The sequence below is a fragment of the Pelodiscus sinensis genome, chromosome 32, assembly GCF_049634645.1.
Source record: "Pelodiscus sinensis isolate JC-2024 chromosome 32, ASM4963464v1, whole genome shotgun sequence".
Lineage (NCBI taxonomy): Eukaryota > Metazoa > Chordata > Testudines > Trionychidae > Pelodiscus > Pelodiscus sinensis.
The window spans coordinates 410,784-463,572 of NC_134742.1; the positions used below are offsets into that span (position 1 = coordinate 410,784).

Sequence of the window (52,789 nt, forward strand, 5' to 3'; positions counted from 1 at the left end):
TGCCCCTCCCCTTTCTGACGAATAAAGTCCCCAGCCCATCCCTAGAACAGAGCAAAACCCCACAGGGCCAGAGCAGGGGAGTGACAGGCACCCACCACGGGCAGGTCTGTGCTGGGGATTTCTGTTACTGGGTCTTCCAGGTTGGGTGGGGTGTGATAGAAACCCCCCCCCCATGACATCACTTCTATTTCCCCCCATCTTTACCCCGGGACTTTCAGCTGGTCTGACTCTCACCTCCCCCTGTAGCTGAGAACAAGGGTATGAAGAGCTGATACCAACACAACACCCAACCCATGTGTCCGCCTGTCCCCCTGCCTTGGAGACTAACCAGCAAAGACGAATAACGGTGCCTACCCTGTACTCCTGGACAGCCTCCTCCACGGGAACCACCGTGTGACCGCGGTGAGCCCAGGCCTGCATGCACACCAGGCAAATCGGGGTCTGATCCTCCTTGCAGTAGAGTTGCAAAGGTTGTCGGTGTCTCTCGCACAGGTTCCATTCTTCAGGTTTTCCTGCTGCCTGTGACCTTAATATCTCCGCAATGTTCTTCAGATCCCGGTTTGGCTTTAAGTCGATCTTTAGCAGCTGTTGTCTGCACTGAGGACAGGAGACAGCTTCACATCCCAGGAAGTGCCAGGCGATACATGCCCGGCAGAAGCTGTGTCCACACTTAGTCGTCACAGGGTCCCGGAATAACTCGAGACAGATGGGACAAGTCGCTTGTTCTTTAATTCTCTTTACTGAATCTGCAGCCGCCGCCATGGTGCCGTCTAGGAGAGGACAAAAATATTCCCTGTCAGTTCCACGGACCCTGCGCTGCGTCCATCTCCCAGCAGGAAGGGGCCTCACCCTGCAGACATCAAGTCCAGCCAAAGCACCTCGCTGCGTTTGTGCTGGTCCTGGGGCAGGGAGCTGCACCCAAGAGACCGTACAGAGACTCTTGCCCTCTCAGCCGCATGGCACTTAGCCCCATATCTCAGCCCCCTGGCACTGGGGAGCAGTGTGGGGGAGGGGAACAGTTGCCCCCGGGAGCCAGGCTAGGGCCACGGCTGCTGCAGCTGGTTCCAGGCCCAGACCCACGCTCCCCGTTCTCCCTGCACCCGCCCCTCTCACCCACCTCTGTCCCAGGATAGGGACTTGCTGGCCCCATCTGTGCTAGGAAAAGGACCTTTTTGTAGTGAACACAACCCCCCTCCCCTCCCCGAGCGGGCGTTGGAAGCAGCCTGCCCAGTGGAGGAGGGAGAAACCGTTTTTGGTAACAGGCTCGGTCTACACGACGCAGTTTGTCAAAACTCCGCCATATCCAGGGAACAGCGTCTGCTCTGCCAAGACAGGAGGTTTTTCCGATATTTGGCCCAGTGTAGACGGGCCAAATTTCAGAAAAGCCTCTTCTGAAAAAAGAATCAGAACAAGGTACCCAAATTGCAGAGCGTAATTTACAAACCTTTTTCTGATTAACAAGCAGTGCGGTGCAGATGCAGCCACACTCCAGAAGGGGCCCGTCCACACCAGCCAAGGGCACCGCTCCGAGGTCAGACGGGGCTGCCGAGTCTCCCCAGAAACATGTCTCTGCAACGCCCCAGCGGCCCCGCCGAGAGGCCCAGTCCCGGGGCCCTGCACCGAGAGCCGGGCTGCACCCGCCCCAGCTACCTCACCTGCAGGGAGAAGGTCTGAGCCGCTCGGCAGAGGGAGGCGAAACCCCCCCCGTCACCCCCAGGGCCAGTGCCCCACGGACGCCCCCAGACCCGTACGGGACGCTCACCTGCACCGGTCTCTGTCGGGGGCGCCGAGGGGGCTGCCCAGCCGGGTTCTGCGTCCTGGTGGCCCGAGGGATTCGGTGCCTCGGCCGGGCCGTGGGGCAGCAGGAAATGCTCCGATCCAGGCGTCTGCACCTTGCCCCTCGGCACCTGTCAGTGGGGTGAGATCAGCAAACCCCACCCAGCGCACCGGGAAATGCAGAGACAGGTGCAGCGCCGCACCCAGCCCCACCTCCAGCACCAGTGAGCAAAACCTCCTCCTTCCCGCCCCACGGCCACTGCCCTGTGAGCCCCACGGCCCCCTCTGTGCCCCTGTCCTTCCCCCCCAGTGTCTGTAGTGTAAGCCCCACGGCTCCTCTGTGCCCCCACCCTTCCCCCAGTGTCTGTCCTGTGAGCCCCACGGCCCCTCCATGCCCCTGCCCTTCCCCCCAGTGTCTGTCCTGTGAGCCCCACGGCTCCCTCTGTGCCTCTGCCCTTCCCTCCAGTGTCTGTCCTGTGAGCCCCACGGCCCCCTCTGTGCCCCTGCCCTTCCCCCCAGTGTCTGCCCTGTGAGCCCCACGGCTCCCTCTGTGCCTCTGCCCTTCCCCCCAGTGTCTGTCCTGTGAGCCCCACGGCCCCCTCTGTGCCCCTGCCCTTCCCCCCAGTGTCTGTCCTGTGAGCCCCACGGCTCCCTCTATGCCCCTGCCCTCCCCCCCAGTGTCTGTCCTGTGAGCCCCATGGCTCCCTCTGTACCCCTGCCCTTCCCCCCAGTGTCTGTCCTGTGAGCCCCACGGCTCCCTCTGTGCCCCTGCCCTTCCCCCCAGTGTGTGTCCTGTGAGCCCCACGGCTCCCTCTGTGCCCCTGCCCTTCCCCTAGTGTCTGTCCTGTGAGCCCCACAGCTCCCTCTGTGCCCCTGCCCTTCAACCCACTGTCTGTCCTGTGAGCCCCACGGCCCCTCTGTGCCCCTGCCCTTCCCCCCAGTGTCTGTCCTATGAGCCCCACGGCTCCCTCTGTGCCCCTGCCCTTCACCCCAGTGTCTGTCCTATGAGCCCCACGGCTCCCTCTGTGCCCCTGCCCTTCCCCTCCAGTGTCTGTCCTGTGAGCCCCACGGCTCCCTCTGTGCCCCTGCCCTTCCCCCCCAGTGTCTGTCCTGTGAGCCCCACGGCTCCCTCTGTGCCCCTGCCATTCCCCCCAGTGTCTGTCCTGTGAGCCCCACGGCTCCCTCTGTGCCCCTGCCCTTCCCCCCAGTGTCTGTCCTGTGAGCCCCACGGCTCCCTCTATGCCCCTGCCCTTCCCCTCCAGTGTCTGTCCTGTGAGCCCCACGGCCCCCTCTGTGCCCCTGCCCTTCCCCCCCAGTGTCTGTCCTGTGAGCCCCACGGCTCCCTCTGTGCCTCTGCCCTTCCCCCCCAGTGTCTGTCCTGTGAGCCCCACGGCTCCCTCTGTGCCCGTCCCCCCCCAGTGTCTCTCCTGTGAGCCCCACGGCTCCCTCTGTGCCCCTGCCCTTCCCTCAGTGTCTCTCCTGTGAGCCCCACGGCTCCCTCTGTGCCCCTGCCCTTCCCCCCAGTGTCTGTCCTGTGAGCCCCACAGCCCCTCCGTGCCCCTCCCCTTCCCCCCCAGTGTCTGTCCTGTGAGCCCCACGGCTCCCTCTGTGCCCCCGCCCTTCCCCTCAGTGTCTGTCCTGTGAGCCCCACGGCTCCCTCTGTGCCCCTGCCCTTCCCCCCAGTGTCTGTCCTGTGAGCCCCACGGCTCCTCTGTGCCCCTGCCCTTCCCCCCAGTGTCTGTCCTGTGAGCCCCACGGCCCCCTCTGTGCCCCTGTCCTTCCCCCCAGGGTCTGTCCTGTGAGCCCCACGGCTCCCTCTGTGCCCTGCGCTTCCCCCCAGTGTCTGTCCTGTGAGCCCCACGGCTCCCTCTGTGCCCCTGCCCTTCCCCTCCAGTGTCTGTCCTGTGAGCCCCACGGCCCCCTCTGTGCCCCTGCCCTTCCCCCCCCAGTGTCTGTCCTGTGAGCCCCACGGCCCCTCTGTGCCCTGCCCTTCCCCCCAGTGTCTGTCCTGTGAGCCCCACGGCCCCTCTGTGCCCCTGCCCTTCCCTCCAGTGTCTGTCCTGTGAGCCCCACGGCCCCCTCTGTGCCCTGCCCTTCCCCCCAGTGTCTGTCCTGTGAGCCCCACGGCCCCCTCTGTGCCCCTGCCCTTCCCCCCAGTGTCTGTCCTGTGAGCCCCACGGCCCCCTCTGTGTCCCTGCCCTTCCCCCCAGTGTCTGTCCTGTGAGCCCCACGGCTCCCTCTGTGCCCCTGCCCTTCCCCCCCAGTGTCTGTCCTGTGAGCCCCACGGCTCCCTCTGTGCCCCTGCCCTTCCCCCCAGTGTCTGTCCTGTGAGCCCCACGGCTCCCTCTGTGCCCCTGCCCTTCCCCCCAATGTCTGTCCTGTGAGCCCCACGGCTCCCTCTGTGCCCCTGCCCTTCCCCCCAGTGTCTGTCCTATGAGCCCCACGGCCCCCTCTGTGCCCCTGCCCTTCCCCCCAGTGTCTGTCCTGTGAGCCCCACGGCTCCCTCTGTGCCCCTGCCCTTCCCCCCAATGTCTGTCCTGTGAGCCCCACGGCCCCCTCTGTGCCCCTGCCCTTCCCCCAGTGTCTGTCCTGTGAGCCCCACGGCCCCCTCTGTGCCCCTGCCTTCCCCCCAGTGTCTGTCCTGTGAGCCCCACGGCCCCCTCTGTGCCCCTGCTCTTCCCCCCAGTGTCTGTCCTGTGAGCCCCACGGCCCCCTCTGTGCCCCTGTCCTTCCCCCCAGTGTCTGTCCTGTGAGCCCCACAGCTCCCTCTGTGCCCCTGTCCTTCCCCCCCCAGTGTCTGTCCTGTGAGCCCCACGGCCCCTTCTGTGCCCCTGCCCTTCCCCCCAGTGTCTGTCCTCTGAGCCCCACGGCCCCTCTGTGCCCCTGCCCTTCCCCCCAGTGTCTGTCCTGTGAGCCCCACGGCCCCCTCTGTGACACTGCCCTTCCCCCCAGTGTCTGTCCTGTGAGCCCCACGGCCCCCTCTGTGCCCCTGCCCTTCCCCCCAGTGTCTGTCCTCTGAGCCCCACGGCTCCCTCTGTGCCCCTGCCCTTCCCCCCAGTGTCTGCCCTGTGAGCCCCACGGCTCCCTCTGTGCCCCTGCCCTTCCCCCTGGTGTCTGTCCTGTGAGCCCCACGGCCCCCTCTGTGCCCCTGCCCTTCCCCCTGGTGTCTGTCCTATGAGCTCCACGGCCCCCTCTGTGCCCCTGCCCTTCCCCCAGTGTCTGTCCTGTGAGCCCCACGGCTCCCTCTGTGCCCCTGCCCTTCCCCCCCAGTGTCTGTCCTTTGAGCCCCACGGCTCCCTCTGTGCCCCTGCCCTTCCCCCCAGGGTCTGTCCTGTGAGCCCCACGGCTCCCTCTGTGCCCTGCCCTTCCCCCCAGTGTCTGTCCTGTGAGCCCCACGGCTCCCTCTGTGCCCCTGCCCTTCCCCCCAGTGTCTGTCCTGTGAGCCCCACGGCTCCCTCTGTGCCCCTGCCCTTCCCCCAGTGTCTGTCCTGTGAGCCCCACGGCCCCTCTGTGCCCCTGCCCTTCCCCCAAGGGTCTGTCCTGTGAGCCCCACGGCTCCCTCTGTGCCCCTGCCCTTCCCCCAGTGTCTGTCCTGTGAGCCCCACGGCTCCCTCTGTGCCCCTGCCCTTCCCCTCTAGTGTCTGTCCTGTGAGCCCCACGGCTCCCTCTGTGCCCCTGCCCTTCCCCCCCCAGTGTCTCTCCTTTGAACCCCACGGCCCCTCTGTGCCCCTGCCCTTCCCCCCAGTGTCTGTCCTGTGAGCCCCACGGCTCCCTCTGTGCCCTGCCCTTCCCCCCAGTGTCTGTCCTGTGAGCCCCACGGCTCCCTCTGTGCCCCTGCCCTTCCCCCCAGTGTCTGTCCTGTGAGCCCCACGGCTCCCTCTGTGCCCCTGCCCTTCCCCCAGTGTCTGTCCTGTGAGCCCCACGGCCCCTCTGTGCCCCTGCCCTTCCCCCAAGGGTCTGTCCTGTGAGCCCCACGGCTCCCTCTGTGCCCCTGCCCTTCCCCCAGTGTCTGTCCTGTGAGCCCCACGGCTCCCTCTGTGCCCCTGCCCTTCCCCTCTAGTGTCTGTCCTGTGAGCCCCACGGCTCCCTCTGTGCCCCTGCCCTTCCCCCCCCAGTGTCTGTCCTTTGAGCCCCACGGCCCCTCTGTGCCCCTGCCCTTCCCCCCAGTGTCTGTCCTGTGAGCCCCACGGCTCCCTCTGTGCCTCTGCCCTTCCCCCCAGTGTCTGTTCTGTGAGCCCCACGGCTCCCTCTGTGCCCCTGCCCTTCCCCCAGTGTCTGTCCTGTGAGCCCCACGGCTCCCTCTGTGCCCCCGCCCTTCCCCCCAGTGTCTGTCCTGTGAGCCCCACGGCCCCCTCTGTGCCCCTGCCCTTCCCCCCAGTGTCTGTCCTGTGAGCCGCACGGCTCCCTCTGTGCCCCTGCCCTTCCCCTCCAGTGTCTGTCCTGTGAGCCCCACGGCCCCCTCTGTGCCCCTGCCCCTCCCCCAGTGTCTGTCCTGTGAGCCCCACGGCTCCCTCTGTGCCCCCGCCCTTCCCCCCAGTGTCTGTCCTGTGAGCCCCACGGCCCCACTGTGCCCCTGCCCTTCCCCCAGTGTCTGCCCTGTGAGCCCCACGGCTCCCTCTGTGCCCCTGCCCTTCCCCCCCAGTGTCTGTCCTATGAGCCCCACGGCTCCCTCTGTGCCCCTGCCCTTCCCCCAGTGTCTGTCCTGTGAGCCCCACGGCCCCCTCTGTGCCCCTGGCCTTCCCCCCAGTGTCTGTCCTGTGAGCCCCACGGCCCCCTCTGTGCCCCTGCCCTTCCCCCTAGTGTCTGTCCTGTGAGCCCCACGGCTCCCTCTGTGCCCCTGCCCTTCCCCCCCAGTGTCTGTCCTATGAGCCCCACGGCTCCCTCTGTGCCCCTGCCCTTCCCCCAGTATCTGTCCTGTGAGCCCCACGGCCCCCTCTGTTCCCCTGGCCTTCCCCCCAGTGTCTGTCCTGTGAGCCCCACGGCCCCCTCTGTGCCCCTACCCTTCCCCCCAGTGTCTGTCCTGTGAGCCCCACGGCCCCCTCTGTGCCCCTGCCCTTCCCCCCCCAGTGTCTGTCCTGTGAGCCCCACGGCTCCCTCTGTGGCCCTGCCCTTCCTCCGCAGTGTCTGTCCTGTGAGCCCCACGGCTCCCTCTGTGCCCCTGCCCTTCCCCCTAGTGTCTGTCCTGTGAGCCCCACGGCTCCCTCTGTGCCCCTTCCCTTCCCCCCAGTGTCTGTCCTGTGAGCCCCACGGCTCCCTCTGTGCCCCTTCCCTTCCCCCCAGTGTCTGTCCTGTGAGCCCCTCGGCTCACTCTGTGCCCCTGCCCTTCCCCCCAGTGTCTGTCCTATGAGCCCCACGGCTCCCTCTGTACCCCTGCCCTTCCCCCCAGTGTCTGTCCTGTGAGCCCCACGGCTCCCTGTGTACCCCTGCCCTTCCCCCCAGTGTCTGTCCTGTGAGCCCCACGGCTCCCTCTGTGCCCCTGCCCTTCCCCCCAGTGTCTGTCCTGTGAGCCCCACGGCCCCTCTGTGCCCCTGCCCTTCCCCCCAGTGTCTGTCCTGTGAGCCCCACGGCTCCCTCTGTGCCCCTGCCCTTCCCCCCAGTGTCTGTCCTGTGAGCCCCACGGCCCCCTCTGTGCCCCTGCCCTTCCCCCCAGTGTGTGTCCTGTGAGCCCCACGGCCCCCTCTGTGACCCTGCCCTTCCCCCCAGTGTCTGTCCTGTGAGCCCCACGGCTCCCTCTGTGCCCCTGCCCTTCCCCCCCAGTGTCTGTCCTGTGAGCCCCACGGCTCCCTCTGTGCCCCTGCTCTTCCCCCCAGTGTCTGTCCTATGTGCCCCACGGCCCCCTCTGTGCCCCTGCCCTTCCCCCCCCAGTGTCTGTCCTTTGAGCCCCACGGCTCCCTCTGTGCCCCTGGCCTTCCCCCCAGTGTCTGTCCTGTGAGCCCCACGGCTCCCTCTGTGGCCCTGCCCTTCCTCCCCAGTGTCTGTCCTGTGAGCCCCACGGCTCCCTCTGTGCCCCTGCCCTTCCTCCCCAGTGTCTGTCCTGTGAGCCCCACGGCTCCCTCTGTGCCCCTGCCCTTCCCCCCAGTGTCTGTCCTGTGAGCCCCACGGCTCCCTCTGTGCCCCTGCCCTTCCCCCCAGTGTCTGTCCTGTGAGCCCCACGGCCCCTCTGTGCCCCTGCCCTTCCCCCCAGTGTCTGTCCTGTGAGCCCCACGGCCCCTCTGTGCCCCTACCCTTCCCCCCAGTGTCTGTCCTGTGAGCCCCTCGGCCCCTCTGTGCCCCTGCCCTTCCCCCCAGTGTCTGTCCTGTGAGCCCCACGGCTCCCTCTGTGCCCCTGCCCTTCCCCCCCAGTGTCTGTCCTGTGAGCCCCACGGCTCCCTCTGTGCCCCTGCTCTTCTCCCCAGTGTCTGTCCTATGTGCCCCACGGCCCCCTCTGTGCCCCTGCCCTTCCCCCTAGTGTCTGTCCTGTGAGCCCCACGGCTCCCTCTGTGCCCCTGCCCTTCCCCCAGTGTCTGTCCTGTGAGCCCCACGGCCCCCTCTGTGCCCCTGGCCTTCCCCCCAGTGTCTGTCCTGTGAGCCCCACGGCCCCCTCTGTGCCCCTGCCCTTCCCCCTAGTGTCTGTCCTGTGAGCCCCACGGCTCCCTCTGTGCCCCTGCCCTTCCCCCCCAGTGTCTGTCCTATGAGCCCCACGGCTCCCTCTGTGCCCCTGCCCTTCCCCCAGTATCTGTCCTGTGAGCCCCACGGCCCCCTCTGTTCCCCTGGCCTTCCCCCCAGTGTCTGTCCTGTGAGCCCCACGGCCCCCTCTGTGCCCCTGCCCTTCCCCCCAGTGTCTGTCCTGTGAGCCCCACGGCTCCCTCTGTGCCCCTGCCCTTCCCCCCAGTGTCTGTCCTGTGAGCCCCACGGCCCCCTCTGTGCCCCTGCCCTTCCCCCCAGTGTCTGTCCTGTGAGCCCCACGGCCCCCTCTGTGCCCCTGCCCTTCCCCCCAGTGTCTGTCCTGTGAGCCCCACAGCTCCCTCTGTGCCCCTGCCCTTCCCCCCCAGTGTCTGTCCTGTGAGCCCCACGGCTCCCTCTGTGCCCCTGCTCTTCCCCCCAGTGTCTGTCCTATGTGCCCCACGGCCCCCTCTGTGCCCCTGCCCTTCCCCCTAGTGTCTGTCCTGTGAGCCCCACGGCTCCCTCTGTGCCCCTGCCCTTCCCCCAGTGTCTGTCCTGTGAGCCCCACGGCCCCCTCTGTGCCCCTGGCCTTCCCCCCAGTGTCTGTCCTGTGAGCCCTACGGCCCCCTCTGTGCCCCTACCCTTCCCCCCAGTGTCTGTCCTGTGAGCCCCACGGCCCCCTCTTTGCCCCTGCCCTTCCCCCCCCCAGTGTCTGTCCTATGAGCCCCACGGCTCCCTCTGTGCCCCTGTCCTTCCCCCCAGTGTCTGTCCTGTGAGCCCCACGGCCCCCTCTGTGCCCCTACCCTTCCCCCCAGTGTCTGTCCTGTGAGCCCCACGGCTCCCTCTGTGGCCCTGCCCTTCCTCCCCAGTGTCTGTCCTGTGAGCCCCACGGCTCCCTCTGTGCCCCTGCCCTTCCCCCCAGTGTCTGTCCTGTGAGCCCCACGGCTCCCTCTGTGCCCCTTCCCTTCCCCCCAGTGTCTGTCCTGTGAGCCCCACGGCTCACTCTGTGCCCCTGCCCTTCCCCCCAGTGTCTGTCCTGTGAGCCCCACGGCCCCCTCTGTGCCCCTGCCCTTCCCCCCACTGTCTGTCCTGTGAGCCGCACGGCTCCCTCTGTGCCCCTGCCCTTCCCCCAGTGTCTGTCCTGTGAGCCCCACGGCTCCCTCTGTGCCCCTGCCCTTCCCCCCAGTGTCTGTCCTGTGAGCCCCACGGCCCCTCTGTGCCCCCGCCCTTCCCCCAAGTGTCTGTCCTGTGAGCCCCACGGCCCCCTCTGTACCCCTGCCCTTCCCCCCCAGTGTCTGTCCTGTGAGCCCCACGGCTCCCTCTGTGCCCCTGCTCTTCCCCCCAGTGTCTGTCCTATGTGCCCCACGGCCCCCTCTGTGCCCCTGCCCTTCCCCCTAGTGTCTGTCCTGTGAGCCCCACGGCTCCCTCTGTGCCTCTGCCCTTCCCCCCAGTGTCTGTTCTGTGAGCCCCACGGCTCCCTCTGTGCCCCTGCCCTTCCCCCCAGTGTCTGTCCTATGAGCCCCACGGCCCCCTCTGTACCCATGCCCTTCCCCCCAGTGTCTGTCCTGTGAGCCCCACGGCCCCTCTGTGCCCCTGCCCTTCCCCCCAGTGTCTGTCCTGTGAGCCCCACGGCCCCCTCTGTGCCCCTGCCCTTCCCCCCAGTGTCTGTCCTGTGAGCCCCTCGGCCCCTCTGTGCCCCTGCCCTTCCCCCCAGTGTCTGTCCTGTGAGCCCCACGGCCCCTCTGTGCCCCCGCCCTTCCCCCAAGTGTCTGTCCTGTGAGCCCCACGGCCCCTCTGTGCCCCTGCCCTTCCCCCCAGTGTCTGTCCTGTGAGCCCCACGGCTCCCTCTGTGCCCCTGCCCTTCCCCCCAGTGTCTGTCCTGTGAGCCCCACGGCCCCTCTGTGCCCCTGCCCTTCCCCCCAGTGTCTGGCCTGTGAGCCCCACGGCTCCCTCTGTGCCCCTGCCCTTCCCCCCAGTGTCTGTCCTGTGAACCCCACGGCCCCTCTGTGCCCCTGCCCTTCCCCCCAGTGTCTGTCCTGTGAGCCCCACGGCCCCCTCTGTGCCCCTGCCCTTCCCCCCAGTGTCTATCCTGTGAGCCCCTCGGCCCCTCTGTGCCCCTGCCCTTCCCCCCAGTGTCTGTCCTGTGAGCCCCACGGCTCCCTCTGTGCCCCTGCCCTTCCCCCCCAGTGTCTGTCCTGTGAGCCCCACGGCTCCCTCTGTGCCCCTGCTCTTCCCCCCAGTGTCTGTCCTGTGAGCCCCACGGCCCCCTCTGTGCCCCTGCCCTTCCCCCTAGTGTCTGTCCTGTGAGCCCCACGGCTCCCTCTGTGCCTCTGCCCTTCCCCCCAGTGTCTGTTCTGTGAGCCCCACGGCTCCCTCTGTGCCCCTGCCCTTCCCCCCAGTGTCTGTCCTGTGAGCCCCTCGGCCCCTCTGTGCCCCTGCCCTTTCCCCCAGTGTCTGTCCTGTGAGCCCCACGGCTCCCTCTGTGCCCCTGCCCTTCCCCCCCAGTGTCTGTCCTGTGAGCCCCACGGCTCCCTCTGTGCCCCTGCTCTTCCCCCCAGTGTCTGTCCTATGTGCCCCACGGCCCCCTCTGTGCCCCTGCCCTTCCCCCCAGTGTTTGTTCTGTGAGCCCCACGGCTCCCTCTGTGCCCCTGCCCTTCCCCCCAGTGTCTGTCCTGTGAGCCCCACGGCTCCCTCTGTGCCCCTGCCCTTCCCCCAGTGTCAGTCCTGTGAGCCCCACGGCTCCCTCTGTGCCCCTGCCCTTCCACCCAGTGTCTGTCCTGTGAGCCCCACGGCCCCCTCTGTGCCCCTGCCCTTCCCCCCAGTGTCTGTCCTGTGAGCCGCACGGCTCCCTCTGTGCCCCTGCCCTTCCCCCAGTGTCAGTCCTGTGAGCCCCACGGCTCCCTCTGTGCCCCTGCCCTTCCACCCAGTGTCTGTCCTATGAGCCCCACGGCCCCCTCTGTGCCCCTGCCCTTCCCCCCAGTGTCTGTCCTGTGAGCCCCACGGCTCCCTCTGTGCCCCTGCCCTTCCCCCCAGTGTCTGTCCTGTGAGCCCCACGGCTCCCTCTGTGCCCCTGCCCTTCCCCCCAGTGTCTGTCCTGTGAGCCCCACGGCCCCTCTGTGCCCCCGCCCTTCCCCCAAGTGTCTGTCCTGTGAGCCCCACGGCCCCTCTGTGCCCCTGCCCTTCCCCCCAGTGTCTGTCCTGTGAGCCCCACGGCTCCCTCTGTGCCCCTGTCCTTCCCCCCCGTGTCTGTCCTATGAGCCCCATGACCCCCTCTGTGCCCCTGCCCTTCCCCCCCAGTGTCTGTCCTGTGAGCCCCATGGCTCCCTCTGTGCCCCTGCCCTTCCCCCCCCAGTGTCTGTCCTATGAGCCCCACGGATCCCTCTGTGCCCCTGCCCTTCCCCCCAGTGTCTGTCCTGTGAGCCCCACGGCCCCTCTGTGCCCCTGCCCTTCCCCCCAGTGTCTGTCCTATGAGCCCCACGGCCCCCTCTGTACCCGTGCCCTTCCCCCCATTGTCTGTCCTGTGAGCCCCACGGCTCCCTCGGTACCCCTGCCCTTCCCCCCAGTGTCTGTCCTGTGAGCCCCACGGCTCCCTCTGTGCCCCTGCCCTTCCCCCCAGTGTCTGTCCTGTGAGCCCCACGGCCCCTCTGTGCCCCTGCCCTTCCCCCCAGTGTCTGTCCTGTGAGCCCCACGGCCCCTCTGTGCCCCTGCCCTTCCCCCAAGTGTCTGTCCTGTGAGCCCCACGGCCCCTCTGTGCCCCTGCCCTTCCCCCCAGTGTCTGTCCTGTGAGCCCCACGGCCCCTCTGTGCCCCTGCCCTTCCCCCCAGTGTCTGTCCTGTGAGCCCCACGGCCCCTCTGTGCCCCTGCCCTTCCCCCCAGTGTCTGTCCTGTGAGCCCCACGGCTCCCTCTGTGCCCCTGCCCTTCCCCCCAGTGTCTGTCCTATGAGCCCCACGGCTCCCTCTGTGCCCCTGCCCTTCCCCCCAGTGTCTGTCCTGTGAGCCCCACGGCCCCTCTGTGCCCCTGCCCTTCCCCCCAGTGTCTGTCCTGTGAGCCCCACGGCCCCCTCTGTGCCCCTGCCCTTCCCCCCAGTGTCTGTCCTGTGAGCCCCTCAGCCCCTCTGTGCCCCTGCCCTTCCCCCCAGTGTCTGTCCTGTGAGCCCCACGGCTCCCTCTGTGCCCCTGCCCTTCCCCCCCAGTGTCTGTCCTGTGAGCCCCACGGCTCCCTCTGTGCCCCTGCTCTTCCCCCCAGTGTCTGTCCTATGTGCCCCACGGCTCCCTCTGTGCCCCTACCCTTACCCCCAGTGTCTGTCCTGTGAGCCCCACGGCTTCCTCTGTGCCCCTGCCCTTCCCCCCAGTGTCTGTCCTGTGAGCCCCACGCCCCCCTCTGTGACCCTGCCCTTCCCCCAGTGTCTGTCCTATGAGCCCCACGGCTCCCTCTGTGCCCCTGCCCTTCCCCCTAGTGTCTGTCCTGTGAGCCCCATGCCCCCCTCTGTGACCCTGCCCTTCCCCCAGTGTCTGTCCTATGAGCCCCACGGCTCCCTCTGTGCCCCTGCCCTTCCCCCCAGTGTCTGTCCTGTGAGCCCCACGGCTCCCTCTGTGCCCCTGCCCTTCCCCCCAGTGTCTGTCCTGTGAGCCCCACGGCTCCCTCTGTGCCCCTGCCCTTCCCCCCAGTGTCTGTCCTGTGAGCCCCACGCCCCCCTCTGTGACCCTGCCCTTCCCCCAGTGTCTGTCCTATGTGCCCCACGGCTCCCTCTGTGCCCCTGCCCTTCCCCCTAGTGTCTGTCCTGTGAGCCCCACGCCCCCCTCTGTGACCCTGCCCTTCCCCCAGTGTCTGTCCTATGAGCTCCACGGCTCCCTCTGTGCCCCTGCCCTTCCCCCTAGTGTCTGTCCTGTGAGCCCCACGGCTCCCTCTGTGCCTCTGCCCTTCCCCCTAGTGTCTGTCCTATGAGCCCCACGGCTTCCTCTGTGCCCCTGCCCTTCCCCCCAGTGTCTGTCCTGTGAGCCCCACGCCCCCCTCTGTGACCCTGCCCTTCCCCCAGTGTCTGTCCTATGAGCCCCACGGCTCCCTCTATGCCCCTGCCCTTCCCCCTAGTGTCTGTCCTGTGAACCCCACGGCTCCCTCTGTGCCTCTGCCCTTCCCCCCAGTGTCTGTTCTGTGAGCCCCACGGCTCCCTCTGTGCCCCTGCCCTTCCCCCCCAGTGTCTGTCCTGTGAGCCCCACGGCTCTCTCTGTGCCCCTGCTCTTCCCCCCAGTGTCTGTCCTATGTGCCCCACGGCCCCCTCTGTGCCCCTGCCCTTCCCCCTAGTGTCTGTCCTGTGAGCCCCACGGCTCCCTCTGTGCCCCTGCCCTTCCCCCCAGTGTCTGTCCTATGAGCCCCACGGCTCCCTCTGTGCCCCTGCCCTTCCCCGCAGTGTCTGTTCTGTGAGCCCCACGGCCCCTCTGTGCCTCTGCCCTTCCCCCCAGTGTCTTTTCGGTGAGCCCCACGGCTCCCTCTGTGCCCCTGCCCTTCCCCCAGTGTCTGTCCTGTGAGCCCCATGGCTCCCTCTGTGCCCCTGCCCTTCCCCCCAGTGTCTGTTCTGTGAGCCCCACGGCTCCCTCTGTGCCCCTGCCCTTCCCCCAGTGTCTGTCCTGTGAGCCCCACGGCTCCCTCTGTGCCCCTGCTCTTCCCCCCAGTGTCTGTCCTGTGAGCCCCACGGCCCCCTCTGTGCCCCTGCCCTTCCCCCCAGTGTCTGTACTGTGAGCCCCACGGCCCCCTCTGTGCCCCTGCCCTTTCCCCCACTGTCTGTCCTGTGAGCCGCACGGCTCCCTCTGTGCCCCTGCCCTTCCCCCAGTGTCTGTCCTGTGAGCCCCACGGCTCCCTCTGTGCCCCTGCCCTTCCCCCCAGTGTCTGTCCTGTGAGCCCCACGGCCCCTCTGTGCCCCCGCCCTTCCCCCAAGTGTCTGTCCTGTGAGCCCCACGGCCCCTCTGTGCCCCTGCCCTTCCCCCCAGTGTCTGTCCTGTTAGCCCCACGGCTCCCTCTGTGCCCCTGCCCTTCCCCCCCAGTGTCTGTCCTGTGAGCCCCACGGCTCCCTCTGTGCCCCTGGCCTTCCCCCCAGTGTCTGTCCTATGTGCCCCACGGCCCCCTCTGTGCCCCTGCCCTTCCCCCTAGTGTCTGTCCTGTGAGCCCCACGGCTCCCTCTGTGCCTCTGCCCTTCCCCCCAGTGTCTGTTCTGTGAGCCCCTCGGCCCCTCTGTGCCCCTGCCCTTTCCCCCAGTGTCTGTCCTGTGAGCCCCACGGCTCCCTCTGTGCCCCTGCCCTTCCCCCCCAGTGTCTGTCCTGTGAGCCCCACGGCTCCCTCTGTGCCCCTGCTCTTCCCCCCAGTGTCTGTCCTATGTGCCCCACGGCCCCCTCTGTGCCCCTGCCCTTCCCCCCAGTGTTTGTTCTGTGAGCCCCACGGCTCCCTCTGTGCCCCTGCCCTTCCCCCAGTGTCTGTCCTGTGAGCCCCACGGCTCCCTCTGTGCCCCTGCCCTTCCACCCAGTGTCTGTCCTATGAGCCCCACGGCTCCCTCTGTGCCCCTGCCCTTCCCCCCAGTGTCTGTCCTGTGAGCCCCACGGCCCCTCTGTGCCCCCGCCCTTCCCCCAAGTGTCTGTCCTGTGAGCCCCACGGCCCCTCTGTGCCCCTGCCCTTCCCCCCAGTGTCTGTCCTGTGAGCCCCACGGCTCCCTCTGTGCCCCTGTCCTTCCCCCCCGTGTCTGTCCTATGAGCCCCATGACCCCCTCTGTGCCCCTGCCCTTCCCCCCCAGTGTCTGTCCTGTGAGCCCCACGGCTCCCTCTGTGCCCCTGCCCTTCCCCCCAGTGTCTGTCCTGTGAGCCCCACGGCCCCCTCTGTGCCCCTGTCCCCCCCCCAGTATCTGTCCTATGAGCCCCACAGCCCCCTCTGTGGTATGTTCTTGGGGTTGGTGTCACAAGGAGGGGGGAGGATACTTGTTCCCCTTGGCCTCTGGGGATAGAACAAGAAGCAATGGGCTTAAACTGCAGCAACGGAGGTTTAGGTTGGACATTAGGAAAAAGTTCATAACTGTCGGGTGGTCAAACACTGGAATAAATTGCCCAGGGAGGTTGTGGAATCCCCATCTCTGGAGATATTGAAGAGCAGGTTAGATAAATGTCTGTCAGGGATGGTCTAGACAGTATTTGGTCCTGTCATGGGGGCAGGGGACTGGACTCGATGCCTCTCGAGGTCCCTTCCCGTCCTAGTATTCTAGGATTCTGTGGTTGAAATTGTCCCAGTGCTGGGCCCACAGCAACAGGCATCTGCCCCTCTCTGCACATGCAGATCGGACAGGAACTTGGCTGTAGGCTGTGGGGTGGGAGGTTGCTGCCTGCAGCTTTTCTGGGCTCACGTGTGAATAGGCACCACCAGAGAGTGGCTCGTGTCCCGTTACTCTCCCGTCTGCACAGGAGCTGAGCACAGCCCTAGCCATGGAACAATTCAAGGTCACGGCCCTGCCTGTCAGTCTGCCTGTGCCAAGATCGCTCTGCTGCCTTGCAGTTTATCCGGTGCCCTGTGGGATCTGGCCGTTGGGGCGCGTCCCTTTGCGGCCGGGGCTGGATTATTGGCTCGGTGCAAAGTTTGAAAGGAATCAGCGTTCGATGCCGGTTTATTGCTGCTGCTCTGTACACTGGAGAGCGATAAAATGTTCTGAGTGTCAAACTCCAGGCTCTGCTTTGTCGCTGAAAGCCCAATTCTTTCTGTCTTCCCTCCTAGCTCATGTTCTCTAGACCTTGCATCATGCTGGCTTTTCTGGACCTTCTCAAATTCCTCCACCACGGCCCTGAAATGCGGAGCCCAGAACTGGACACAATTTTTTTTACAAATCCATGCTGGCTGTTCCCTATCACCTTATTAATTTCCAGAGGTTTACAGATGATTTCCTTAACTACTTACTCCGTTGTCTTTCCGGGCACAGAAGTTAAGCTAACTGGTCTGTAGTTTCCTGGGTTGTTCTTATTTCCCTTTTTATGGATGGGCCCTAGATTTGCCCTTTTCCAGTCCTCTGGAATCTCTCCTGTCTCCCATGATTTTCCAAAGATGATTGCTAGAGGCTCAGATACCTCCTCTATCAGCTCCTTGAGTATTGTAGGATGCATTTCATCAGGCCCTGGTGCCTTGCAGGCATCTAACTTTTCTAGGTGATTTTTAACTTGTTTTTTTTTTTGTTTTATCTTCTAAATCTACCCCTTTCCCACTAGCATTCACTATGTTAGGCGTTCCTTCAGACTTCTCGGTGAAGACCGAAACAAAGAAGTCATTGAGCATCTCTGCCATTTCCAAGTTTCCTGTTACTGTTTCTAGCTCCTCACTGACCAGTGGGCCTACCCTGTCCTTGGTCTTCCTCTTGCTTCTAATACATGTATAGAATGTCATCTTGCTTCCTTTTATTCCGGTAGCTAGTTTGAGCTCGTTTTGTGCCTTTGCCTTTCTAATCTTGCCTCTGCATTCCTGTGCTGTTTGCTTATATTTGTCCATTGTAATTTGTCCTAATTTCTACTTTTTATAGGACTCCTTTTTTATTTTTAGATCATGCAAGATCCCCTGGTTAAGCCAAGGTGGTCTTTTGCCATATTTTCTATCTTTCCTACAGATCTGAATAGCTTGCTTTTGGGCCCTTAATAATGTTCCTTTGAGAAACTACCAACTATCTTCAGTTGTTTTTCCCCTCAGTCTTGCCTCCCATGAGACCAGCTCTCTGAGCTTACCAAAATCTGCCTTCCTGAAATCCATTGTCTCTATTTTGCTGTTCTCCCTTCTACTCTTCCTTAGAATTGTGAACTCTGTGATTTCATGCTCACTTTCACCCAAGCTGCCTTCCACTTTCAAATTCTCAACCAGTTCCTCCCTATTTGTTAGGATCAAATGTAGAACAGCTTCCCCCCCGGTAGCTTTTTCAACCTTCTGAAATGAAAAGTTTTCTTCAATGCAGACCAGGAACATATTGGATAGTCTGTGCCCCGCTGTGTTAGTTTCCCAACATATATCTGGATAGTTGAAGTCCCCCATCACCACCAAATCCTGCACTTTGGATGATTTTGTAAGTTATTAAAAAAAAAAGCCTCATCCACCTCTTCTACCTGGGTAGGTGGTCCATAGTAGACCCCTAGCATATCACCCTTGTTTTTAACCCCTTTTAGCCTAACCCAGAGACTCTCAACACGTCTGTCTCCTACGTCCATCTCCACCTCAGTCCAAGTGTGGTCATTTTTAATATATAAGGCAACACCTCCTCCCTTTTCTCCCCGCCTGTCCTTCCTGAACAAGCTGTGCCCTCTATACCAATATTCCAATTGTGTGTATTATCCCACTAAGTCTCTGTGATACCAACAATGCCCTAGTTGTGTTTATTTATTAGCACTTCCAGTTCTTCCTGCTTGTTACCAGTACTTCTTGCATTTGTATGCAGGCATCTAAGATACTCATTTGATTTTGCCTCCCAGTTCTGCCTTGTCCCTCCTTTCTCTCTGGTGTTACAGCCCACACTCCCTCCCATTTCCAACCCAACTCCCAGGTCTCCATGCTCTTCACTTACCTTTGAACCCAGCTCTGCTTCCAGAGAGACTCGGTGCCATAGAAGGGGAGCGGCCGCCTGGCTGTAAAACATTTATTGCCCTGGTGCATGAGATGGCAGGTCCCTTGTGTTCAGTTTCCTTTAACCAGAAGAAACCAAGATGTTAAATACATTAGAACATACACGTGGAGATCAGAGACCTTGCCACAAACACCAGACAGGTGCAAACACCATGTAGGGAGAGAAATGACAGGGGGATTGATTCAGGCTGAAGTGGGGGATGAGGGTGGGTGCAAGGAAATCGTTATTTGGGGTATTTAACTATCAGAGCAACTTCCCACGGGGCAGGAGGGTGGATTCCCCCCTCCCCCTTGGAGCCGTTTATTTGAGCTTGGGCAACACTTTCTGAGCCACCTGCTCCCCCACCAGTCACAGGGGGCGAGTCTTTGGCCTCAACACAACTAGAAGACTAAGGCCCCTGCGCTAACCCGGCCCTGGCTGGGCCATGTGGTATCTCATGTGCAGTGATGGGCTGTAGTCGTGTGCCGGGATTTACACACGAGGGTGCAACAGAAACCTCCCCGCCCAGATGGTGCAATGGGAACCCGCCCCAGAGCAGCCTGGGAAAACCCAACTCACAGTAAAACAGCAGCATCCTCTCCCCTTCCCCACGTGTCACAAATCAAACTTTCCCCCCCAATCCCATCTCTCCCGGCCCTCTCCAAACACCTGCCCCCATCTCAGCTGCCTGCCAGGACCTGCCCCACATGTGGGCTTTGCAGGCCAAGAGACTGAGGCATTTTCAGACCAGTGAGTCCCCTGCCAGCACCTCCCCCACCCGCCCAGCAGAGCAGGGTCACAGGATGAGAAGGGAGGGGTCTCAGGAAGAGCGGGGTCGGGGGGCTCAGGCAGGGAGGGGCTCAGGCCATTTCCGGCTCCTCGTTTCAAAACCATCACGTCAAACCCCCAGGGAAGCCGACGGACACACCCTGAGCACGGATGTGACAGAGCCCAGCACCTCCCCCCCAGCCAGCCCAGGCCTGGAGCCCAAAGGAGGCTCGTGACACACCCAGGACCTCCGCACGCAGCTCTGGGGGGGCAGGGAGGCAGAGCAGACCTGGGCCCCGCCTGCACTCCGGGTGCACGGGAAGGGGGTTTTCTAGTTTTGTAGGGGCCGTCCTGCTGCAGTGGGACATGGAACATTTTTTCTTTGCCCCACCCTGTCCCAGGGGTTAGGGTTGCCAGATGGTTTAACCAAAAATACCAAACACCCCTACCCCTCACGTAAAAAAAAAAAAAAAAAAAACTCGGGGGGGGGGAGGGGAAGAGACCCTGACAGCAGTTATTAAGCAAATAAATAAATACAATTAACAAATTTAAAATCAGCATGGCCCCTTTAAGAAGAGGCTTTTTTTGCCAGCAGCCATCTTGTTTTTCTGTTCCAGCCACAAGACAAACCCCTGCAGAACTAGGATAGCCGCGGGGGCGGGAGGGAGATCATCCAGGGGCCCAGTGGAGGGTCTGGGGGGACCGGGGGCTGGGCCCGGTTGCTGAGTGTGTCCATGGGGTTGCCAGGTGTCTGGACTGGCAGGGAAAAAGCCAGTCCGATATTTTCTGAATTTTTTTTACCGGACAGGAGGAGAAAATACCGGTCTGTGCGGGTCAATACCAGACACCTGGCAACCCTGCCGGGGTGGGATTGGCGCAGCAACGTCCCTCGGGGTGCGGATGCCATTTCCATGGGCGGTTCTCAGCCCTGCCCCAGGGTTCAGACCGGTGCAGCTGCATGTATCACCTGACAAGCACCAACCCCATGGAGGGAGAAGCATTGATTTGGGGGGGGTCTATTTCGGGTGCGGTGGGGATATTGGGAACTCGGCCTGGCTAACACGGCTGAGAACAGAGCGCGGGAACAGTCACACACGGGCCCCTGGGGGATGGGCGGGATGGGACCCAACAGGCCTCTCCCATCTCTGCAGCCCCGTCTTCAGAGGCAGGTGATGGGGCAAAGACCCCAGCCACTGACACAGCTGTCCACCAGTGCACCCTCTAATCTGTTCCAGTTGTGTGCAGAATAAAATTTTACATGCATGGAAGCATGTGCACCACTCAGAGAAACACAAAACTCGCAGTGAGCGCTCTGCTAATCAGTCGGGTGTCTCAATCTCCCCAGAGCAGCCGCACAAGCGCCCGGCTCACAGGAAACGCTGCAGCTCCCCCTCCCCCCAAGACACAGCTGAGTCACTCCCAGATCCGTGTGCTCAGGGTGGGAGCAAACGCATCTCTCGGCGAGTCCAAAGGGACTTTGCGCCGAGCAAGGGGAGCGGCTCCGGGCTGTAAAACGTTTATCGCCCTGATGCAGGAGACGTTAGATCCCCGGGGTTCAGAGTCCCCTTCACTGGATACAACCAAGTGTCATGGGGCGGGACTCACGGCTGCGGCGCCTCCTGCTGGTAGCACCGGGGAATTGGCCCTTTCATCAGCAGGGCTGGTGTCTCCGTCCCATCCCCCGTGTTCCACACTCTTGCTCCAGACCCACGTCGCTTCCGGGCCCCGGCATCCTCTGTGACCCCAGGGACCCGGCAGCAGTGGAGCCAGTAAGGTGCCTCGTCACCTCCCCCACCCTCAGGCTGGCCGGTGACTCTGCGGCTGCCCCTCTGATCTCTGGGCCTGAGCGACTGGGCGAGGTGTCGTGTGAATTTCCCAGGCTCCTGGGCCGCGGCTGCAGCCGGTTCTATGGGGAGGGACCCCAGACACTGACCCTGGCCTGGGCTGTGCTGGCGCTACCTGGCAGACGGGTTACAAGTAGGACACAGTTTGAACCAGGGATGGTCCTGCCTTTGAACCAGTTTCTGACACCAGGGTCACCTCAGCCTCATCCCCTCACTGGGCGCCAGGAGATCCCAGGGCCTGGCCGGCCGGCGTCCCCTGGGAAAGAAATCGGTGTCATGGAGTCTGATCTGAACTTGTTTATTTTCACTGTCAACACCCGTCTTTGTGCAGAGGGGTCACACACTGCACCCAGGAAACCCCTGTCGGAAACCTCAGTCTTCTGCTGTTCCCTAAGATCAGCTTTGCGGCAGAACAGCAAGTAAACCTTCCTGATGTTTGCAATAGCGGCCCCACAACGGGGCGTCCACACAGCCGGGCTCAACTCGAAAGAAGCGTCGCAAACTGAGCGACGTCAATTGCGGATCTTATGTCAAAATCGCTTCTTTTGAAATTGGGGGGGGTCCACACAGCACTGATTTCGAAATAGAGCGCCCTTCCCCCGACTTCTCTGCCTCCTCGTACAATGAGGTCACAGGAGTCGGAGGAAGAATCCTCCAGCTTTTCAGCATTTTGACGTTATTTCGAAATCCCTGCCTGCGGTGTAGACTGGACCGAGTTACTTCCAAATACCGTTGCTGTGAGACGTACCCACAGACCCCGTGTCACAACACTTAGAACTCTGCAGCGTTTCTGCAAAGACTGACCATCTGCTCGCGCACTGACACAACCCTGCGGACTGTGCCCGTCAGGGAGACCCAAGGACCTCGCAGAAGGTGAAATCCCAGATCCCCTTCGGGAAGTTTCCTTCCGCCTCAGACTCCATGGCAACTCCAGCAGCCCCCAGCCCGTTTCCCCTCCTCCACCTCCCAGAGAAGTTTCCGCAGGGTGAAGGGCTCAGATGTGAGCACAGACACAGAAACATCAACTCTCTCTGGAGTCACAGAACCCCAGGGCTGGCAGAGACCTCAGGAGTCATCCAGTCCAGCCCCCCGCCCAAAGCAGGATCAATCCCAAATAAATCATCCCAGCCAGGACTTGGTCCAGCCAGGACTGAAACACCTCTAGGGATGGAGATTCCACCCCCTCCCTAGGGAACCCAGCCCAGCGCTTCACCACCCTCCTAGGGAAAGAGTTTTTCCTAATATCCAACCTAGACCTCCCCCACTGCAACTTGAGCCCATTGCTCCTCGTTCTGCCATCTGTCACTACTGAGAACAGCCTCTCTCCATCCTCTTTGGAACCTCCTTTTAGGAAGTTGAAGGCTGTTATCAAATCCCCCCTCACTCTTCTCTTCTGCAGACTAAACAGACCCAAATCCCTCCTAGGTCATGTGCTCCAGCCCCCGAATCATTTTGAGTATCAGAGGGGCGGCTGTGTCAGTCTGGATAAGCAAAAACTCCCTCCCTGGGGTTGGTGTAGCTGCACAAGTCTGAACCCTGGGGCAGGACTGAGAAACGCCCACGGAAATGGCATCTGCACCCCAAGGGATGTTGCTGCGCCAATCGCACCCTTGGTAGAGTTGCCAGGTGTCTGGTATTGATCTGCACAAAGCGGTATTTTCGCCTCCTGTGCAGTAAAAAAATTCAGAAAATACCGGACTGGCTTTTTCCCTGCCAGGAGGTGAAAATACCGGACACCTGGAAACCCCATGGACCCACTCAGCAGCCAGGCCCAACCTCCGGTCACCCCAATCCCCACACCGGGCCCCCTGGATGCCTCCCACCCCCCACTAACCTGGTTCTACAGGAGTTTGTCTTGTGGCTGGAACAGAAAAACAAGATGGCTCCTGGCAAAAAAAAAAAGCCTCTTCTTAAAGGGGCCATGCTGATTTTTAATTTTTAAATTTATTTATGTATTTATTCATTTGCTTAATAATTACTGTCAGGGTCCTTCCCCCCTTCCCTCCCCGGTGTTTTTTTTTAGGGGAGGGTGGGGGGTAGGGGTGTTTGGTGTTTTTGGTTAAACCACCTGGGGTATGTCTATACTACCCTCCTAGTTCGAACTAGCGGGGTAGTGTAGACATACCCCTGGCAACCCTAACCCCTGGGGCAGGCTGGAGCAGCGACGTCAGGAATGGGCCAGAGAGGTGGCTCAGCCAGGGATGGTGCCTGGGACTTGGGGGGGAGGTAGATAATCCCTTCACTGCCTAGGGGCAGGACCCGGGGGGCATGGGGACAGTGTGCAATACCCAATATTTGCTGATTACAGCGGAGGTGGCTTAGGTGGAGAAGGTCCCTGTCACAGCTCTAGAGCTGTGGGGGGGGGTGCTAAAGGGAGGGGTCTGTAACAGCAGGACTTGCACCAGGGACACTGACCCCCTCCCCCCCCAGTGAGGCTCTGTCTACACTACGGAGTTTTTCTGGTGAAACTCAGAGCGTCCACACCTCGGGCGCGTTTTTGCACAAGAGGATCTAAAGAGCAGAGGGGTTTTGACAAGGGGTGTCCCTCTTTCTGCGCGGAAGACGCCTTTTTGCGGAAGAACTCTTGCAGGGAAAGGCGTGTGGACGGGGAAGAGGGTTTTTGCACGGAAAGAGCGTTTAGAGAGCCTGCTGCCTAGAGTGACGTAGCCTATTGGCCTGTGCACCATCACACAGACACCCAGCGCGCTGCCAGGGAAATGCAATTTCCCCCCAATGCCCTACGGCCGCAGTGCGCCAGACTCCAGCCCTGAACAGCCCCTGGCTACTGGGCCTGCGAAAACATTTCCTGGGGGGTAGGTGCGTGAAATCCAGGACCTCTATGGCTGCGTTCTCTGAAATGCCTCCAGTTCCCCGGGCGGGCGGGTCGGCAGGCAGAGTCCAGAGTCTCATTGAGCGGAGGAGACGACGGTGAAGGGAGGGGATCAGATTTATTAGGAACTGGGGACCCTTTTGGGATGGGGGGGCCCTACGCACACGAAGGACGGGCTCCCCCTAAACCACAATGGAACCAGCCTGCCGGCACTGCACAGTAAGAAGCTTGCAGAGCAGTTTGTAAACCAACAATACGAGGGGACTAATTTAGCTACAACTACTCCAGAGGGAGACCCTGGAGTCGCTGTGGAGAGCTCTCTGCAAACACCCACTCATGGGCAGAGACGTCACAAAAGCAACAGCCTGTTAGGAACCATTTCAAATGGCTTGGAGAATGAGACAGAGAAGATCTCATTGCCTCTATCACACCACGGGAGCTCACATCTTGAATCCTGCGCAGAGGTGTGGTCGCCTCATCTCAAAAAAGATCTATAGGAATTAGAACAGGTTCAGAAAAGGGAACAAAGATGTGGAGGGGCTTGGAACGGGTCCCATAGGAAGAGAGATTAAAATGACAGGAACTTTTTTCTCCAAAAAGAGACGATGAAGTGGGGATTTGATAGAGTCTAGAAAATCGTGACTGATGTGGAGAAAGTGAATAAGGAAAAGTTGTTCACTTGTTCCCATAATAGAAGAACTAGGGGTCACCAAATGAAAACAATAGGCAACAGATTTAAAAGTTTTTCTTCACTCAGCGCACTGTCTACCTGTGGAACTCCTTGCTGGAGTATGTTGTGAAGACCAGGACTTTAACAGGGTTCAAAACTGAGCTAGATAAATTCATGGAGGTTTGGTCCATGAATGGCTGTTAGCCAGGATGGGCAGAGCCGGTGTCCCTGGCCTTTGTTTGTCAGAGGCTGGGAACGGCCGACAGGGGAGGGGTCACTGGATGATTCCCTGTTCGGTTCCCTCCCTCTGGGGCACCTGGCGTTGGCCACTGTCGGCCGACAGGACACTGGGCGGGATGGACCTTTGGTCAGACCCCGTCTAGCTGCCCTTGTGTCCTTATGCCCAAGCTGCCGGCAGGAGGCAGCCCCTGCGAGGAGGAATGCTGCGTCTCCATTGGCAGGGCCACACGGGAATGACAGAATTCCAGGAGAAGACTCGTCTGGGACACGTGAAAATCACTTTCCCGGAGCTTCGTGGCCCCCTACTGGAGGGATCGGAAACACGCCCCCGGCCCGTCCAGCTCATCAGTCGGCGCCACATGCCAACGTCTTTCTGGCCGACCTGGAACAGCGTTTCCTCCGCCCCGCCCCCGAGCACGTGACTCTACTTACCCCACATCAATGACATCTCCATTGCATGGACCCAGGGGAAGGAGACCCTGGAAGAATTCCACAGGGATCTGAACAACTTCCCCCCCATCCCCCTCAGCCTGGGCCAGTCCCCACGGGAGAGCCACGTCCCGGACACTCCAGTGCACGGACACAACAGACCCATTTCCACCCCCTCTGCCGGAAACCCACCGACCGCTGCACCGACCTTCACGCCTCCAGCTTCCGGCCAGACACATTTCTCAGTCTGTCGTGTAGCGCCAGGCCTGGGAGACAACCGGATTTGCTCCAGTCCCACAGACAGGGACAGACACCCACAGGGTCTCTACAGAGCATCCCGCACACTGAACTGCCCCCCGGAGCAGTGAACACACAGAGCGACAGAGCCAGACACGCCCCCCCGACACGAACTGCTAGACAGACCCCAAAGAGAGACCCACAGAATTCCACGTGTCACCCCCACCGCCCCAACGTACCCCCAGCGCAGTGTCCACATCTGCACCCCAGCCTGGAAAATGGCCCCTCGCTCTCCCAGGCCTCGGGGACAGGCCCGTCCTCGCCTACAGACACCCCCACACCTCAGACAAATTCTCTCCAGGACCCACCCCACACACCTCCCGCGTATCCATCCAGCAACCCAGCCCCGCGACCAGCCTGTCACTTGCAGCCACGTTTGTGCCAGCCACTGCCACGGCCACTGCTGTTACTGTGGTAGTGGCATCAGCCAGGAGCCATGGGCCCTTTTGAGTTTTCCGATTCACCTCAGAGCTGGTCCCCGCTGCGGGGCCATGGGAAGGAGGGAATCAGCTCAGGGGTTTCCCATCCTGCAGCCTTCATAAACCTTCGCCTCTGGGTCAGTGCCCCTCTCGCCCCCACTGTGCCCCGGGGTGCCCCTTGCCCCAGAGCCCTCTAGGGGTTTGGAACAGCTAGCATAGGAAGAGAGGTTAAAGAGACGGGGACTTTTTAGCTGAGAAAAGAGACTGAGGGGGGATAGGATAAAGGTCTATAAAATCTGGAGTTGTGCGGTGGAAGTGAATAAGGAAAAGTTATTTGCTTGTTCCCATAATGTAAGAACTAGGGGTCACTAAATGACATGAATAGGTAGCAGGTTTAAAACAAACAAAGGACACCAGGCAAGATGGACCTTTGATCTGACCGGCTGTGTCTACATTGGCACCCCTTTCCGGAGAAGGGATGCTAATGTAAACTTCGGAATTGCAAATTCCGCGGGGGATTTAAATATCCCCTGCGGGATTTGCATTAACATGGCTGCCGCTTTTTTCCGGCTTGTAGATAAGCCGGAGAAAAGCGCCAGTCTAGACGTGATTCTCTGGAAAATAAAGCCTTTTCCGGAGGATCTCTTATTCCTACTTTCAAGTAGGAATAAGAGATCCTCCGAAAAAGGCTTTATTTTCCGGATATTTTCCGGAGAATCACGTCTAGACTGGCGCTTTTCTCCAGCTTATCTCCAAGCCGGAAAAAAGCGGCAGCCATGTTAATGCAAATACCGCAGGGGATATTTAAATCCCCCGCGGATTTGCCTATTCCACGGTGCTACATTAGCATCCCTTTTCCAGAAGGGATGCCAGTGTAGACACAGCCTTGTTGTATTCACGCTGCACACACCAGCCACTGAGCAAAGGTCATCACCTGCCCCCCAGGAAAACCCCTCTGGCCGCAGCCTCAGCAGCCACAAGGCTGATCCGAGGAGACAGGAAACCTTCTTGCTGGTGTAAGTGCTTCCCCACAAAGCAAGGAGACTGCATGGCCAGGCTGAATTTGCCCAGGGCTCACCAGAGCTGAGCCTGGCAGCTCTCAGAGGGTACGTCTACACTAGTCCCCTAGTTTGAACTAGGGAGGCTAATAAGGGCGATCGAAATTGCTAATGAAGTGCGGGATTTAAATATCCCACGCTTGATTAGCATGTTCCCGGGTGGTCGCCATTTTGGAAACTGACTATCCCGAAGTAACTGCCCGTCTACACACGGCAGAGAAGCGGGATTCCGAAATAAACCTCTTAGTTCGAATTAACTGTTACTCCTCATAGCGACTCCCTTCTAAGTGACGCTTCTCAGAAGTACCCGGGATCTTTTTCAGGGGGAAAGGCAAGACACAGCGTTTATTGAGAACTAGCAGAAATACCCGGCATCACCCAGGGAAACATAGTAAAAGGTGTCATGAATGAACTACCTCAATGACATTAACCTAGCATATTTTATTGGAAATACTTATTGCTTTAAGAAATTAACATCGCTAGTACTTTTTCTGTTATCATAGTTGTAGTTGATGTGACAGGCTTAAGAGACGAGTCCAGCAAATGCCGATGATCAGGTGTCACTACAAGTTAATTAGTGGCCCAGTTGGGGCTCTGGGGAAACTGATTTAAAGATCTAACCAATCCTGTTATTTAAGGTAGGATGTGACAGGCCAGCGCCAGCCCTTAGGGCCTCGGGCTGGGACCCAGTGGAGAGGGTGGGCCCGGGTCCCCCTAGCCACCCCCTCCGTGGTGAGTGGGGCTGCACTCAGTGCCCCAAAAGAGCAGAAAGGTCGGGACAAGTCCATCCCACAGGGACTTTAAGGCGGTGAGCATGCAGGGCCGTGGTCCCAGGACACGGGGCCATGGGCTCGTGCCCAGGACAAGTCCATCACATAGGAAATCAGTAGTATCCATGTAAAATTTGCAGTTTCTAGCTCTTACCATTTCGGAGATCTTTCGGGACAAACAAACAAATTCTCAAAAATATTTATAAGCTGTTTCAGAGATCTTCTGGGACAGACAAACAAACAAACTTTCAGAAACATTTATAAGATACAGTAGAGAAGCAAGCTTCGGGGGTAGCTGAGTTAGTCTGTTACAGAAATGGTCTGGTAGCACTTTATAGACTAACAAACCATGTAGCTGGGATCATGAGCTTTCATGGGCACAACCCACTTCTTCAGATGTGGCTGTGCCCATGAAAGCTCATGATACCAGTAGAAAAGCAGTTAGCGTCTGCTCTCTCTCTCTCTCTCTCTCTCTCTCTCTCTCTCTCTCACACACACACACACACACACCCTGCAGAGGGTGCATAGTTACCAGTCCGTCATAGCTCAAGTCAATCTTTTGCTATGTCTAGACTGCACTGTTAAATAAGTAAAGAATACGCAATTTGCGGTCATTGCAAATCTTTTTCCAATTTACTTTCAAAAGAGGTGCTTTCGAAATTTGGCATCTACATGGCACCAAACTGCAAAAGAAAATAGAACGAGGCTTACAAGGCTGGTGAAGGAACGCCTCTGGTCTTTTGAAATGTTTTTTGAAAAAGCAGATGTGTGATGAGCTTTCGTGGGCACAACCCAAGAAGTGGATTTTGCCCACGAATACTCATGCTCCTGTCTACATGGTTTGTTAGTCTTTAAGGTGCTTCCAGACTATTCGTTGTTTTTTTAGTTTTTCCTGTTAGAGACTAACTCAGCTCCCTCTCTGAAGCTCAAGTCTACTTGACTGTCTGAACCTTCCCAATGACTCTCACACATTCTCCATGTGCACCACACAATGGTCTGTGCACTCCACACAAAGGATGACAGAGTTACTAAAGGACACAAGTTGGTTTGCAAAGTGGACACACTCTGCTCATGAGACTCATGAGAAACCGGGTGTAAGAGAAGCACACAGAACTCAGATGTAAATCTGTACACATCAACTCATTGTGCATCATACTTGTGTCTGAGAACCAACACTGCAACACACATTCTGGCTACATCAGCTTGGCAGCTCCTAGTCTGGGCTTTTGCTGCACCAGTTTCGAATGTACAAAAATTGCTTGAGTCCTGGCACCTCTTCCATTGCAAATGAAGCATGGAGCATGCCCAGTGACCATCCAGCATAGCTTCAGAGACAGGGCCTGTCCTCCCACCCAACGGGGAAATGGGGAGCAGTGTCTACACCAGACCCCCTGGAGAGACCAGCTTAACAGCCCACAAAAAGAAACACCCAACCAGTGCTTTCAGCGAGCTGTGTTGGAAGCCAGACCCAGCATTTCAGGGCAGACCAGGCCTCGGCTGCGCTGCCATTCAAGAAGTGAGTAACAGACAGGAAACAGTAGTTACAATCAGTATTTATATTAAAGCCACAAATTTATTGTAGTAACCCAATAGTTACGCAGCTTCCCTCCCCCCAACCTGTCTGTGTGAAGAGGAAAATACAACGTGAGCACTTAGACACCAGCTGTCAACTTGCACCCGGAGCCGTAACCTGGTGTCTATGAATGAGCAGCTGCCGTCCGTGTTTCGGTTCTATACGGCTCCGCGGGGCAGTGAAACGGTCACCTCTGGCCCGGGGACAACGAGAGACGGGATCCTACAGCCCGGAGGTGGAAGAAAGGGACGAGTCTCCCAGTGAACGTGGCCGTGCGAGAGGAGATCAGAGCCATGGTCTCAGCATTGTAAAATCTCACCTGTCCCCCTTCATAGTCCAGATAAACGCCGACCTTCCTGGGGACCTGAGATTTCTCAGAGGAGTCGAGAGCCCAAATCCCCAAGTCAGGTTTCAGTTGGATCCTTCCCTTCCTCTGCACAGAGTCTCTGGCGACCCCAATTGACCAGCCTCTCCTTGGCCCCACCTCCACCTCCCAGTAACGTCTCCCCGAGGTGAACCCCTTTGACCCGAGCACACAAACACAAGTGTCAAATCTCTCAGGGTTGTTGGGCAGATCCTGCCGTGTGTCTCCACGTTCCGCACTTTTCCGATCCTCAGACAGGACGAGCCGGGGATGGGCCGTGGCTGGGTCCAGAGTCACCTCCACTGGGTGAGAGAGAGAGAGAGAGTCAGTTTTACAGTCAGGGTGACCAGCTGGCCGGATGCTGCAGGGACCGTGCTGGTATTCGGGGTTTGTCTTGTACAGGCGCCTATTGCCCCACCCCCACTCTGGTTGCTGTCTGGTCCCCCTGTCCCCACCCCCAGGATCTGAGCCCCTGGGGATCCCCGAGACCCCCCCTTCCACCTGTGGGGCCAGGTGACGGACAGGCTGCCCGCCGGACAGACAGGGGCTCTCCCCGGCTGCCTCCCACACCCAGGGGCAGCCACTGAGTTTCGGGGCCGCGTAAAGGCCCCCCTGGAACAGTGGGGAGCCCGAGCGCCTCGTCCTTGTGACTGGCGGGGGAGGGGCAGGTGGCCCCAAGAGCACAGAAGAAGCCTGAAGTCCCAGAGCTTCCCCCGGGGAAGAGACGGGGGGGGGGGGGGGACACGGCCTTTACTCCGGAGCAAACACCAGTGAGTGGAGCGTCACCCCCCCCTCCACGATGGAAAACCAGCGCGGGCACCGGGGGGGGGGGGGGGGCTGGCTCCGTTCCGCAGTCCCTGAGTCCCAGTGGCCAGGCCCTAAGGAATGTGGGGACCCAGTGAAAACCCCCCACAGGGCAGGGCCCCTTTCCTCACCTGCACACCCCTGTAACTCAGGGGGCCGGGCCACACGCCCGCCAGGAGAGACGCCGACCTGCCCGCTGCCTCCAGAAGGTAACTCTGGTCTCACAGGGCTCTGACTCTGAAAGCTGAACAGGAGATTGTCTGGTGTCACTTGCTGCCTTTCCCAGGCAGGGACACGTGGTTCCCAGGGGAGGGGGGGAGCAGGGGCCTTGCCAACGGCAGCCCCAGGGATTCAGGGGGACAGGGGGGTTCTCAGGGAGACAAACCCACCTGTCACCGCGGGATGGTGCATCCGCCTAGGAGGGAAGCAGAGAGACGAGGGTTCAGATTTCGCTCAGCAGGAGGGTTCTGCCCCTGCCCTGGGGACGTGTCGCCCTCTGGCCCCCAGAACCCCCCCCCCTGGCTTTGTCTCTGGGCTGGGATTGGTCCCAGGCTGCTCCCGGCCTGTCCCAGCCCTCGGGTCAGACTCAGCCTCCGCGCCCGGCCGGGCAGCCCCTGCCCTTTGCCCCCAGCCTGGGCAGCCCCGGCTCACCGGGCAGAAGGGGGCCGGCAGCAGGGGGAGGGGCTGAGGGATGGGCAGAGCCCAGCTCCCCAGCTCTGGCCAGTCCTGCTCTTGAGGGGAACTCTCCTGGCTCCTTCCTGACCCCGGTGCCAGTCCGGGATTTGCGGATTCTGTCTGGTAAAACAACAGGACATGGCAATGTCTGGTATTCCCCGTTCCCCTGGGTGGAAACCCAATGGGACAATTTTCCCCTGACACATCTAGTGGTGGCGGGGGAGTGAGGAGTGCGGCAGATGAACGGGTTCGGGGGGCATGTGCCAGGTGCCACGCTAGGGGGGCGCCGGGCTGGGGTGGGAGCAGAGCACACGCTGCTCTGGCCCTCGTGACCAGCAGAGACCCGGGATCTGGCCACATGATGCCTCCCTCTACCCATTGTGAGCACAGGGGCCCGGTCGGGTGGCAGGAGCAGCCACTTTCCAAGTCAGATGGTTCCTCCATGCCTGGCTCTGGGGGGGGGGGGGGAGAAGGGATTTGATTGGAGCAGGGATGCCTGCCTCAGGGGATGGGGAGTGCATTGGGATGGGGGACGCTGCCTGGCTCTGAGGCAGAGGTGGGTGCATTGGTGGTTAGTGTGGGGTTCCACACTGGAAGTGTCTGACAGCTGAGTGAGCAGCTCCCTTTGGGGAACAAACAAAGAGCAAATCATTGGGATGCTCCTGTTCTGCCCTGCTAGGAACCCAGCGGCAGGGCGGCTGCTGCTGCAGGGGGAGGGCTGGGAGGCGGCCAGGCTCCTTGGACATTCCTCAGCATGGGGAGCTCAGAGTTAGGGGGGAATCCCCAGAAGTGCAGGGATCAGCTCTGCCTTCCCACCGCATGGCACTGTGGGACGCTCACCCACAATGCTTTGCTCTGTCTGTCCGGGGGGAGCTAGCCATGTGTCCCGGAAATGTTGACAACGGGAGGCAGAAAAACCAGTTTGACCCGTTTTCACTTTGGGCAACTTTTGCATGTTGACAGCTCTTGTGTCACTGAAACATTCCCAGTGTAGAAACTGGGAGTTTTAGTAAGGGGCCAATAGCCCCCTTATGCTTAGGATCAGTATTCAAGAACATCAGAATGGTCAGACGGGGTCAGAGCAAAGGCCAATCCAGGTCAGTGTCCTGTCTGCCCACGGTGGCCAATGCCAGGTGCCCCAGAGGGAGGGAATACAACAGGGAATCATCCAGTGACCCCTCCCCTGTTGCCCATTTCCAGACTAACAGCGTCTAGGGACACATTCCTACCCTTGCTGGCTAACAGCCATTGATAGACATGTCCTCCATGAATTTATCTAGCTCTGTTTTGAACCCTGTTAAAGTCCTGGCCTTCACAACATCCTCTGGCGAGGAGTTCCACAGGTTGACTGTGCGCTGAGTGAAGAAAAACTGCCTTTTGTTTGTTTTAAACCTGCTGCCCATTAATTTCATTTGATGACCCCTAGTTCTTATGTTACGGGAACAAGTAAATAACTTTTCCTTATTCACTTTCTAAACTCCTGTCATGATTTTATAGACCTCTGTCCTATCCCCCCTTAGTCTCCTCTTTTCTAGGCTGACAAGTCCATGTATTTATTGTCTTTTCAGATGGGACCTGTTCCAACCCCTCATCATTTTTGTTCTTTTCTGAACCTTTTCCAATGCCAATATATTTATTTTGAGATGAGGCGACCACGTCTGTACGCAGTGTTCAAGGTGTGGGCGTCCCATGGATTTATGCAGAGATAGATTCTCTATCCCTTTTTAAATGATTCCCAACATGCTGTTTGCTTTATTGACGGCTGCTGCACACGGAGTGGGCGTTTTCAGAGAATTAGTCACGATGACTCCAAGATCTCTCTGGAGTAGTTGTAGCTAAATTAGCCCCCATCGTTTTGTACGTCTAGGTGGGGTTATGTTTTCCAATGGGCGTTACTTTACACTTATCCACACTAGATTTCATTTGCCATTTTGTTGCCTAATCGCTCAGTTTGGTGAGATCTTTCTGAAGCTCTTCCCAGTCGGCTTTGGTCTGAATGACCTTGAGCAGTTTGGGATCCGCTGCACATTTTGCCGCCTCCCTGCTCACCAGTTTCTCCAGATCATTTATAAATAAATTGAATAGGACGGGTCCCAGGACAGACCCTGGGGGGACCCCACTTGTTACCTCTCTCCACTTGTAAAATTGACAGAGCCCTGTGGAGCAACCTGTGTCCCCCCCCTAGGGAGCTGGGCAAGGTAAGTGCCCCGGTCTCTTCCCTCCTCCTGTTTCCCTTTCAGCACCAGCCCCACCCCCTCCTGCACCCTCCTTCCCTCCTAGATCCTGCAGCTCAATTCCTGGCTTGCTCCCACACCCTGCTCCCACTCAGACCCCACCTCCAACCCTCACCTCACTCCTGCACCCTCCCTCCCACCCAGACCCCACACCCCAGCCTCTTCCCTGGCGACCCTGTTCCACACACTGAACCCCTCATTTTTGGCTCCAACCCGGAGCCAATGGTGGCCCCACAAAATCTACTCACCCTGGGCCCCAGCAGGGTTAATCCGGCCCTGTAACCACAGCCCCTCATGTCCTGGCCAACTAATGCCAGCCTGGGTCAGCTTTATCTGAGGCCGACAGGCCCTGGAGCTCTCCTAAATCCTGCCTGTCTGGTGCATCTGGACATGCACCCTGCTCCCCCCAGCGCCCGCTGCCCCCGCCCGTCTGTTCCACGGGGTCTCTCATTTCATGCCCAGCGTGTGAGCAGCTTCCGTGGTTTGTGCCGGTCGGGGCCTTGGGCCGACGCGTCTCCGGGGCCTCAGGGGCGTTCAGTCATGTACAGAGCCTCCCGCAGGGAACGTTTCCTCCTCCTCCTCTCTCTATTGCTCCCTCCCCCCACATTGGCTGCTGGGCTGCCTTCTCAATTGCCTGGTGGCCTCCGCCCGGTGAATCGGAGCAGAGACTCCTGGGTGGGGCCATGGGGCTCCCTGACCCCCCCTGCAGTGTGACAGTCCCACGACCTACCTGCTGCTGTTTCCATGAGGGAGGCAGAGTGTTTTGTCGTTTCAGAGGCACGGGGGGAGGTTTGGCCTTTGTGGGGACACCAGCAGCACCTTTCTGTTCCTGAGACTCTCGCCCTCCTCTCCCTGCGAGTGACACCGACGGGGGGTTATTGAATCGCAGAATCATCAAATCCCAGAACCCCAGGGGAGGCAGAGACTTCAGGAGTCCTCGAGTCCAGCCCCCCACCCACGGCAGGACCAACCTCACTAAACCATCCCAGACTTAGCCCCAGTGTCTGACCTGGAGCATCGTCCTTCCCTCCTGCCTCCCCCTTCCCTGCTCCCCAAAACAACAACCCCAGAAACGAGCTTCCAACACCCGCCCCTTGTCAAAGAGCTGCCCTGACCACCTCCCCCCCGCCCCAAGGGCCGTCCAGTGGCACCTGGGCCCTGGGTGAGTCTTCAGGGCTGAGACATTGGCTGCTCATGGCAGGTGAAATCCACACACCCCTAACACCACACACACGCACACCCCTAGCTGCCCACACCCCTAACACCACACTCACATGGCTAGCAAGGCGCAGGAGTGTGACTAACAAATCCGAAATTTCCTGGGTTCGACCCACAATCGTACCGGTGGGAACAGGCCCGTCCAGGAACCAGCTGTGACGTAGTGGGGGTACCTGGCTGATTTCTATGCTGCTGGCTCTGGGGTAACCCCCACTGGCTGCCGTGGGTACCACGACCCAGCAAAACAGGATGAGTCACTATGCAAAGGGATCTCTCAACCGGTATGGCCAGACACCCCCCATGGAGAGGAACAAAGGAAGGTGGATGCTGCCCTGGCTGGAGGGCAGGGCTGGAAGGGAGTTAGTTAGTTGCTGTCTGGGAGCATGGAGGAGACAGCCTAGGGAAAGGGGCTGGAGTTTAGGGGCCCAGTCTCCCCCATCTCAAGGGGGCCTGAGGCATCCTAGCCCAGCTCTGTGACCAGATTCCATCTGTGCTGTGCTGTATCCTGGAGAGGCAATAAACTTCCTCTATTCCACCGGCTGGTGCAGTCTGTTTGTGCCATTTCGGGGTGCAGGAGACGGGGCACCCCAACGCGCCGTCACACTGGTGCCATGGAGCTCCCAGCGGCCTCCGTGCAGCTCAGCCCCGGGGGAGAGGTGGCCAGGAGAGATTCCTGCGGGAGCGTGGACTCCTGTTCCGGGAATGGCTTCCCTCCAGGAAGGCGAGGGCATGGGGGGTCCAGCGGCAGCTGGTCGTCCCCCAAAAGTATCGCCTCAAGCTGCTGTATTTGGCCCACGACGTCACCGTTGGGGGCCACCGGGGGCACCCGGCTGAGGCTGCTCCAGCACTTCTATTGGCCGGGAATCTTTACAGCCGTGCAGCGGTACTGCCGGTCCTGTGACTCCTGCCAGAGGGGCGGGAAGGCCCAAGACAGTAGGAACGCGGCTTGGGGGTCTCTACCCCAGATAGAGGACCCTCTAGGCTTGCTGAGAGAGTTATGGGAGGGGAAGACCCCCCTGGATGGAGCGTCGGGGGTGGAAGCCGCCCTGGCTGTCCAGAGAAGGCTCACTGGGCTCATGGCCCCGGCCCAAGAGACCTTGGCCAGAGATCAAGGCCAGCGGAAGGGTGGGTGTGACCCCCGAGGACAGGCCTGTGCCAGTCGCCCTGGAGCGGGGCGGCGAGTGGACAGAGGGAAGCCAGCTCATGTGGTGCCTCGCCACGGCCGGCCCGAGTCAAGGGGAGCACCCATGGCCCCAGGGGGGGTTCCCACGCAGAGGACCCGAACTTCCCTAGGTCACGAGCGGAGTGACCCTGCTCAGTTCGCTCTCGGAGGGGGGAGAACTGTGACGTAGTGGGGGTACCTGGCTGGTTTCTATGCTGCTGGCTCTGGGGTAACCCCCACTGGCTGCCGTGGGTACCACGACCCAGCAAAACAGGATGAGTCACTATGCAAAGAGTATGGCCAGACACCCCCCATGGAGAGGAACAAAGGAAGGTGGATGCTGCCCTGGCTGGAGGGCAGGGCTGGAAGAGAGTTGGTTAGTTGTGCTGTGCTGTATCGTGGAGAAGCAATAAACTCCCTCTATTCTACTGGTTGGTGCAGTCTGTTTGTGCCATTCTGGGGGTGCAGGAGAATGGGGACCCCCAACGCGCCTTCACACCAGCCTGTGGGTCCCAGCATGGAGCGGCCCCTCCTGCCCGCCCCAGACATGGTCACAGAGCTCCAGGGCCCGTCCCAGCGCCACGGGGCAGCCAGTGTCCTGCCATCTGACCCCCCTGTCCCCACCCCCCAGGGAGCCTGCTCCGACCCATCTCCACTCAGAGACATAGCTTCTTGTTATGCCACCGGCGTGGGAGGTGCAACAGCCCAAGGGGGGGAGGAGGGAGGGTGTTCTCTCCGCTGGGCACCTCAGAGAGCCGGATCCTGGAACCCACCCTGGGATAGGTGGGGGGAAGAGTGGGGAAGGGCCCAGGGCCTGTATCTCTGGGGCAGGGACAGGCGAAGGCCCTGCCCCACCAGCAAGGGACGGGCCCGGTTACCAGACACCGGCCAGGCCTTAACGAATGGAGGGACTGACGCGAATGCAGCGAGACCTTCTCACCGGGCCGGGCCCCTTCCTGTCCCCCCCCGTCACTCGCCCGGGGAGGCCCCGTTCCCGTAACAGAGCCAAGCACCAAACCCAGCCCACAGCACCTTCCCACGGCGCAGGGCCCCGGCTCACCTGTGTCAGCCCCCGACTCGGTCTGGGCAGCCCCCTGCCCTGCGGGAGAGACATGCTCCTTCCAGCTCCCAACACGGAGCACCGCTGCACTTTGAGTCAGCAACTCTCCAAACCTAGACACAGAATTTCCTGTCGTCACTTGGCGCCTTCTCACCACCCACCCACCGGCACCAGGGGGAAGGGAGGGTCACAGGGGGACGGGAGAGTCAGCGGGGAGGCAACGCCAAATGGCACCAGCCATGAATAGCACGTCCCCCGTTTCCTGTCCCCTCCCCTCCCTCCCCCCTCCCCAAAGGGCTGAAATGACTCGAGGAACAAGTCACAATTCCCCATGTCAATGGGGACAGAGCAGGGTTGGGGGTGCCGAGAGATCTAGTGTCTGGGTCTCTCACGCACAGTTCACAACTCTTCTCACTGTGATGCCCGAGGGGCGGGAGGTTTCCCCAGGGCCCTGCAGAGCAATTCACAAACCCACCTGCTCCTCCGGCCCTTCACATCCACCTGCCGGGAAACAGGGAGAGAAGAGGCACCGAGATGAGATTCCATCAGAACGTTCCACCTGACGCGCTGGGGACTGCGTCACCCTCTGCCCTGCAGAAACCACCCCCCTTGGCGTCCATCCCCTCCCCTCCCACGGGGAGAAGGTCTGAGTGGAGAGGAAGGGGGAGGGGCTGGCGGAGCTGGAATTTCCATCCAGCACGGTGTGGCGGCGTATCGGGTACCCCCTGATCCTGCACCCCATCTACAGCAAGAGCAGACTCCACCGGGCAGTAGAACGGGGGGGGGGGGGGGGTTATTGTTTCTCCAGGACACAGCCCAGCACAGACGTGATGTGGTTACAGGAGTCAGGGCCAGGATGCCTCAGACCCCTTGGGTTAGGGGTCCATCACCCGTAAGCCCTCAGCACCCAGCCTAGGCTGTTCCCTTCATGTTTTCCAGCCAGAAACTGCCTCTCCCCTCGAAACCTGGTGCAGGTCTCCACCTCCTTCCCTTTCTCTCCCCCCTGGGAGGCTGAGCCTGGGTGTCTGGGCCAATACACATGTGGGTGTCAGTGGGAATCACACAGCTCAGCGCAGGGGGACCCCGGTCACAGAGCAGACAGCCCCCCACTGCATCCCATCTCTCCCCCCTCCGAGAGCGAGCTGAGCAGGGTCACTCCGCGTGTGACCTGGGGAAGTTCAGGTCCCCTGCCTGGGAAAACTGCAGCGGTGACATTGGTGCTCCCCTTGGCTCGGGTGGGCCATGGTCCTGCCCTGATTGTTGCAGATATTTGGGGGGACCGACACAGGCCCACTCTGTGCAGTCGTACCAGCCCTGCCACTACCCTTGGGCTCTGCCCAGGGTCTCTCTGGCCGGGGCCATGAGCCCAGCGAGCCTTTCCCGGAAAGCCAGGACGTCCTCCAGCCCCGACGCACCATCCAGGGAGGTATCCCCCCCCCCCGTAACTCTCTCAGCAAGCCCGGGGGGCCCTCCCCCTTCTGTACCCTGGCTCTGTCAGGGAGAGCCTGGCAGACCCTCGGGGGGCCTCCCCCTGTGCAGACAGCAGGGGAGGCAGGTACTTGTCCCAGTCCTGCGGGTGCCGGAGCATAAAGGCCTCCAGCGTCTGCGCCAGGGTCCCCTGGAACCTCCCCACGGGTGCCGTACGCTGGGGCCAGGTGAGCCTGCCCTCACCTTCCTGGGGGGAAGCCATTCACGGAACAGGAGTCCCCGCTCCCGCAGGAATGTCTCTTGGCCACCTCTCCCCCGGGGCTGAGCTGCACGGAGGCCAGCCTGGTCCCTCAGCCTCTGCAAGGAGGGGTCTGCCTGTACCTCAGCCTGGAATTCAGCTGCTGGGGCAGGGATCGGGACCTGTTCCCCACCTTTGACTAGGTCCAGAGTCCCAGCCTGGCTGGACCCCGTGTCCATTGGGATGGGACCCTGAGCCCCCTGTAGGGGGTCCTCCCCTGGGTCAGGGTCACCAGCCCCTCGCTGGCTCTGGCTATGGGTGGTGACCAGGGTCCTGTGGGGTCCATCTGGCCACTCCTCTAGGTCACCCCCATCAGTACCTCCGTGGGCAAGTGCCAGTGCACCCCTACTTCCTTAGTCCCCCCATTTCAGATGCACCTGGCCTATGGGCACCTTAAACGGGTCCCGTCTATGCCCCTCAGGGTCAGCTGAGTGTTAAGTACCATGTGGTCTGGGTCAGCGTCACCTCCGCCCCGTGTCCCAGTAGCCTGTCACCTTCCTACCATCCACCTCCAGGGGTATGAGGCACTCGCTCCGCAGGGGCCGTCCTGCCCCCACCCGGTACACAGAAAAATCCGCCTCCCGAGGGTCAGACCTCCCAGGGGAGGTGCACTGAGCATCCTTCCCCCCACTCTGAGCTGAGGTTTGCCGGCCAGCCCCTGCCTCTGGGGCAGCCTGCCCTTCCTCCCGCCCCAGCCAGTTAACCCTGGAAAGTCCCCAGTCCTGGGACCTGTCCTTGTGCCTGGGGCATTGAGCCCTCTTGTGGCCTTTTGCCCACAGCGATGGCAAGTTAGGTTCTGTGGGCCCCTTTGGGCCAGCTCTGTCTGGGCCCCGGCTGGTTCTCTGGGGCGCAGATGGCTGGTCCTTGTCTCTTGGGCTCATCTTGTAGGTGACACTCTCTGTCGCTCAGCTGAGATCTAGTCTCTGCGCGATTCCCTCTCTCTCCGGAACTCCCGTTCACACCCGGACCGGCTCTCCATCAACTCGTTCGTCAGCTTCCCAGCCTCTTGGGGGTCCTCTGGCCTTTGGTCCTTGAGCCAGGGCCTTAGGCTGGGTGGGCACGCTTCATAGAACTGCTCCAGCATCAACAGCTTGAGCAGCTCCTCTGCGGCCTGGGCTCCGACTCCAGACACCCACTTGTGGCAGGATTGCACCAGGCGGGAGGCTAGATCCACACAGGCCAGGCTCCTCTGCGGCCAGGCTCCTTCTGCGCCCCCCGGAACTTCTTCCTGTACATCTCGGGGGTCAGCCCGAACTTGTGCAGCAGGGCCTCCTTGACTCGTTCATAGTCACCCGGCTGCAGCTCCTCCAGCTGGTTGAGCCCCCCTGTGGCTTCCTGGGGGTGAGCTGCTGGAGCCAGTCCGATGGGGGATCTGGTGCAGCTCACAGACCTGCTTGAAGGAGCTGAGGAACCGTCCATGTCCCCCATGATTTACACGAGCTTTCCAAAACTTCTAGCTGCCCTGGGCACCCCGGGGTACGTCTACACTAGCTCGTTAGTTTGAGCTAGGTAGGGTAATGAGGGCAACCGGAGTTGCAAATGAAGCCCGGGATTTAAATATTTCATTTGCATATTCCCAGGCGCTGCCATTTTAAAATGCCCCGCAGTTCAAACTCCCTACATGCGGCATGGGCTAGGTAGTTCAAATTAAAGCTCTTAATTCAAACTACCGTTACTCCTCATTCCACGTGCTTCACACCGACCGGGCCCCTCGGTTCTTCCAGCTGCCTGTTGTGGGGCTTCCCCGGCCCTTTCGGCGGCTTCTTGCTGTCTGGAGCCGCCGCCCGTCTGGAGCGGGGGGGAGAGGGGGGAGAGGGGAGGGGAGGTCATGTGTCTCATTGGCTCCGTTCAGTAGCTGAGCCCAGGGGGAGCCAGTGACGTTCCGCGGATGAAGGACGGAGCCTCCCGTTTCCAGTCCTTCTGCACCAAACAGCTGTGAGAGTTTGGAAAAGTTCTGAGCAGCTGCTGTGTGTGTCACTGCCTGTGCGAGGGAGCAGGGGGAGACGGCGCTGGACTTGGGGAGCCCCGACACAGACCCCACATTTGCAGCACAACCCCCCCCCCCAGGCCCTGCGGCAGAACGGGCCCGGTCTCAGCACGACCCCCTCTGGGTGCAGATCTCACAGCTCCCAGCGGCCAGGAGCAATTGCCGCGCCGGGGGCCGGCCCAGCCGCACGCTGACGGGACCCCCCTGCAGCTCTGGGACGCTGCTAAATCCAAAGGGGTCTGAGCATCTGGTCCCAGAGCGTTTGCGCTGTCACTGCCCGGCCCGCGGAGAAGGGAGAAACGCGGCGACGCCGGACCCCCGTGGGCTGTGGAACATGCTCACGGCTCAGCCCCCGTTTCCTTTCTCCTCTCCCCCCTCCGCACGGCTCACTGGCCTCCAGGCGGGTGGGAGAGAGACGCCGGCTCCACCCCAAGGCCGCACGCTCCAGCCAGGCCCTGACGAAGCCAACACAGGATCTCACTCGCCCTGCAGTGGGGGAGTCGCACCATGTTGTGTACCTGGGGCTCAGCATCTTCTCTTGTGTCACTGATCTTGTGAATTCCCGGGTCCAGGGTTGCCTGGTTGAGTCGATCTTTGGGGGTAGGAGCCTCTTCACAGACGTGAACGACATGACTCCCCGTCTCCTCCTGCTTCTCAGCCGCTGGCTCGCTGCCGGGTTCTCTCCCTGCCGGTGAATGGACGGTGGGTTATTGGCACCTGCTCCCGGCTGGGAGTCGCTCCTGTCCCCTGCTCCCCGGACCCCTCCCCGGCTGACAGGCAGCAGGAGTGTCTCCGACCAGAGCCCATCACCCGCCCCTCAGCTACACCCCCCACCCCACAGACCCCTCCCCCTGCGAGCCAGCCTGGCCCTGGCGGGGGGTCTCCGGCAGCGCTCTGGTACCCCCACGGGCAGGGAGTGAAATGTGCCAGAAAGGACCTTCCTAAGTTATTATGTGGGGTGCTGACACCCCACCCCCACACTTGGAGGGGGGCTCAGCGCTCCCAGCCCCCTGAGTTCACTGGGTCGTTCCCCAGCAGCCCTGGACGTCCGGTCTCTGCTATCTCAGCCGGGCGCCCAGAGCCAGGGGCACGTCCGAGAATCGGCCCGAGCTGCCCCCAAGGCGGAAGGCGGGGCACTGAGAAGCCCTGAGCTCTGGGGGCAGCCGGGCAGTGTCTGTCTATGGGGAAGGGCAAAGGAACACGCCCCTGGGACCTGGATTTCACACCTAGGCCTGGTCTCAGTCCCTGCCCCCACCCACGTCTGAGCTGCGCCCTGGTGCCGGACCCACAGACTCAGCGCTGCCAGGACAGGACTCCATAAATACCAGTCCCCACGTGCACAGACACCCGGCCCCTTGTGTTACCTGCGGGTCCCTGGGACTCTGTCTCCCCAGCAGCTTCCCTCCCGGGGGAGACACCTCTCCAGACAGGATCACGTGGCTGGGTCTGAGAAGCAGCATCTGCAAACCTGCGCAGAGCGACCACTCTCGTCAGTGTCCCCGTCCTTTACCCAGGGGCACAGCACCTCACTGGGGTGGGGGAAGGGAGAGGAGCAAACACCTAATAGCCACGATACAAATGGCTAACGCGGGACATGGGATTGAGCAGAGATGTGGCCAAATCATGGAAAATTCTACAATTTCTTCCCTCATTTGCTTTCCAGACTCTCAGACCTTCCTGCCGACATTAACCTGCTGCGCTAGCAAAGCAAAGTGACTCCAGATTGCAGAGGGAAAACCGGGATCTAACCCCTCGGGCTGTCCCACGCCGCCGAGCTCTCTGTACGCTGGGGCGTGTGTGGAACAGGGATCTTCCCCCAGAGACCCCCCCGCATCCCAGGGAATTTCACAAACTCACCTTTGCCTCGGGCCCTCTGTGTGCACCTGGAAGGGAAGAGAAACAACAACGCTCAGCTCCCGCCCTGCAGCGAGGTTCCCACGAGACGCGGTGCCGATGGATCTCTGCCCGTCGGACTGTAAAGCCGGGTCTGAGCCCCCCCGGCTCCGCTCACACGAGAATTGTGTCTGAGACGGGTGTTAGGAGGAGTTTGGGAACGTGACGCTCTATGGACCTGGACACGGCCTGGCCAGGCCTGCGGGCGGCTCTGAGCCCAGCCAGCCAGACACCGCTGCCTCCCGCCTGCCTGGGTGTGGGAAGAGCTCTCGGCAGCCTCTGCCCGGGGCGTCCCCTTTTACAACATTTTTTACCTTTAAAAGCGTCGCTACATTGTCAGTGAGTCTCTGCAGCCTCTGATGCTCCTCTTCTCTCACGCTCTGAGAAAGGTACGTCCGGTCTGTTCTCACAATCAGGTGCAGTTTTTTGTAGCTGGACTCAATTCCCTCCAGGTGCTGTCGTATTGTTTCCTTCAGTCACAAAAGTTAAAATGAAAACTCCACCCAGCGATGGCAGGGGAGGGTCAGCGGCAGCCAGCCAGTGAGTGGGGGGTCGGTCGCCTTTCTCTGGCTGGGCAGAGCTGATTCCTAGGCTAAGCACCCTTCTTGCAGGAGACAATAAAGCCTCTTTCTGCAGTGAGACCTGGAAAAACAGAATCCCCCTCCCGGAGCCCTGGGCTGCACGACAGGCCTGCTAGGTCACGTGTAGAGTGAGCACACAGCATGTTTAGGCCAGGACTGTCCCATATTTAAGCTTTGTTCTGGACATCCTGGCTGGCCCCACAGCCGTCTCTCTCCGTAACGGGGCGGTACAATTAAGAAGGGCTAGAGAGCCTGCAGAACAGGAATTCATTTACAGATTTGACACAGTCTCCCTGGGCTTGCACAAAGATATTCACTGGTTGGCGCATTACAAAGCCAATTTCCCCTGCCTTTAAAATTTGCATTTTCACATCAAAATGCACAGGACACAGCCAGCCCAGCCCACTTAATTAGCCTCATTAACACAGGTCCTACCATTGACAGGTAACTGCTTTGGCTGTTCTATATACTTTGGATTGGGTCATTTCCTCTCCAACCCTTCTGATGAAGTGGGAAGAGCTTGTACTGAAAAACAACCACTCCTGTCTGCTTCTTTCTGCCCCCTCTGGGCCCAGCGGCTAGGCAGGAACAGTAGGCACCTTTCCCATGTTTTACAAGGTGGTATGGCAGGGAAGGGAGTGTATGAACACCTGGAAGGGTTCATGGCCTGTCCGTGCTGTCCAGCAGTGAGTGGCAGGGGGGGTCTTGGCACACCCAAGTGGGTCTCTCACCGCACAGTGAAACGCGGCACCAGCTGAGTGGCTCTAACCATGCTGGGGCTTGGAGAATTAATCCCTTCTCCAGAGCAAGTGGCCAAGGGAAGCATCACCCGAATGGAAGTCAAAAGAGTCTCAGACCAGAGCCCTGCCAGAGTGTCCGACCCACAGTGCAGACCTGCAGGGCTCTCACGGGCGTTACTGGGGTATCCTCACTGCACAGGTGTGACAGAGGGAAATCTCACGGCCCCCCCGGCCATCGCCAGGGAACACAAGGCCAGTGCGACAGAGGGAAATCTCACGGCCCCCCGGCCATCGCCAGGGAACACAAGGCCAGTGCAACAGAGGGAAATCTCACGGCCCCCCGGCCATCGCCAGGGAACACAAGGCCAGTGCGACAGAGGGAAATCTCACGGCCCCCCGGCCATCGCCAGGGGAACACAAGGCCAGTGTGACAGAGGGAAATCTCACACCCCCCCGGCCATCGCCAGGGAACACAAGGCCAGTGCGACAGAGGGAAATCTCACGACCCCCCGGCCATCACCAGGGAACACAAGGCCAGTGTGACAGAGGGAAATCTCACGGCCCCCCGGCCATCGCCAGGGAACACAAGGCCAGTGCGACAGAGGGAAATCTCACAGCCCCCCGGCCATCGCCAGGGAACACAAGGCCAGTGCGACAGAGGGAAATCTCACGGCCCCCCGGCCATCGCCAGGGAACACAAGGCCAGTGCGACAGAGGGAAATCTCACGGCCCCCCGGCCATCGCCAGGGAACACAAGGCCAGTGCGACAGAGGGAAATCTCACACCCCCGGCCATCGCCAGGGAACACAAGGCCAGTGCGACAGAGGGAAATCTCACGGCCCCCCGGCCATCGCCAGGGGACACAAGGCCAGTGCGACGGAGGGAAATCTCACGGCTCCCCGGCCATCGCCAGGGGACACAAGGCCAGTGTGACAGAGGGAAATCTCACGGCCCCCCGGCCATCCCCAGGGAACACAAGGCCAGTGCGACAGAGGGAAATCTCACGGCCCCGGCCATCGCCAGGGAACACAAGGGCAGTGTGACAGAGGGAAATCTCACAGCCCCCCGGCCATCGCCAGGGAACACAAGGCCAGTGCGACAGAGGGAAATCTCACGGCCCCCCGGCCATCTCCAGGGGACACAAGGCCAGTGCGACAGAGGGAAATCTCACGGCCCCCCGGCCAGTGCGACTCTCCAAGGTCAAACTGCAAGTTGGTAGAAGAACCGGGACAGACCCCAAGAATCCTCAGTCAGTCGCACACGCTGAACCCCCAGGACCCGTTTCCTCCCTAGTAACCCCCCCCCCTCCATCCGACACACACACCTTTCTGTGCATGACGGGAATCGCCCTTTGGGTAAAGGAACCAGCTACAAATGCGTTTGAAACGGGGGTCTGTGCTAGTCCGGGCGTTTGGACGGAAGGTGCTCACATCCCTCCCCCACCTCCCTTGGGACATGCAGCCCTTGGAGGGACTTGGAGGGACTTGAATGATCAAAGACAAATAACGGTGCCTACCCTGTGCTCCTGGACAGCCTCCTCCACGGGAACCACCGTGTGGGCGCGGTGAGCCCGGGATTCCCTGCACACCAGGCAGATGGGGGTCTGATCCTCTGTGCAGTAGAGTTGCAAAGGCTGTCGGTGTCTCTCACACAGGTTCCCTCCGCTCGGATCTTCCATTGGTTTCGACTTTACTAACTGCACAATGTTCCTCAGCTCCCGGTTGGGTCGTAAGTTTCCCTGTTTAAGTTTCTCTTTGCACTGAGGACAGGCGACCTCTCTGTCTCCCTGGCAGAGCCGGGCGATACATTCCCGGCAGAAGCTGTGTCCACACTCACTCGTCACAGGGTCCCGGAATAACTCCAGACAGATGGGACAGGTAACTTCTTCTTTAATGCTCTGGAAAAGCCCCGCAGCCGCCATGGTGCTTTCTAGGAGAGACGAACAAGTTCCCTGCCGCCCTCACATCCCTCCTAACATGTCCAGCTGGTGGCAGGAAGGTGCCTCGCCCCTCAGATATCCTGTTAGGCCAAAGGGCCTTCCTGCAATTGAACAGCTCCAGGAAGCCAGAGATGGAACAAATTCCTTTGGCCTCTGAGGAACATAGAAAAGCTTCTCTCTGAATCCATGAGCCCGCCACCCTGCAGGCAAAAAGGGAGCCGCTCCGTGGTCCCCTCTGTGAGAGGAAAATGACCCATTTCTGACCCCAGTGCCAGCAAAAGACCCATCTCACCCCCGTGGCACTGACAGGGCCCTGGCTGCCCCCGTCCGGGAGGTAAAAGCCATTTGGAGCCGCGCCCCAGAGAGCCTGCAAGGGCCCCTCCCGACCGGCCAAGGGCTCCGCGTCGCGCTCAGACAGGGCTGCCGAGTTCCTGCAGGAATGTCCTTCTGTGGAACCCCCCCCATGCCCACGCGGACGGCCCGTCCGTGGGAGACAATTACAGAGACAATTTCCCCGTCAAATGCCCCCAGGGCCAGGGGACAGGTGGTTTCTACAGTGATCCCGTGATGTTGTCTCAGGAACCAGCGTCGCCAGCTCAGGGCAGCCCCCTCTGTGTGGGTGTCGTCGTGCTGGTGTGAAGGGGCCGGTCTGGGGCTGGGTGCTCTGGCAAACACGGGAAATCCAAAGCACTGGGGATAAATCCCTTCCAGACCCCTCCTCGGGAGAGGCCACGACACGCCCCTGCCGACCCCTGGGGCCCGCCCAGCCTCCGGCCACAGGCCTGGAGCAGGGTCCCACTCGGCTGGGTGCTGCACAGACCGTCCCAGGGGTCTATCCGAGTCATTCTACATCCTGGCTCGATGAAGCTTTATAGTTTGACCAGCACGGACTGGTGCAGGGAAGGCGAAAGCCGAGTTATAAGAACACCAGAGCGCCCAGATGGGGTCAGACCTAAGGTCCATCCATCCCCATGTCCCATCTGCCCTCAGTGGCCAGTGCCAGGTGCCCCAGAGGGAAGGAACCGAACAGGGAATGACCGGGGCTTGGAGTTGGGAGCCCTGGTCAAGACTTGGAAACTTTTAAAAGACCCCATCCTAGAGGCCCAACTTAAATATATCCCCCAAATTAAAACCACAAGAAGAGACCCAGAAAAGCACCACCATGGCTTAACAAGCATGTGAAAGAAGCAGTGGGAGATTAGGATGCCCGTATCCATACGGTCCGTTTTTTCTGGGACTGTCCCGGATTTAAATACGCTGTCCCGGTACCACACCAAGTAGTGAAATGTCCCAGTAAGCCCTGCTGGACATTTCACTTCTTGCTGGGGACACCGGCACAGCGCAGCAGCCTCCCCACCCCAGCAGGGCACATAGGGCAGCCAGGCCAGCACACGGTCCCTCCCTCTTCCCGCCCCCTCCACCCATGGGACTGCCTTGCTGCGTGGGGTCCTGGTCCAGCGGCACCACCTCCTTCTCCTCCAGGCAGCCTTGGAGCCCCAGCAAGAGCTGCGTGGAGCCCAGCTGTGGCACTGCGGGGTGGGGCGTGCTTGGGCTCAGCAGGTGCCAGGACTGGAGTGGGGGCTGCCTGTGGTCCTACTTATAGTACGACAGTCCGGGTCCCCTCAGGCGACCCTGGCTCCTGTTGGAGTGAAGTGGCAGCCGTGCGAGGTGCGTTCCAGCTGGGACAGCCTCACTGGGACAGGCCTTGTGCAGCTGCTGCTTGACTCCAGCAGGCGCTGGGCAGCCAGCACGGACGGGACCACAGCACTGAAAATAGCACCATGGGCGGCCTCTGCTCCAATCCCGGCAAGCGGCCCTGCCCTAGGAGCAGCTGGGGTCAGGGCTGGGGGGACTTCTGGGGCCGGACTGCAGACTCCAGTCCCCACAATGGAAAGGCAGATGGTGAGGGAAGGGGCAGGGGGAGAACTAAGGGGCAGTGGGGCTGAGGGGAGGAAGGGGATTGTGCCGAGGGCAGGGCAGGAGAAGAAAGAGGCAGGCACCAAGGGGCAGGGGGAGAACTAAGGGGGTGGTGGGGCTGAGGGGAGGAAGGGGATTGTGCCGAGGGCAGGGCAGGAGAAGAAAGGGGCAGGTACCAAGGGGCAGTGGGAGAACTAAGGGGTGGTGGGGCTGAGGGGAGGAAGGGGATTGTGCCGAGGGCAGGGCAGGAGAAGAAAGGGGCAGGCACCAAGGGGCAGGGGGAGAACTAAGGGGGCGGTGGGGCTGAGGGGAGGAAGGGGATTGTGCCAAGGGCAGGGCAGGAGAAGAAAGAGGCAGGCACCAAGGGGCAGGGGGAGAACTAAGGGGGCAGTGTGGCTGAGGGGAGGAAGGGGATTGTGCTGAGGGCAGGGCAGGAGAAGAAAGGGGCAGGTACCAAGGGGCAGGGGGAGAACTAAGGGGGCGGTGGGGCTGAGGGGAGGAAGGGAATTGTGCCGAGGGCAGGGCAGGAGAAGAAAGGGGCAGGTACCAAGGGGCAGGGGGAGAACTAAGGGGGCGGTGGGGCTGAGGGGAGGAAGGGGATTGTGCCGAGGGCAGGGCAGGAGAAGAAAGGGGCAGGCACCAAGGGGCAGGGGGAGAACTAAGGGGCAGTGGGGCTGAGGGGAGGAAGGGGATTGTGCCGAGGGCAGGGCAGGAGAAGAAAGGGGCAGGCACCAAGGGGCAGGGGGAGAACTAAGGGGCAGTGGGGCTGAGGGGAGGAAGGGGATTGTGCTGAGGGCAGGGCAGGAGAAGAAAGGGGCAGGCACCAAGGGGCAGGGGGAGAACTAAGGGGGCGGTGGGGCTGAGGGGAGGAAGGGGATTGTGCTGAGGGCAGGGCAGGAGAAGAAAGGGGCAGGCACCAAGGGGCAGGGGGAGAACTAAGGGGGCGGTGGGGCTGAGGGGAGGAAGGGGATTGTGCCAAGGGCAGGGCAGGAGAAGAAAGGGGCAGGCACCAAGGGGCAGGGGGAGAACTAAGGGGGCGGTGGGGCTGAGGGGAGGAAGGGGATTGTGCCAAGGGCAGGGCAGGAGAAGAAAGGGGCAGGCACCAAGGGGCAGGGTGCAGGAGACACAAATGCCGGGGGCATCGAGGAGACAATGAGGGAAAGGGCAGGAGGGGAAGGGTAGGGGAGGTGTCACTGGGGGTGGGAGAAGAGAGGCAACAGGGCGATGCTGGGGGAGGGGAGGGACAATGGGGCAAGAGGGAGGGGAGGAGTGGGTGCCAGGAGGAGTCAAAAGGAGCGGTGGGCATGAGGAAGGCAGGGGATGGAGCAAGTCATGTGTGAGGGCAGGGTGGGGTGTGAGGAGAACTGGGGCCGAAGGTGGGGGGGCACCAGGGAGAAAGGGGGCAGTGAGGGGTGGGGGGGGCACCAGGGAGAAAGGGGGCAGTGAGGGGTGGGGGAGGCACCAGGGAGGAAGGGGGCAGTGAGGGGTGGGGGGCACCAGGGAGAAAGGGGGCAGTGAGGGGTGGGGGGGCACCAGGGAGAAAGGGGGCAGTGAGGGGGGGGGCACCAGGGAGGAGCAGGTGCCAGGGGATTGTGGGGTGAAGCAGAGGGGCCGACACGTGTAGGGGAGGGATGGTGGGAGACGTTCTCAGAGGGGTCACATGACACCCTCTATTTCTGGTCATGGGCCATTAATTCCTAGTTCCAGCTAATCGCAGCCTAGTTCCATCTCGTTAGCGGATCTCTCGTCAGTGTCAGTTTTGATCATTGTCCCTTCTTCCGATCAGTTTTTCTTTGGAAATTACCCAGCACTGAGCCCTGTCGGCCGGGCGCCCGTCGTTCTGGGAGAGGGGCTCCCCTTTGGCATTAGGAGAAACGTCCTGCCTGTCGGGGGGGGAACACGGGGATGAGCTGCCTGGGGGGGATGTGGAATCGCCGTCTCTGGAGATACTGAAGGGCAGGTTGGACAGACACATGTCAAGACTTGGTCTAGACCAGTCTTCCTTCATTTTTTTAAGCCCAAGGAACACCAAACAATTTTTTTTAATGTGGAACACCAAGGATTTTTGATGAGGGGGAAAAAAAATGGCAAAAGTTCTGGGGGGGAGGGGGCAGGGGGGAAGGTTGCCTGCCCCTTTAAGGGCAGCCATTTGGCACTCTGTTCTCCGCGGCTCACCTCCGACTGCCTCACCCCACACCGGTGTGCCACAGAACAGGGTTTGAGACACGCTGGTCTAGATGGTTCTGGGTCTTGCTGGGAGGGCCGGGGACTGGACTGGATGACTCTCGAGGTCCCTCCCAGGTTTGGTGTTCTGTCATTCTCCCTACCTTGCCTTACGAGCCATGTTCCTGGACGCAGACAGGCGAAAGAGGCTGTTTTACTCGGCCCTGCCTGGCTGCAGATTTGCAGCGGAGGGGATGTTGGGAAGACAGAGAAGTCCCCGGAGCAGGCTGGCGCGCGGCAACTCCCTAACGGGAGAGGTATCGATTGTGTCTTGCAGAACACCCGTGAGAGCAAGGTGGACGATTCTCCCAGACCGCCGGGAGAGCGATGGGGAGGGGAGGGACTTTCTGAATGCCGGGACTAGCCAGAGAGGGGGCTACTGCAAGGTGCCCCAGGTAGACAGGGATATAATGGCTCACGTGCATTGATGGCATCTGCATGGTGCCAAATTGGGAAAGGAAGTGCCCTTCGAGCCATCCCTTATTCCTCGTAGAACGAGGTTCACAAGGCTGGTGAAGGAACGCCTCCATTCTTTTGAAAACATTTCTGAAAAAGCAGACACGTGTCATGAGCTTTTGTGGGCACAGCCCAAGAAGTGGGTTTTGCCCACGAATACTCATGTTCCTATCTACCTGTTTTTTTAGTCTTTAAGGTGCTGCCAAACTATTTGTTGTTTTTGAAGTTTTTCCAGTTACAGACTAACTCGGTCCCCCCTCAGAAGCTCAAGTCTTTTTGACTGTCTGAATCTTCCTGATGCCTCTCACACGTTCTCCACTCGCACCACACAATGGACAGAGCATGGCACACAAAGGACGACAAAGTTACTAATAAACACAACTTGGTTTGCAAGGTGGACACTCTTTGCTCATGGGACTCATGAGAAACAGGGTGAAACAGAAGCATAAACAACTTAGATGCACATCTGTGCACATCCAATCATTATGCATCATACTTGTGTCTTACAACCAACACTACCACACACATTCTGGCTACATCAGCTTGGCAGCTCCTAGTCTGGGCTTTTGCCGCACCAGTTAAGAATGTGGCCTATCCTCCCACACAACGGGGAAACGGGGAGCAGTGTCTATGCCAGCGCCCCTGGTGAGCCCAGCGTAACAGCCCAAGAAAGGAAACACCCAACCAGTGCTTCCAGCGAGCTGTGTCAGAAGCCAGACCCAGCATTTCAGGGCAGACCAGGCCTCGGCCGCGCTGCCGTTCAAGTGGGGAGTGACAGACAGGAAACAGGAGTTACAGTCAGTATTCACATAAAGCTACAAATGGTAACACAAGAGTTCACACAGCTCCCCTCCCACCACCTGTCTGTGTGAAGAGGAAAATACAAAGTTCGTGCTCAGACACCAGCTGTTGACTTACACTCTGGAGCCGTAACCTGGTGTCTATGAATGAGCAGCTGCCGTCCGTGTGTCTGTTCTAAACGGCTCTGCGGGGCAGTGAAACGTTCACCTCTGGCACGGGGACAACGTGAGACGGGATCCTACAGTCCAGAGGCGGAAGAAAGGGACGAGTCTCCCAGTGAACGTGGCCGTGCGAGAGAAGATCAGAGCCATGCTCTCAGCATTGTAAAATCTCACCTCTCCCCCTTCATAGTCCAGATAAACGCCGACCTTCCTGGGTTCCTGAGATCTCTCAGAGGAGTCGAGAGCCCAAATCCCCAAGTCAGGTTTCAGGTGAATCCCTCCCTTCCTCTGCACAGAGTCTCTGGTGACTCCGATTGTCCAGCTTCCCCTCGGTCCCACCTCCACCTCCCAGTAATGTCTCCCCGAGGTGAACCGCTCTGACCCGAGCACACAAACACAAGTGTCAAATCTCTCAGGGTTGTCGGGCAGATCCTGCTGTTTGCATCTACGTGTCACACTTTTCCGATCCTCAGACAGGACGAGCCGGGGATGGGCCGTGGCTGGGTCCAGAGTCACTTCCACTGGGGAGAGAGAGAGAGAGAGAGAGAGAGAGAGAGCCAGGTTTTAACCATTCAAAATGGGGCAGGTTTGCTCATTTGAGCAGCAGGAAATGCCCCGGCCTGAGATCTGGCCCTGCCTCCCCCTCAGCCGGCATCCACCAGAGCCCACGTGGGCAACACGGGCGTGGGAACCAGCAGAGACGCCGACCAGCCAGGTCCAGTGTCTGCTCTAGAATTCAAGTGAGTTCTCGCAGAGCTAGGCCCATGGACACCCAACGGAGAGCCCCACGTCCCGGCCTCCTGTGTGAGCGCAGGGCCAGTGCTGGGTCACTGTCAGTGAGGGAGACCAGGAGTCTCAGACACTGCTCAGTGCAGAAATTCACCCTCTCCTGGCGGCTCTTTTGAACACGGAAATCTCTGGTTCACGTGTCAAATTCTCTCAGCCGCCCCCCCCCTTAGACAAGCTGAATTGGACCCACCCGCTTCCTGCCCTCCCGGCCTGGGTGGGAGTGACACAAAACAAACCCGGATCTGGGCGTGGGGCCCTGCAGCCCTGGCACAGGACAGGGGGATGCAGGGAACCAGGCTGAGAGATTCCCGTCCCTCCCGCTCGGCTCCTAACGCCGTGTCCCTCTAGGGTGACCAGCTGGCCGGATGCTGCCGGGACCGTGCTGGGATTCGGGGCTTTGTCTTGTACAGGCGCCTATTCCCCCCCCCCCCCCCGCTCTGGTTGCTGTCTGGTCCCCCTGTCTCCACCCCCAGGATCTGAGCCCCTGGGGATCCCCGAGACTCCCCCCTTCCACCTGTGGGGCCAGGTGACGGACAGGCTGCCCGCCGGACAGACAGGGGCTCTCCCCGGCTGCCTCCCACACCCAGGTGCAGCCACTGAGTTTCGGGGCCGCGTAAAGGCCCCCCTGGAGCAGTGGGGAGCCCGAGCGCCTCGTCCTTGTGACTGGCGGGGGAGGGGCAGGTGGCCCCAAGTGCACAGAAGAAGCCTGAAGTCCTAGAGCTTCCCCCGGGGAAGAGACGGGGGGGGGGGGCACGGCCTTTACTCCGGAGCAAACACCAGCGAGTGGAGCATCCCCCCCCCCCCCCCGACGGAAAACCAGCGCGGGCACCGGGGGGGGGGGAGGGGCTGGGCTGTCTCCGTTCTCCAGCCCCTGAGTCCCAGTGGCCAGGCCCTAAGGAATGTGGGGACCCAGTGAACACCCCCCCGGGGCAGGGCCCCTTTCCTCACCTGCACACCCCTGTAACTCAGGGGGCCGGGCCACACGCCCGCCAGGAGAGACGCCGACCTGCCCGCTGCCTCCAGAAGGTAACTCTGGTCTCACCGTTCCCTGACCCTGCAGGCTGGACAGGAGATTGTCTGGTGTCACTCTTCGCTGCCTGTTCCAGGCAGGGACACGCGGTTCCCGGGGGGGGGGGGGGGG

General features: G+C 60.7%; 1 protein-coding gene and 1 long non-coding RNA gene across 3 annotated transcripts; both read right to left on the reverse strand.

Annotated features, from left to right (window-relative positions):
- Positions 1-360: 360 nt before the first annotated feature.
- Positions 361-18,623, reverse strand: LOC142823185 (uncharacterized). The gene is made up of 3 exons (XR_012898481.1): positions 17,982-18,623; positions 1,763-1,907; positions 361-770 (listed from the first exon to the last, which is right to left on the reverse strand). It is a non-coding gene; the product is annotated as an uncharacterized LOC142823185 (long non-coding RNA).
- A 9,223-nt stretch (positions 18,624-27,846) lies between these two features.
- On the reverse strand, positions 27,847-45,686 carry LOC102452364 (E3 ubiquitin-protein ligase TRIM21-like). Of its 2 annotated transcripts, XM_075913594.1 has the most exons (11): positions 44,879-45,493; positions 42,356-42,511; positions 42,006-42,031; positions 41,513-41,616; positions 40,667-40,833; positions 36,911-36,936; positions 36,436-36,548; positions 33,726-33,847; positions 30,476-30,501; positions 30,218-30,330; positions 27,847-29,584 (listed from the first exon to the last, which is right to left on the reverse strand). In XM_075913594.1, the coding sequence occupies exons 1-11, from the start codon at positions 45,281-45,283 to the stop codon at positions 29,106-29,108; spliced, it is 1,737 nt and encodes a 578-aa protein (XP_075769709.1). In that variant the 5' UTR covers positions 45,284-45,493; the 3' UTR covers positions 27,847-29,105. The 2 variants fall into 2 exon arrangements, 1 of the variants encoding a protein (XP_075769709.1); XR_012898458.1 differs by lacking the exon at positions 27,847-29,584 and having other exon boundaries at positions 30,476-30,881; positions 44,879-45,686.
- Between the last annotated feature and the right edge of the window lie 7,103 nt (positions 45,687-52,789).

Coding starts and splice junctions, on each gene's coding strand:
- LOC102452364 (XM_075913594.1), bottom strand. CDS start 45,283: ATGGCGGCTGCGGGGCTTTTCCAGAGCATTAAAGAAGAAGTTACCTGT. Junction 36,549..36,910: donor GTGAAGGGCCGGAGGAGCAG/GTGGGTTTGTGA, acceptor TTCTGTGTCTAG/GTTTGGAGAGTTGCTGACTC. Junction 30,331..30,475: donor GCACCATCCCGCGGTGACAG/GTGGGTTTGTCT, acceptor TCTCCTGTTCAG/CTTTCAGAGTCAGAGCCCTG.